Below are 72,089 nucleotides of genomic sequence, written 5' to 3'. Positions count from 1 at the left end.
TCGGGCAAAAGCCCTTCATCAGGAATGAGGAAAGTGTGTCCAGCAGGCTAAGATAAAAGGTAGAGAGGAGAGACTTGGGGGAGGGGCGATGGAGATGTGATAGGTGGAAGGAGGTCAAGGTGAGGGTGATAGGCCGGAGTGGGGTGGGGGCGGAGAGGTCAGGAAGAAGATTGCAGGTTAGGAAGACGGTGCTGAGTTCGAGGGAATCAACTGAGACAAGGTGGGGGGAGGGTAAATTAGGAAACTGGAGAAATCTGAGTTCATCCCTTGTGGTTGGAGGGTTCCCAGGCGGAAGATGAGGCGCTCTTCCTCCAACCGTCGTATTGTTACGTTCTGGCGATGGAGGAGTCCAAGGACCTGCATGTCCTTGGTGGAGTGGGAGGGAGAGTTAAAGTGTTGAGCCACGGCGTGGTTGGGTTGGTTGGTCCGGGCGTCCCAGAGGTGTTCCCTGAAGCGTTCCGCAAGTAGGTGGCCCGTCTCTCCAATATAGAGGAGGCCACATCGGGTGCAGCGGATACAATAGATGATGTGTGTGGAGGTGCAGGTGAATTTGTGGCGGATATGGCAAGATCCCTTGGGGCCTTGGAGAGAGGTAAGGGAGGAGGTGTGGGTGCAAGTTTTGCATTTCCTGCAGTTGCAGGGGAAGGTGCCGGGAGTGGAGGTTGGGTTGGTGGGGGGTGTGGACCTGACGAGGGAGTCACGAAAGGAGTGGTCTTTGCGGAATGCTGATAGGGGTGGGGAGGGAAATATATCCCTGGTGGTGCGGTCTGTTTGGAGGTGGCGGAAATGACGGCGGATGATACGCTGTATATGGAGGTTGGTGGGGTGGTAGGTGAGAACCAGTGGGGTTCTGTCCTGGTGGCGGTTGGGGGGGCGGGGCTCAAGGGCAGAGGAGCGGGAAGTGGAGGAGATGCGGTGGAGGGTATCGTCGATCACGTCTGGGGGGAATCTGTGGTCTTTGAAGAAGGAGGCCATTTGGGCTGTACGGTATTGGAACTGGTCCTCCTGGGAGCAGAGGCGGCGGAGATGAAGGAATTGGGAATATGGGATGGCGTTTTTACAGGGGGCAGGGTGGGAGGAGGTGTAGTCCAGGGCAGGGTGGGAGGAGGTGTACTCCTCCACTTCCTGCTCCTCCGCCCTTGAGCCCCACCCCCCCCCCAACCGCCACCAGGACAGAACCCCACTGGTTCTCACCTACCACCCCACCAACCTCCATATACAGCGTATCATCCGCCGTCATTTCCGCCACCTCCAAACAGACCCCACCACCAGGGTTATATTTCCCTCCCCTCCCCTATCAGCGTTCCGCAAAGACCACTCCCTTCGTGACTCCCTCGTCAGGTCCACACCCCCCACCAACCCAACCTCCACTCCCGGCACCTTCCCCTGCAACCGCAGGAAATGCAAAACTTGCGCCCACACCTCCTCCCTTACCTCTCTCCAAGGCCCCAAGGGATCCTTCCATATCCGCCACAAATTCACCTGTACCTCCACACACATCATCTATTGCATCCGCTGCACCCGATGTGGCCTCCTCTATATTGGGGAGATGGGCTGCCTACTTGTGGAATGCTTCAGGGAACACCTCTGGGACGCCCGGACCAACCAACCCAACCACCCCGTGGCTCAACACTTTAACTCCCCCTCCCACTCCACCAAGGACATGCAGGTCCTTGGACTCCTCCATCGCCAGAACGTAACAACACGACGGTTGGAGGAAGAGCGCCTCATCTTCCGCCTGGGAACCCTCCAACCACAAGGGATAAACTCAGATTTCTCCAGTTTCCTAATTTCCCTTCCCCCCACCTTGTCTCAGTCGATTCCCTTGAACACAGCACCGCCCTCCTAACCTGCAATTTTCTTCCTGACCTCTCCGCCCCCACCCCACTCCGGCCTATCACCCTCACCTTGACCTCCTTTCACCTATCACATCTCCATCGCCCCTCCCCCAAATCCCTCCTCCCTACCTTTTATCTTAGCCTGCTGGACACACTTTCCTCATTCCTGATGAAAGGTTTTTGCCCGAAACGTTGAATTTCCTGTTCCTTGGATGCTGCCTGACCTGCTGCGCTTTAACCAGCAACACATTTTCAGCTCTGATCTCCAGCATCTGCAGACCTCACTTTTTACTCAGGGATGGGCAGGACTGGCAGCTTTATGTTCCAGGATACAAATGCTCCAGGAAGGATAGAAAGAGAGGCAAGGGAGGAGGTGGAGTGGCATTTTTGATAAGGGATAGCATTATAGCTGTGCTGAGGGAGGATATTCCAGGAAATACATCCAGGGAAGTTATTTGGGTGGAACTGATAAAGAAGAAAGGGATGATCACCTTATTGGGATTGTATTATAGACCCCCTAATAGTCAGAGGGAAATTGAGAAACAAACTTGTAAGGAGATCTCAGCTATCTGTAAGAATAATAGGGTAGTTATGGTAGGGGATTTTAATTTTCCAAACATCAGCTGGGACTGCCATAGTGTTAAAGGTTTAGATGGAGAGGAATTTGTTAAGTGTGCACGAGACAATTTTCTGATTCAGTATGTGGATGTACCTACTAGAGAAAGTGCAAACTTGACCTACTCTTGGGAAATAAGGCAGGTCAGGTGACTGAGGTGTCAGTGGAGGGGGCACTTTGGGGCCAGCAACCATAATTCTATTCGTTTTAAAATCGTGATGGAAAAGGATAGACCAGATCTAAAAGTTGAAGTTCTGATTTGGAGAAAGGCCAATTTTGACGGTATTAGGCAAGAACTTTTGAAAACTGATTGGAGGCAGGTGTTCGCAGGTAAAGGGACGGCTGGAAAATGGGAAGCCTTCAGAAATGAGATAACAAGAATCCAGAGAAAGTACATTCCTGTCAGGGTGAAAGGGAAGGCTGGTAGGTACAGGGAATGCTGGATGACTGAAGAAATTGAAGGTTTGGTTCAGAAAAAGAAGGAAGCATATGTCAGGTATAGACAGGATAGATCGAGTGAATCCTTAGAATAGTATAAAGGAAGTAGGAGTATACTTAAGAGGGAAATCAGGAGGGCAAAAAGGGGACATGAGATAGCGTTGGCAAATAGAATTAAGGAGAATCTGAAGGGTTTTTACAAATATATTAAGGACAAAAGGGTAACTAGGGAGAGAATAGGGCCTCTCAAAGATCAGCAAGGTGGCCTTTGTGTGGAACCACAGAAAATGGGGGAGATACTAAATGAATATTTTGCATCAGTATTTACAATGGAGAAGGTTATAGAAGATATAGGGAAATAGATGGTGACATCTTGCAAAATGTTCAGATTACAGAGGAGAAAGTGCTGGATGTCTTGAAACGGTTAAAGATGTATAAATCCCCAAGACCTGATCAGGTGTACCCGAGAACTCTGTGGGAAGCTAGAGAAGTGATTGCTGGGCCTCTTGCTGAGATATTTGTATCATCAATAGTCACAGGTGAGGTGCCGGAAGACTGGGGGTTGGCAAACATGGTGCCACTGTTTAAGAAGGGCGGTAAAGACAAGCCAGGGAATTATAGACCGGTGAGCCTGACCTCAGTGGTGGGCAAGTTGTTGGAAGGAATCCTGATGGACAGGATGTACATGTATTTGGAAAGGCAAGAACTGATTAGGGATAGCCAACATGGCTTTGTGTGTGGGAAATCATGTTTCACAAACTTGATTGAGTATTTTGAAGAAGTAACAAAGAAGATTGATGAGGGCAGAGCAGCAGATGTGATCTATATGGAGCTCAGTAAAGCGTTCAACAAGATTCCCCATGGGAGACTGATTAGCAAGGTTAGATCTCATGGAATAAAGGGAGAACTAGCCATTTCGATACAGAACTGGCTCAAAGGTAAAAGGCAGAGGGTGGTGGTGGAGGGTTGTTTTTCAGACTGGAGGCCTGTGACCAGTGTAGTGCCACAAGGATCGGTGCTGGGTCCTCCTACGTTTTGTCATCTACATAAATGATTTGGATGCGAGCATAAGAGGTACAGTCAGTAAGTTTCCAGATGACACCAAAATTGGAGGTGTAGTGGACAGCGAAGAGGGTTATCTCAGATTACAACAGGATCTGGATCAGATGGGCCAATGGGCTGAAAGGTGGCAGATGGAGTTTAATTCACATCAATGCGAGGTGCTGCACTTTGGGAAAGCAAATCTTAGCAGCACTTATACACTTAATGGTAAGGTCCTAGGGAGTGTTGCTGAACAAAGAGACCTTGGAGTGCAGGTTCATAGCTCCTTGAAAGTGGAGTTGCAGATAGATAGGATAGTGAAGAAGGCTTTTGGCATGCTTTCCTTTATTGGTCAGAGTACTGAGTACAGGAATTGGGAGGTCATGTTGCGGCTGTACAGGACATTGGTTAGAATATTACATGTAATTCTGGTCTCCCTGCTATGGGAAGGGATGTTGTGAAACATGAAAGGGTTCAGAAAAGATTTACAAGGATGTTGCCAGGGTTGGAGGATTTGAGCTATAGGAAGAGGCTGAACAGGCTGGGGCTATTTTCCTGGAGCGTCGGAGGCTGAGGGGTGACCTTATAGCGGTTTACAAAATTATGAGGGCATGGATAGGATAAATAGACAAAGTCTTTTTCCTGGGATCGGGAAGTGCAAAACTAGAGGGCATAGGTTTAGGGTGAGAGGGGAAAGATATACAAGAGACCTAAGGGGCAACTTTTTCATGCAGAGGGTAGTACGTATATGGAATGAGCTGCCAGGGGATGTGGTGAAGGCTGGTACAATTACAACATTTAAGAGGCATTGAGATGGGTATATGAATAGGAAGGGTTTGGAGGGATATGGGTCGGATGCTGGCCGGTGGGACAAGGTTGGGTTGGGATATCTGGTCGGCATGGACGAGTTGGACCAATGAGGCTGTTTCCATGCTGTACATCTCTATGACTGTATGACGTATAGTTTGCCCTTTATGAAGCCATGTTGATTCTGTTTGAGCATATGTATTTCTAAGCTGCATTTTTATTACATCCTCTACAATAGACTCTAGCTTGTCTAATGACAATATGAAACTAACTGGCCGAAATGATTCTTGTCCCCCTATTTTTTTGAATGAGGTAGTACATTGACAATTTTGCAATTTTCCAGGATGGTTCCAAAATCTAAGGATTCTTACAAGTGCAAGTGTACCAGTACAACTATTAACTCTGTCACCACTTTCTATAATATCCTAGATGCAACCTGTCAGATTCAGAGTTAAAAATCACACAACACCAGGTTATAGTCCCACAGGTTTAATTGGAAGCACACTAGCTTTCGGGGCAATACTTGGCGTCGCTCCAAAAGCTAGTGTGCTTCCAATTAAACCTGTTGGACTATAACCTGGTGTTGTGTGATTTTTAACTTTGTCCACCTCAGTCCAACACCGGCATCTCCAAATCATATCAGGTTCAGGGTTACTTATCAGCATTTAGCTCCATTAGATTATAGTCATGGAATCATACAGCATGGAAACAAACCTTTTGGTTCAACTCATCCAGATATCCCAATCTGACCTAGCTCCATTTGTCCATTTGGCCCATATCCCTCTAAATCCTTTCTATTCATATACCCATTCAGATGCCTTTTAAAAGTAGTAGTTGTACCAGCCTCCACTACTTTGTCTGGTAGCTCATTCCATACACACACCACCCTCTGTGTGAAAAAGTTATCCCTCATGTCCATTTTGAATCTTTCCCCTCTGATCTTAAATCCATGCCCTTTAGTTTTGGACCCCCGAGGAAAATACCTTGCCTATTCATCTTATCTATGCCCCTAGTGATTGTATGTTTGAGTTGAGTTTAAGTTTATTTATTCTTGTCACAAAACCAAGATACAGTGATAAGTATTGTTTTATGTGCTCTATGGGCAGATTGTACCATACACAATGCATCAGGGTAGCAGAACAAAGTGCAGAATACATAAACCTATATAAGGTTATCCCTCAGCATCCAAAAATAGCCCCAGCCTATTCAGCTTCTCCCTATAACTCAAACCCTCCAGTCCCTGCAACATTCTTGCATATCCTTTCTTAGATGAGGGGCCCAAAACTGTTCATAGTATTTTAATTGTGGTCTGACTACTGTCTTGTATTGTTTTTGCAATGTTTTCCTATTTTATAGTCCATTCCATTTGAAATAGAGGCCAAATTTTTTTTTAGATTAGATTATAGTGTGGAAACAGGCCCTTCGGCCCAACAAGTCCACATCGACCCGCCGAAGCGCAACCGACCCATACCCTCACACTTACCCCTTACCTAACACTACAGGCAATTTAGCATGGCCAATTCACCTGACCTGCACATCTTTGGACTGTGGGAGGAAACCGGAGCACCCGGAGGAAACCCACGCAGACAGGTGGAGAACGTGCAAACTCCACACAGTCAGTCGCCTGAGGTGGGAATTGAACCCAAGTCCCTGGTGCTATGAGGCAGCAGTGCTAACCACTGTGCCACCATGCCGCCCTAAAAACTTGCCTTGAATATAATTCACTGAACTTGTATGTAGGCCAGCATTTATTGCCTGTCCCTAGTTGCCTTCTTGAACTACTGCAGTCCATGTCTGCAGGTCAACCCACAATACAGTTAGGAAGGGAGTTCCAGGATTTTGACCCAGGATTTCTGCACTCTCTCATGTTTAACAGTCGGCTTCCTATTACAGGGAGATCAGAATTGTAGACAGCACTCTAAAAGTGACCTTACCAATGTCCTGTGCAGCTGCAACATGATATCCTAACTCCTATACTCAATTTTCTGACCAATGAAGGAAAGCATGCCAAAAGCCTTCTTCACCATCCTGTCTGCCTGCGACTCCACCTGCACCCCTAGGATTCTTTGTTTGGCATTCTGTATTCCTGAGGAAGGGCTTTTGCCAGAAACGTCGATTTTACTGCTCCTCGATGCTGCCTGAACTGCTGTGCTTTTCCAGCACCACTCTACTCCAACACTCCCCAGGGCCCTACCATTAACTGTGTAAGTCCTGCCCTGATTTGCCTAATCAAAATGTTACAGCTCACATTTATCTAAATTAAGCTTCATCTGCCACTCCTTTGCCCTTTGGCCCATCTGATCAAGATCCCATTGTACTCAGGGATAATCTTCTTCATTGTCTACAATATCACCAATTTTGTCATCTCTACACTTCCTAACCGTACCTCCTATATTCACATCCAAATCATTTCTACAAATGACGAAAATCATTGAACCCAGCACCAATCCTTGTGACAAACTGCCAGAAACAAGCTTTTAGTCTGAAAAGCAACTGACTACTATCACCCTCTGTCTCCTACCTTCAAACCAATTTTGTACCCAATTGGTTAGCTCCCCCCAGATCCCATGTGATCTAACCTGACTAACCAATCTACCATGCGGAATCTTGTCAAATGCTTTGCTGAAGTCCATACAGACAACATTCACTGCTCTGCCTTCATCAGTCTTCTACGTCACTTCTTCAAAAACTCAATTAAGTTAGGAGACACGATTTCTCACACACAAAGTCCATGCTGACTAGCCCTAATCAGTCCTTGCCTTTCCAAATGCAGGTAAATCCTGTCCCTCAGGATCCCCTCCAACAGCTTATCCATCACTGATATAATGCTCACTGTTGAAACATTCCATGGCTTTTCCTTATATAACTTTCTTAAATAATGCCACCTCATAAACCAACTTCCAATCTTCAGACATCTCACCCTCGGCTGTCAATGATAGAAATATCCAGAAAGGGGCCCAACAATCTCCTCCCTAGCTTCCCACAAAGTTCTAGGAAAGAGCTGATCAGATTCCAAGGATTTATCTACCTATCTATGTGTTAATATCTCCAGCAGCTCATCGTATTATGAACTCTTTTCAAAGTATCACTATTTATTTTGCCAAGTTCCCTAGTTTCTATGTCCTTCTCTATGGGAAATGCTGATGCACAATGTTAGTTTAGTATCTCACCCATCTGTTGTGGTTGTACACATAGCCACGCTGATATTCTCTCCCATGTTATTCTTTTGCCCTTAATGTACATATAAAGTCTCTTTGGGTTCTCATTAACTTTATTTGCCAAAACTATCTCATGTCTCTTTTTTGCCTTCCTATTTCTCCCTTAAGTACACTCCTATTGCCCTTATACTCTTCTAGGACTTCACTCGATCCCAGCTGTCATGACATATGCCTTCTTTTTCTTGATCAGAGCATCAATTTCTCTGGTCATCCAGCATTCCCTCCACTTACACACTAACAGGAAATACAATCTCTGAAGTCTCGGTATTTCATTTTTAAAGGCCTCCCACTTTACCTGCAAATAGCCTCCTCTAATCAAGTTTTGAAATTTCCTGTCTAATATCGCCAAAATTGGCCTTTCTCCAAAGTAGAACTTTAATGCTTAGATCAGTTCTATCCTTTTGCACAACTATTTCAAAACTAATAGAATTATGATCACTGGCCCCAAAGTGCTCTCTCACTGACATCTCCGTCATTGCCCTGTCTTATTTCCTGAGAGAAGGTCATGTTTTGCTCCTTCTCTCGTATGTATATTCACATACTGAATAAGAAAATATACTTATATACACTGAACAAAATCCTCCCCATCTAAGCCCTAAATACAATGACAGTCCCAGTCTATGTTTGGAAAGTTAAAATCCCCGACCATTGCAACCCTATTAGGGACTGTATGGTGCATCAACGGTTAGCACTGCTGCCTCACAGTGCTATTGACCCAGGTTCAATTCCACCCTCAGGTGACTGTGTAGAGTTTGCATGTTCTTGCCATGTCTGCGTGATTTTCCACTGGGTGCTCCAGTTTCCTTCCACAGTCCAACAAGGTGCCGATTAAGCAAATTAGCTATGATAAACATAGGGATAGGGTAGACCAGTGGGTCTGGGTGGGATGTTCTTCAGAGGGTCAATGTGGATTTGTTGGGCCTCATAGTCTGCTTCCTACTGTAGGAATTCTATTATTTTGAAAGAAATAGCTGAAAGGATAGTGGAGGTACTAATGGTAATCATTCTGATATCACTGTAGTCAGGGAAGGTTGCAGAGGACTGGAAAATTGCTAATGTAACCGCCCCTACCCCCCCCACCCATCCCACCAGTTTAAGAAGGGAGTAAGGCAAAAGATGGGAAGTTATAGGCTGATTTGAGGAGATAATGAGCAGGTTAGACCGAGGAGAGCCAATTGATGTTGTCTCTCTGTACTTCCAGAAGACCTTTGATAAGGTGCTTCACAGGAGACTGCTGAGTAAGATAAGGCCCATGGTGTTAGAGGCAAGGAGAGAAAGCAGAGAGTGGGGATAAAAGGGTCCTTCTCAGGACGGAAGCCAGTGACTAATGGTGTTCCGCAAGGTTCAGTGTTCAGACCACAACTTTTCACTTTATGCTTTAATGATCTGGAAAAAGGAACTGAGGGCATTCTGGCTAAGTTTGCAGATGACACAAAGAGAGGTGAGGGGACAGGTAGTATGGAGGAGGCAGGGAGACTGCAGAAAGATTTAGGCAGATCAAGAAATTAGGCAAAGAAATGGCAGATCAAATACTCTGTGGGAAAGTGGAGGTCATGCACTTTAGTAAGAAGAATAGAGACATGGACTGTTTTCTAAATGGCAGAAAATTCAGAAATCTGGGGTACAAAGGACTTGGGAGTCCTAGTCCAGGATTCTCTTAAGGTAAACTTGCAGGTTGGGCCAGTACGTAGGAAAACAAATACAATGTTATCATTCATCTCAAGAGGACTAGAATATAAAAGCAGGGATGTACTTCTGAGGCTTTATAAGGCTCTGGTCAGACCACATTTAGAGTATTGTGAGCCCCATACCTCAAGAAGGATGTATCAGCCCTGGAGTGAGGCCAGAGATGGTTTATGAGAAAGATCCCAGGAATGAAAGGCTTAACATATGAGGAACATTTGAGGGCTCTGGGCCTATACCCGATGAAGTTTAGAAGGAGGAGGAGGGGGATCTGATTGAAATTTACAGAATACTGAACAGCGTGGAGAGACTGGACATTGGGAAGATGTTTCCATTGGCAAGAGAGATGAGGACCTGAGGGCACAGACTTAGAATAAAGTGAAGATCCTTTAGAACGGAGGTAAGGAGAAACATCTTAAGCCAGAGAGTAGTGAATCTGTGGAATTCGCTGCCACAGAAGGCTATGGAGGCCATGTCACTGAGTACATTTAAGGCAGAGATAGATACGTTCTTGATTTCCAAGGGGATCAAACGTTATGGGGAGAAAGTGGAAAAATGGGATTGAAAAAACTATCAGCCATGACTGAATGGTGGAGTAGATTCGATGGGCCGAATGGCATAATTTCTGTTCCTGCAGTCTTATGGTCTTATTCTTACAGATATCCAAAATCACCTTACGTATTTGATTCTAGATTCCTGCTGATTATTGAGGGGCCTATTGTACAAATCCAACAAGGTGATCAACCCTTTCTTATTTGTCAGTTCCACCTAAATAACTTCACTGGACAATATCCCAGGAAATGCCTCCTAAGTACGGCCAAAATGTTATCCCTAACCAAATCACTGCTCCCCCTCCTCTCTTGCCTCCCTTGCTATCCTTCCTGTAGTATCCATACCCTGGAATATCAAGCTGCCAGTGCTGTCCATCCCTGAACTACACTTCTGTAATAGCTATGATAACCCAGAATCATGTTCCCAACCATGCCCTGAGTTCATATGCCTTATCTGTTAGGCCTCTTGCATTGAAGTAAATATAGTTTTATTTGACTATTTGACTTGCATCCCTTATCTATTGCACCAGCCTCAGCCTGATCTATTTTCTTATTATCACTTTGGTTTCCACATCACTTCCCACCCCCCACCCCTTATTAGGTTAAAGACTTAGAATAAAGTGAGTAGCACTAGCAAATGTCCTGCAAGAAAATTGGTCTGCTTCAACTTCAGGTGGAACCTGTTCCTCTAATATCAGTCATCTCTACCCCAAAGAGATCCCAATGGTCCAAAAATGTGAATCTTTGCCCACTGCACCAGCTCTTTGACCCTGCATTCATATGCTCTATCCTCCTATTCTTACTGTCACACGCAGGTAGCACTGGCAGTAGTCCAGATATTACTGCCCTTAAGGACCTACATTTTAACCTACTGCCTGGTTTCCTATATTCTACTTTTTCTGAAATGATAGTTATTGTATGTATTTCCTACACCCATTTTGCCCTTGATTATTTCGAATTTTTGGAATAATATTAGTGTCTTCAATCATGAAGATTTAATGCAGACAATGCATTGAACTCCTCTGCCATAACCCAGCCTCATCCTTGAGGGAACTATGTTCACTTTGACACATCTCTTTTCTATATATTTAAAATAGCCATTACTGTTCTTTTTACATTATTGCTAGATTGCCCTCAAAGTTTATCTTCTCCCTCTGTATTATATTTTGGTCAACTTTTGTTGGTTTTTAAGACTTTCCAATCCTCTGTCTTTACCAGTAATCTTTGCCACATGGTCGGTTTCTTTCCCAATTCGATACTAATTGTGTCAGTAGTCAGTATATTGTCTTAAAAACTGTATACTTTCTTCATTGACTTATTGACTTCTGTCAAGCAAATTAATGTACATAACTGCATCGAATGTGCAGCTTCCTCTCAAATCAATGGAGTTCAGAAGGCTTCTTTTATGCTTTCTTACAATGCAGGAGAAAAGTGATTCAGTTTAAACCATGTCTCTAAAGACCTATTTATTGTACAGCATGACAAAACTACAAGTTCAGATGACCAAAGCTGAATACATTTCCCTCAAGGCTGATATATAAGTAGACTGTCCCAACTCAGTACACAGGCTTGAAAATCTCAGGATAATGAGTTAGCTATTTAGGAATGAGATAAAGAGAAATATCTTTACTCAAAGGACTGTGAATCTTTGGAATGCTCTACCCTAGAGAGCTGTAGATACTCAGGCGTTGAGTAGTCATTGAGTCAAGAGAAGTCAATAGTGTTTGGATACTAAGGGATTTAAATAAAGAAACAAGCTCAAAGGTTCAAACTGTTTCTTCCTGTTCCTTATTTTCTTATAAAGTATTAAATTAGTGGATTTTCTGTATTGATTGTTAAAATCCACAGGCGCATATTAATTACACTAACTACCGTGATTCCAATCTCCTATATCACAGCCTCAGAGAACATGGGGAAAATGCAAACAAGGGGAAAATGCCTTTTGCTCTGTGTCAGGATCATACAGTTTTCACATAAGTGTTTTTAGGTCAGAACCTGCCCTGCAGTCATTGCAAATTCACATCTGTAATTTTATTAACAATGGGGTAAAGCAATGCTCCAGTTAAAATGGAGAGAACTAGACAGATTTTGTAATTTCCGCTGCCATAGACACAAAGCCAACTTTGTCACTCATTACGAAACAGATTTGAGAGAATCAATTTCCATTTTTTTTTACTAATGAAAAAAATACATTCAAGGATAAAGCATTCTTGAGTCCCTCCCCTCCCCCTCACAAAGTGCCCAGAGCTCACTGCTGCATTAAATTGTTCTGATTTAATCCACTTCTCCCTCTGCACAGATTTATTTCAGTCCTCGCACAACAGGTTATGGAAAAACAAATGCATCCTGAGTTAAAGCTGTCAACCTTGCTAACTTAAATGTCTGGGATCACTAATTTTATTCCAAGTGATTTCAGCAGAGACCGAAGAATGAGCTTGGGACTCCATTCCATTTCACAGCAGATCAACCAGGCAGATGAATCAACAAATCCATTGCAAGTCTGTTACAGGATCCCATGCAAAAAATGCTTGTGTTGGACACTTCCAATAAATACCTGCATACATAGAAAAGACAGCGAGTTTATTTTTCATTTCATATACATATATTTAATTTCAAGATACTTGTATGCCCATTTCATCAGCTGCTGTCCCTGCAGTAATTTTAAACATTCTGCAAGATGACTGGAACAAGACTTACACTACTTCATATATTTATAACCACTTTTGATGTTTGAAAGGATTTTACAGTCAAATAAGTATCTTCTGATGTATAATCACAACTATATTGTAGGAAATGCAGCCATTGGCACTTCTTAAACTCTTGCAAGCAGCAATGTAAAAATGACCAAACAATATGTTGATGAAAAGACAAATCAGTCAGGTTATGGGATAGCATCCCTGGCTCCTCCTGGAAGTGATGTCATAGGATCTTTTACGGTAGACAAGCAGGAGGCTAGAAGAACACAGCAAGGGAGGCAGCATCGGGGGGTGGAGAAGTCAATGTTTCTGGTGTAACCTTTATAGCTACCTGAATAGGCTTTTGGTTTAACCTCTCATTTGAAAGACAGCATCTTCATTAGAACGTCAGTTTGGAATTTTGTGTTCAAGCACTGGAGTGGGAATAAACCCAGAGGTGCACCCAAAAAAAAGTTACTGAAATAACTCACAGGGCGCAGTATCCAGAAACATGTGCGCAGGACTTGACACTGGTCTGGCTTCTTTAGAGTCAGCTCAGAGAGTGAACAGAACCTCTCACACTCCTGTTTATATCTGTCAGCCAGAGCTCCCTGATAGGGGCCACTAACCTGGTCCAATCAGAGAACTCATGTTCTATGAGGTCTACTTGGCTTACTTTTGTTACAATCACCCAATCCCTCCCCATCTACATCCTGGGACGTAGACCTGTCCTTTTTCTTGTAACGTCTCCTGGGGTGTTTTCGCAGAATCCGCCTTAGTTCCTCCTACTTAACCTTAGATACGGAGAGGGAGGGGATAATCAGACTGCAGCCTGCCTCTTGTGCCTGGAGCATCTCTGAAGAAATGCATCCCCATCATCAGGCAATAAAAGTATGTGACATCCACCATGTCCATCTCAGACTCTGAGGTTCCTTCAACATTACATGGACAGATAAGATTCCACGGATTCCAACAGCCTTTCTGGGCATTCTGAGGGGCCGGAGATGTTTTGCTACTGCTCAGTTTGTGAGTTTGCAGCTTTCATGTGGTCCATGTGCTTGTTCAGGACCACCTCATCTACCCAAACTTTGTATGTCACAAGACTTGACCTCGCGTTGAACATGCCTTTTACCCATGCAGGGCCATTCCCATGGTTTCAGCACAGAACTTCATCCCCTGAAGAAAACGCTCTCTCAAGTAGTCTTATGTCCAACATTGCTGTTCCTGATGCCATTTCATCACCTTCCTCCAGGGTCCAGATTTAACCTGGTGCTCTCCCCATGAGCAACTCTGTTGGACCTGTCCCTGTAGTTAAGTGAGGAGTGGTCCCATAATCAAAAAGGGACCAGGACAGTTTGGCATTAAGTGAAGCTATAGGCTGTTTCATTAAGCCTGTCAAAGTTTGTACTGCTCTTTTCCCCAGACCACTGGACAACAGACATTATGGAGCTGTCGTTATATGTTGAATGAAAATACTCAGCTTTAGGAAATACTTGAATTCCTTGCTGGTAAATAGAGTCATAGGGATGTACAGCATGGAAACAAACCCTTCAGTCCAAACCGTCCATGCCAACCAGATATCCCTACCCAATCTAGTCCCACCTCCCAGCACTCGGCCCATATTCCTCCAAACCCTTCCTATTCATATACCCATCTTAAATGTTGCAATTGTACCAGCCTCCAGCGATTCCAACGATTGCCTGTTGTCTGTGGCCAACATTTTCGGGTGCCTGTGTATTGAAAAGCTCCAAGCATCATTTGCTATTGTTCGCCCAGTGTTTGATGAATGAACTCATTGCACATCCAACCATTTTGAGTGAGTGTCCACACTAACTAAAAACATAGAGCCCATGAAAGAATCAGCATAGTCAATGTGTAACCAAATCCAGGGTTATCCGGCCATTCCCACAAATGTGGGGAAGCTGCTGGTAGTAATACTTGTCCTTGTTGGCACTATCCCACCAATGCAGCTATGTCAGCATTCAGTTCTGGCCACCAGACATAACTTCTTGCCAACATCTTCATTTTGGTTACTCCTGGATGACCCCGGTGGAGTTCAGCCAGTACCTGATGGTCACCTTTGCTTGGGACAATCACTCTTGCTCCCCATCATAAAATGCCACCATCTGTGGTGATCTCGTGTCGCTGGGTCCAGGAAGATTTTAATTTTGGTTATGATAGCCCCTTTGCTCCCAAATTACCATTGACTGTTCTAGTTTCGTGTCCACAGTGTAATATTGTCAGCAGTAACCGGAAAGATGTCCTGAAAGTTTAAAACCAGAACAGACTCTCCCAGAGGCAGCAGCACCCGTGGTGTATCTGCCAGCAGGAAGCAGCTCAAGGCATCTGCATTTGCTGCTTGGCCTCTTGGACGGTGTCCCAACTTGTAACTGCACACGTTTGGAATGACAGACCACCTTGGAATTCAACCTGAAGCTATGGGCGGCATGGCCTTGTCCTCTTTGAATAATCCTAGCAGGGGTTTGTAGTCTCTTACTATTACAAATCTATGTCTGGAAAGGTATTGATGGAAGTTTCTCACACCAAAGACGATAGCCAAACCTTCCTTTTCTATCTGGGCATATCGTGCTCTGTATCAGAGTCGAGAATGTGATGCTGGAAAAGCACAGATCAAGCAGCATCTGAGGAGCGTTTCTAGCACCACACTCACAGCTCTGATCTCCAGCATCTGCAGTCCTCACATTCTCCTGTGCTCTGTATCAGCCAAAGTCCAGGAAGCATATACTTTTGGACCATTTGTAAGCCAACACTACACCAATATCATAGGTGGAGGAATCACATGTCAACACCAGATCTCGCTCGGGATCATGGCGTGGCAACATCTTTGACAACAACAGCTGCTTCTTCACTTCTCTAAAGACTATGTCTTGGCTATGAAACCACTTCCAAGGTTAACTCTTTTTCAATAGCAGGTGTAAGGGTGCAAGGATGAAGACCAGGTTATGCATGAACTTTCCATAATAATTCACCAATCCAAGAAAAGACCTAGGGAGCTGAGGCACCTTTGATTGTCCTCACTATCTTCAAACAGGTGTAAACAGGTCTTGTCGACTCTGTAGTCCAAGCAGGTCACTGAGGTACCTGGAACACACATCTTTCCCTTCTGAACTGTAAGCCCACTTGGGAGAAACTACTAAGGTTTTTGTCCAAGTACTCTAAATGCTCTTTAATGCTCTTCCCTGTTATTAGCATGGTATCCAGATTAATGGCAATCTGGGGTATACCTTGTAAAATGTTCTCCATCATCTGCTGAAAAATGGCACAGATTGATGATATCCCAAAAGCTAGTCTCATATATTGTACAAACCCTTATGGGTATTAATTGTAGCACACCTCTGGGAATCTTCATCGAACCTAACTGCAATTTTGCATGGCTCTCGTCCAGCTTTGTTATATACCCCTGCCAGTTTTGTGTATAACTCCTCTATGCGAGGGATTGGATATTTATTCAGTCACAAGAAACTGACCTTTCAGCCTTCACAGTGGTAAGACTGGTACTGCCCATTCCATGGGCAGGACTGTTATGATGCTTCCTTTGCTTTCCAACCTCCTGATTTCTGCCTCTACTTTTGCCCTTAAGGCAAATGACACTGAAGAGCCTTGCAGAATTTCCTCCTGGTCAATATGCAAGGTGGTCTTGGATCCTTTGATAGTCCCTAGACCTTTCTGAAAAGTTTCCAGGTATTCAATTAGGACACTCAGGCAGCCATTTTCTAATCGAGAAATGTTGAGCCAATTAAGGTGAATCTTTTTTAACCAATTTCGCCCCATCAAGCTTGAGCCCAAGTCTTTTACTACAATCAGTGGTAACTGAACCAACTGCTTCTCATACGAGGCCAAAACCAGTGAAAAGTTATCCTTCTAATTCCCATTGATTCCAGTTTTGCTCAGGCTCCTTGATGCCACACTTGATCAAATGTGACCTTGATGTCAAGAGCAGCCATACTCACCTCACCTCCTCAGTTTAACCCCTTTGTGCTGAACCAGGGCTGTATTCGGGTCAGGAGCTGAGTGGTCCTGCCAGTCCCCAAGCTGTTCAGGTTATTGCTAAGCAAGTTTTGACTGATAGCACAGCCAATGACATTTTCTGTGATTTTGGCAGTGATTAAGAATAGATTGATAGACTGCAATTGGCCAAGTTAGCTTGTCCTGCTTTTCGTGTTTTGCTGGTTCGATGCCAGTATTGCAGAAATACTGGAACAGCTTGGCCAAGGGTGCAGCCAGTTTTGTAGTGCAAGTCTTCAGTTTGTTACCAGATTGAAATCAGGGCCCAAAGCCTTTTGTCGTATCCAGTGCCATCAGCCATTTCTTAATGTGACGTGGTGCGAATCAAATTGCTTGATGATCAGTGATGCTAAGGACCTCTGGAGGAGGTGGAAATGTGGAGGTGGAGATGCAGTCAGCACTTCTGGCAGAAGGTTACTGCAAATGCTATAGTCTTATCTTTTGCACTAATGTGTCAGTCTTCCCCATCACTAATAATAGGGATATTTTTGGAGCTGTCTCCTCCAGTGAATTGTTTTTTTATGTTTGTTCCGGGTAGAGAAATGCCTCAATTTTAAAATACTCATCCTTCTTTTAAAATCCCTCACTTTCTCAACCCCATTCTTCTGCCTTCTCCCCATACCCCTTGATCCACTTACAATCTATCCAACCTACCCCTGTCTTAAATGCCCTCAATGATTTGGCCTTCACAGCCTTCTGTGGCAATGGGTTCCACAGATTAACCACTCTCTGGCCAAAGACATTTTTCCTCATCTCAGTTCTAAAGGATTGTCCCTGAGGCCACATCGTAGTGTCTTCTACTGGTGAAAACACCTCCACATCCATATCCAGGTCCCTCTGTGTATTCTGTAAGTTTCAATGAGATTCCCCTCATTCTAAACTCTATCGAGTACAACCCAGAGTCCTCAATTGCTCCTCAGTTGACATTCCTTCATTCTCCGGATTATTCCAGTAAACCCTTAGACACGAGGTCCAAAACCACTCTCAATATTCCGAATGTAGTCTGACCAGTACTTTATACAGCCTCAGCAGTGCATCTCTGCTCTTTTATTCTAGCCTTCTTAAAATGAATGCCAACATTGGATTTGCTTTCCTAACTGCCAAATGAACCTGCATGTTAACCTTAAGAGAATCCTGAACTAGGAATCCCAAGTCAGATTTCCAAAGCCTTTCCCATTTAGAAAATAGTTTACACCTCTATTCTTCTGACTAAAATATTTAACCTCACACTTTGCCACATTGTATTCCATCTGCCAGTTCTTTGCTCACTCACCCAACATCTTGAGCCTTAATGGGCTGGGAGTATTTTCCCTGGAGCATCAGGGGTTGAGGGGTGACTTTGTAGAAGTTCATAGAATCATGAGGAGCAAGGTTAGCATGAATAGTCAAAGTCTTTTCCCCAGGGTATAGGACTCCAAAACTAGACAGCATAGGTTTAAGGTGAGAGGGGAAAGATTTTAAAAGGGACCTAAGGGGCAACTTTTTCACGCAGAGGGTACAGCATGTATGGAACATTCTGCAGGCTGGTACAATTAAAACATTTAAAAGGCATCTGGATGGGTATATGAAGAGGAAGGGTTTAAAGGGATATGGGCCAAGTGTTAGAAAATGGGACTAGATTAAAACTGATTCTCTGGTCGGCATGGACGAGTAGGACAGAAGGTTCTGTTTTCGTGCTGTACATCTCAATGAGTGTATGACCAAGCCCTTCTGCAGCCTCCCCACTTCCTCAACACAATCTGTCCTTCCAACTAAATGGAAGCTTTCAAAATACACTTTGGAATGTCCTAAAGTCATGAGCAATGCTAAACAAATGCAAGCCTTTCGTTAAGTTGTCCCAAACACCTTGAATTTACCATGTATAATGGACAAGATAGCTCAAACACTAAGATTCTCAACTGATCATATCTATTCAGCTGAATATTTTGGCACATTGCAGCACCCAGTAATGCAGTAAATATTCTGCTGATATTGTCACTAAATAGTATAACGGCCAATACTGGGAGAGCTGCAGAATGGCAAAAAAAGAAAGTGTGATAAATATTCTGCAAGTAGTACAGGCTGTGTAAATATTGTTCTGGTCACCAAATTATGAATTCTTACTTTGAAGAATAGCAGTGCCGAAAGAATACTCAAAAACCTGTTTAATTCGATTACCTTTCAAATCACTGAGGTTTTCCTGTTAAAATTCCACAGTACTTTCTTACAAGTTCATTTGAATCTTCTCTCCAGGGGATGTGCTGCCATTGAAAATCAGGTGGTTCTCATCAAATAACTAGGTGTGTGTACAAGCCAAGATATCCCTGTATTTATAGATATGTTCTTTTGATCTGGATCACAAAGGCTTATAAAGATGTCTCAGGTGTATAGGATTTTGAAATAAACTCCGCAGTATTGCTTTCAATGCACATTGGGACATCTGCCAAACCTACCACACTCCATTATCACAAAGTTTATAGAAAATACATTCATCACATTCCACAGAAGGCAAGCAAAAGAACTATTCCTTATCACCACCTGCCTCGAGTTACAACTGGAAAATATCAGAAGTGAGACTAATTGCTTATTCATTTTTCCTGCACCGTGACTTTTATGTTGGTATCCAGTTGCCCAGGGAAACTCATTTAATTGCTACTGTACCTAGATAAATCTCACTTAAACACACTTCTGACGAAGTTAAATATTTGACAGCTTGTTCTGCGATATGTGGTTAATTCTGGAAAAGGATGAATTACCTGCATCAGGTAATTAGGAAGACCCAGTACACAGCATTATATCAATCAACAAAATTATGTAAAGAATAAAAATATTTCAATTTAACACATTGGAGATTTTCCAACATTTCAGACAGTGAATTGTTTTTGAAGTATTCCATGACTCACTGAATTCTGAGAAGGAGGTCATTTCGGCCCATTGCATCTATACTGTTCTTTCCAAATGTGCATTTTGCTTACTGTAATAATCCTGCTTTCTCCCCTGCACATTGTTACTTTTTAAAATAACAGTCTAACTCCCTTTGGAATGCATTTTCCTCCATTAAATTTCCAAGCAGTACATTCCATACCCTAACGATTCACTGCATGAAAAAGCATTTCTCACATCACTTTCACATTTTTTTAATCAACACATTCTTATGGCCAAACCTTGAAGACTGGGAACAGTGTCTCCCTATTGATTCTGCCCAAATCCGTCATGATTTTAAATGTCTATCAAATCTCCTGTAATCCTTCTCTTATCCAAGGGAATACAGTCCTAACTTAGAACATAATAGCGCAGTACAGGCTCTTCAGCCCTTGATGTTGCACCGATCTGTGGAACCAATCTGAACCCCATCTATCCTATACTATTCCATTTTCATGCATATGTTTATCCAATGACCATTTAAATGTCCTTAAATGTGGCAAGTCTTCTACTGTTGCAGGCAGTGCATTCCACGCCCCTACTACTCTCCCAGTAAAGAAACTACCTCTGATATCTGTCCCATATCGATCACCACTCAATTTAAAGCTGTGTCCCCACGTGCTAGCCATCACCATCTGAGGAAAAAGGCTTTCATGTCCACCCTATTTAACCCTCGTATTATCTTGCATGTCTCAATTAAGTCACCTCTCAACCTTCTTCTCTCTCTAACAAAAACAACCTCAAGTCCCTCAGCTTTTCCGAATAAGACTTTCCCTCCATACCAGGCAACATCCTAGTAAATCTCCTCTGTACACTTTCCAAAGCTTCCACATCCTTCCTAAATTGCGGTGTCCTGATAGTATATAATACTCCATGTGTGCCCACACCAGGGTTTTGTACAGCTGCAGCATGACCTCGTGGCTCTGAAACTCAATCCCTATACCAATTAAATCTAAAACACTGTATGCCTTCTTAACAACCCTATCAACCTGGTGGTTACTTTCAGGGATCTATGTACATGGACACCGAGATCTCTCTGCTTATCTATACTACCAAGAATTTTACCATTAGTCCAGTACTCTGCATTCCTATTACTTCTTCCAAAGTGAATCACCTCACACTTTCCCGCATTAAATTCCATTTGCCACCTTTCAGCCCAGCTCTGCAGCTTATCCATGTCCCTCTGTAACCTGCAACATTCTTCAGTACTATCCACAACTCCACCGACCTTCATGTCATCCGCACATTTACAAACTCATCCTTCTATGCCCTCATCTAGGTCATTTATAAAAATGACAAACAGCAGTGGCCCCAAACAGATCCTTGCGGTACATCACTAATAACTGAGCTCCAGGATGAACATTTCCCATTCACCACCACCCTCTGTCTTCTTTCAGCTAGCCGGTTTCTAATCCAAACCGTTAAATCACTCTCAATCCCATGCCTCTGTATTTTCTGCAATAGCCTATAGTGGGGAACCTTATCAAATGCCTTACTGAAATCCATATACATCACTTCAACCACTTTACCGTCATCCACCTGTTTGGTCACCTTCTCAAAGAACTCAATAAGGTTCAAAGTTTGGGAGAAGATTTGTAGTTTGGGTGCTCATTGTTGTGGTTCTGTTCGCCGAGCTGGGAATTTGTGTTGCAGACGTTTCGTCCCCTGTCTGGGTGACATCCTCAGTGCTTGGGAGCCTCCTGTGAAGCGCTTCTGTGATGTTTCCTCCAGTATTTATAGTGATTTGAATCTGCCGCTTCCAGTTGTCAGTTCCAGCTGTCCGTTGCAGTGGTCAGTATATTGGGTCCAGGTCGATGTGCTGACCTGTGGATGAGTGCCAATCAATAAGCACATCGACCTGGACTCATTATACCGACCACTGCAGCGGACAGCTGGAACTGACAACCGGAAGCAGCAGATTCAACCACTATAAATACTGGAGGAAACATCACAGAAGCGCTTTACAGGAGGCTCCCAAGCACTGAGGATGTCACCTAGACAGGGGACGAAATGTCTACAACACAAATTCCCAGCTCGGCGAACAGAACCACAACAACTCAATAAGGTTTATGAGGCACGACCTAACCTTCACAAAACCATGTTGACTATCCCTAATCAACTTACTCCTCTCTACATGATTATGAATCCTATTTCTTATAACTTTTTCCAATACTTTACCCACAACCGAAGTAAGGCTATCATTACCAAGATTGTCTCTACTCCCCTTTTTGAACAAGAGGACAATATTTGCTATCCTCCAGTCTTTTGGCATTATTCCTGTAGTCAATGATGACATAAATATCAAAGCCAAAGGCTCTGCAATCTCCTCCCTGGCTTCCCAGACAATAAATCCCTCGGCTAAATTCCATCCAGCCCAGGGGACTTACCTATTTCCAGAATTGCTAACACCACCTCCTTGTGAACCTCAATCCTGTCTTGTCTAGTAGCCTGTATCTCAGTATTCTCCTCCGCAACACTGTCTTTTTCCAGTGTGAATACTGACGAAAAATATTCATTTAGTGTTTCCCCATCACCTTGGACTCGAGGCACAACTTTCCACTACTATCCTTGATTGGCCTTAATCTTACTCTAGTCATTCTTTTATTTCTGATATACCTATAAAAAGCTTTAGGGTTTTCCTTGATCCTATCTGCCAAGACTTCTCATGTTCCTTCCTGGCTCTTCTTAGCTGTCTCTTTAAGTCTTTCTTAGCTAACTTATAACTCTCGAGCACCCTAAGTAAGCTTTAACGTCTCATCCTAAAATAAACCTTCTTCTTCCTCTTGACAAGAGATTCAATTTCTTTAGTAAAACACAGTTCCTTTGCTCGACCACTTCCTGCCTGTCTGACAGGTACATACTTATCAAGGACACACAGTCGCTGTTCCTTGAATAAGCTCCACATTTCAATTATGCTCACCCCCTGCAGTTCCCTTCCCCATCCTATGCATCCTAAGTCTTGCCTAATCGCATCATAATTGCTTTCTCCCCCAGCAATAACTCTTACTCTGTGATATATATCTATCCCTTTCCATCGCTAAAGTAAACATAACCAAACTGTGGTCACTATCGCCAAAGTGCTCATCTATCTCCAAATCTAACACTTGGCCAGGTTCATTACCCAGTACCAAATCCAATGTGACCTCGCCCCTTGTGGGCCTGTCTACATACTGTGTCAGGGAAAACATCCTGCACACATTGGACCAAAATTAACCCATCTAAAGTACTCGATCTATAGTATTTCCAGTCAATATTTGGAAAGTTAACATCCCCATAGCAATTATCCTGTTACTCTCGCTCCTATTCAGATATATCTTAGCTATCCTTTCCTCTACATCTCTGGAACTATTTGGAGGCTTATAGAAAACTCCCAACAGGGTGACCTGTCCTTTCCTGTTTCTAACCTCAGCCTATATTACCTCAGTAGTTGAATCCTCATCAAATGTCCTGTCTGCCACCGTAACACTGTCCTTGACTAATAATGCCACACCTCCCTCTCTGTTACCATCTTCTCTGTTCTTACTAAAACATCTAAATCCCAGAACCTGTAACAACCATTCCTGTCCCTGCTCTACCCATGCTTCTCCAATCTAACCCTATAATTGAAGCCCTTCATCCCTGGAATGAGTCTCGAAAATCTCTTCTGCACCTTTCAAACACCTTCACATCTTTCCCAAAGTATGACATCCAGAACTGGATGCGATATTCTAACTAATGTCTGATATGGGTCCGTGAATCTCCTTGCACCTATACGCTATGCCTGGATTTATAAAGCCTACAATACTGCCTGCTTTATTAATTATGCTCTTAACCTATGTTGCATCTTTAATAAATCATGCACATATCCATCCAGGGCCTTCTGCTCCTGCACTGCCTTCAGAGTTGTACCCTTTATTTTGTATTGTCATTCCAGGTTATTCTTAACAAAATGATTCACCTCATATTTCCCTACATTGAACTTCATCTAACAATTGTCTGCATCTTTTCAAAGTTCTACACTATCCTCACACAGTTTACATTGGTTTCACGTTCTCTATCATCCACAAAATTTGAAATTGTGCCCTACATACCCAGATCTAGGTCATCAATATATATAAGCAAGTCTAAAGGTCTCTCTCTCCTTCCTGAAAAACACTGCTAAACCCTTTCTTTCAAATTACTTAAACAAACAAGTGGTGGTGGCTACTCAATGCTTTTCACTTGTTCCTCCATTCAAGTAGATCATGACAAATCTCTATAACATCAACCTACCTTTGTGTTGTACACTTAACATTCTCGGCTCCAATGTTCCATGGATTTCAGGTTTGAAACTTCCAGTTGTCTTCCAACCTCAACATGGAAAGGGGTGTTCCACATCTTCACTACCCTTTATGTGAAGAAATAACTGAATAATTTTTGTTTTACAATTCTCCCTTTTCTGGAAAACAAGGAGAAAATGAAAGGCAATAGATCAATAACACTTCATTTTGATGGAACAGTCTGAAATCTCAATCATCAATAATTTTCCCTTCAAGTTTCTAACATTGTTGATTAGACTAGTTTGGTACTGGAGGAGAGTATCACTTTCAGAGGGTTCACTTTTTGGGTGAGATGTTAAATTGAACCACGTCAGGTTCAAGTAAAAATAACGTCAGTCTTGCCACACTGAGCAGGAGGGATCACCTCAAGTGTTCTGGCTAATATTTTATATCTTGACCAACACTGAAAAGCAGATCATTTTGTCATTATCCCTTTTCTTTTTTGTAGGAGCTCACTGTGCACAAAGTGATTGCTGCCTTTCTTACATTATGACAGTGAAGGGACAGCACGGTGAATCAGTACTTAGCATGGCTGCTTCACAGCATTGGGGACCAGTTCAATTTCACCCTTGGGCGACTGTCTTTGTGGAGTTTGCACATTCTCCCGTGTCTGCGTGGGTTTCCTCCAGGTGCTCTGGTTTCCTCCCATAGTCCAAGGATGTGCACGTTAGGTGGCCATCCTGTAATGTCTATGGTGTCCAGGGATGTGTCAGTTAGGTGGATTAGCCATGGGAAATGCAGGGTTACAGGGATAGGGTAAGGGGGTGAGTCTGGGTAGGATGTTCTTCGGTAGGTCGGTGTGGATTGTTGGGCTGAATGGTCTGTTACCACACTGTAGGGATTCTAGGATACTTTGAAAATAGTTAATTGGCTCTCAAGCCCTGTGAGTTGTCCAAACATCATGAAAGGTACAATATAAATGCAGTTCTTTCTTTTATTTACATATTCCTTTTTTTTAAAAAAGAAGAATTTTCCTTAATTGAAGTGTTTTAGAAGGTGACTTTGCTAGATTTGTATGCAAAGCATGTGGAATAATAGGGTTCATGATGCATCATTGACTACATCTGCCTCAAGGATGTGTGCTGCAGTGCAAAGCTTAAGAAAGCCATTGGAAAGTGGAAGGAAGTTTCTTTTTATAGAAAAGACTTAACCCAGCACTTACTGTTTGGGTTTGCCCAGCAGATTATAGCTTGTCACTTGTCTGAACACTCCCTCAAGAAATGTGTGACCACTGAGTCAAGAAACAAATAGAAATGGATGACATTAAATTTGAATGCAATGAATTATATTGGGGACTTATAATCAATTACATAACAATACATAGGTACTTCTATAACATGATGGTTTCATTTTATGCAACCCCACTTCAATAAAAAATTGTGCTTTAAAATATTGGTGCTGTAATCACATTACAGCCAACACATGTTTTAAAAGGTCGCACTGTTGAAACAGTGTCCCCAAATTGTCAATCATGTTGCAGCGAATTCACGTTGATGCAACATGTGTGACAACAGAACGACTGGTTGATCAAAATATGCATTTTGCTGATGGTAGAATCTCAAAATTCAATTGCTTTCTTCTATTTCCCTCGAGAAAGTATAAAAAGAATATACTTTCCAAGATGTTACCTTTGCACTTCCACACTCTGGTCTCTTGTTAAATTCAAGAGGACTTGTATGGAGGTAACAGCCTTGCCATATTATATCAATCATGCTGTGAGATCCATTAACTAATTCCGTAAACATGACACAAATACTCCATTTAATCGTAGGAAAGTATTTGAAAGCATAGTTTATAATATCATCCAACAGCTTCTGTGTAAATTGGATTGACTGTCAAAGGAAAGAGAAAAGGGTGAAATTAAGTTTATCTATGGTTGGAATGAAATCTTCAGAGATTTCTATTTGCATTTAAATTGTATAAAAGCATACTGCACAATGGATTTTCCACATTTTGAGTAAAGAACTTGCATGTTATACATTTTGTTATTGTAATGTGTGTGAAAATGCCATGTTTCCCCGCACTTCAGCTATCCACCTTATTCTATGACTAAACTCCAGTGTGTAATTCAATCAGTTCAATATTAACATCTTACTCTAGCAGCTGGAAACAAGCAAGGAAAATTTCATTAAAGCACTTTTAGAAATACCTAGTCATGGGACTCAATTACAGAAGACAAACTCACAGTTCAGTTGGTTACGATTAACTGAGGACCATACACACCTCTCATAATTACTCCCTCCCGACCTTACATGATCTTCACAGGTCAGGTCAGAGTAGCTGTTGTTAGATTCAGTCTGGTGCAGACAAAAATATGCTAAGGAGTGCAAAATTGAGAGGAGGGGAGTGAACATTAATTATTCTATATGCTTAGTGAACTCAGTCAAATTCCAAGTCTGACCTTTACAGGTTTAAAACCGCAGAGTTACAATAGATCTGGGAATTGAATTTGGTAGGTAACTGCAGCAGTCTGCTCTTTTCGAAAGGTAGTCTTCCTTTTAGAATTAGTCTTGGAAATTTTTAAAAAGGCAACCACACTCCTCAAGGTCTGCAGCACAATTGTAAACTGACAACACTCAACAATTTCCGGATGATTTTGACACTTATTAGGCATCAGGAAAATGTAAAATTTGATGCCTATAATGTTTTTTTTGGCCCCCTTTGTGTTTATGGGTTTAATATACTTGTCACTAGTTCCTTTTGATTGCATTTCTGAAGTGCCTAGGGCTGTCTCTCTACATTAATGACACTAAAATAAATAATTTGCATTTAGATAAAGCCTTTCATGTCCTCAAGACATCCAAAAGCTCTTTACATCGAACTACGTATTTTTGAAGTAGTACCATTGTTGTGATTTTAGAAACATTGCTGCAAATTTGCACTCAGTAAGATCCCACTGATAGCAATGTCAAAATAAATAAATTCACTGTTGTAATCTTGCTTGAGGGATAAAATTGACCAGGACATTGGAGACAAGTCCCCTGCTCTTCATTCACATGGGACCATTGGACTTTCTATGGCCACCTGAAAAATCGAAACTCTGACAGTGAAGTTTTTGCTCAACACTATGTAGAGGAGACAAACTTTGGCCCAAACATTTGACCACCAGATTGTGCAATAGTGGCTGATGCTGATGATATGCAACAGGACCCTGTATGAGACCCTGATGTGTGACTTATTTAGCAACTGCTGGAAAGTTTAAACATCAGATAGGCAATTCCTTTGCTCCCAGGGATATTCCACAAATGTTTTCAAATCTGAGTTAGAATTGGAAACATCAGACAAACCCACAATAATTACTTGCGAGTTACCAACGAACTATGAGACAGACTAAAACCTTATCAATAACTTGGGTGACTCAACAACTGATCCCGAAACACTCCCTCCCACCCACCCAGCCCAGGTACCCTGCAACAATTCACTCACTCACCCAAGCTACACTTATTCATTAAAAGACTATATTGTAATAGCAGAACACAGGAGCTGGTGACACCAAAACGGGGGAATTGACTTCTACCCTGAACTGATTCACAGCTGTCTATATGGTCATCTGTGCTCAGGGAGATCTTTTACATCTTGGACAGGAATCCTGAACTTTTCAACCACAAATAGGCAAGTACACATTTTCTGATGAAGGGCTCCTGTCCGAAACGTCATTTTTCCTGCTCCTCGATACTGCTGGACCTGCTGTGCATTTCCAGTACCACTCTAATCTTGACTCTAATCTCCAACTTCTGCAGTCCTCACTTTTGCCAAGTATATATTTTCTGTCTGATCAGCACTGATACTGTGGTCCGAACACTGATCAGAAGATTCAGGCTTGTGTTTTGTACTCAGTCATCTGTAGTGGGACTTGGACCCACAACTTTCTGACTCAATAAAGTACTACCCACTGATCAATGACTGACATAGTGTATCTTATCCAAAGGGTTGTTCTTTGTGTCAGTGCTGATCAGCTACTGAATACTTAATTCAGTGGTGAGCCAGGGTGGTAAAAGGAGGGCCAGTAAAACCATTATCATGGAGACTAAGCTTGGCCCCACCCAATAACATCAAACATCACACATGGTCACATAGCAGCACCTGAGGACATTGAGACAAGCTGCAGTACATCCACCCACTGGCCCTGTCAAAGCTTGTGCATTCAGCATATACTGTAGAATGGATCCATCCCATTCCAGCATTTATTGCCTGCCCCTAGTTGCCCTTCAGAAGGTGACCTACTTTCTTGAATTGCTGCAGTCCATGTGCTATAGGTTTACCCACAATGCCCTTCAGGAGGGAATTCCAGGATTTTGACCCAGCAACACTGAAGAAATGGCAATATATTTCGAAGTCAGAATGGTGAGTGGCTTGGAGGGGAACTTGCAGGGGGTGGTGTTCTCATGTATCTGCTGCCCTTATCCTTCTGGAGGGAAGTGGTTGTGGGTTTGGAAGGTGCTCTCTGAGGATCTTTGTCGAATTTCTGAAGTGCATCTTGTAGATGGTACATACTGCTGCTAGTTTGCATCAGTGGTGGAGGGAGGGGATGTTTGTGGATGTGGTGCCAATCAAGTCAGCTGCTTTGTCCTGGACAGTCTCAAGCTTCTTGAGTGTTGTTGGAGCTGCATCCATCCAGGCAGATGGGGAGTATTCCATCACACTCCTGACTTGTGCTGTGTAGATGGTGAACAGGCTTTGAAGAGTCAAGAGATGAGTTACTTACCTAGTGCCACTCTTGTGTCTTAATTTCAGACTTCATTTTGTTCTTTTAAAATTTCGGCTCCCTAAATAATTCCTAAACATGTCAACCAATCGCTTACATTTTCATGCCATGGTTTTTCCACCCTTCCAGAAAGCGTAGACACCTCTTTGAGAAAAAAAATAGGGCTCAAGCAGCTTGTTATTCACATTCAAACGGCAACAGAAATTGTCAGGGCTATTTAAGCCCTAGCAGTGGAATATAAAAGTGCAAGTTCTGTCTGAGAACTATATCACCATTCTTTCATTGTTATGGGATTCTGGAACTCTTTTCCCAGCAGCACTGGGAGAGTATTTGCACCAAATGATCTGCACAGTTGAAGAAACCAGTGCAGCACAATTTTCTCAAGGGCTATTAGAAATGTATAATAAATTCTAGACTTGCCAGCAACATCCAGAATAAAAATAAAGTGTCCTCTAGTGCATAGTTGAGGCATCCTCTACTTGCACTCATCTCTTAGGGGAGCACATTTCTACCACACTGTGGATCTCCCTGGTGGCCTAGTACAGTGTGAAAATCCTCTGTTCTGCAATGCTGTGGCAAAACAGCTGCCTTGTATCACCTAATCAACAGGATGATTCTTCATTCACAACTGTGTGGTGAAACTTGAAAGGGTTCAGAAAAGATTTATAAGGATGTTGCCAGGGTTGGAGGATTTGAGCTGTAGGGAGAGGCTGAATAGGCTGGGGCTGTTTTCCCTAGAATGTCGGAGCCTGAGGGTTTACAAAATTATGAGGGGCATGGATAGGATAAATAGGCAAAGTCTTTTCCCAGGGTGGGGGAGTCCAGAACTAGAGGGCGTAGGTTTAGGGTGAGGGGGAAAAGATATAAAAAGAGACCTGATGAAGGAGCAGTGTTTCAAAAGCTGGTACTTTGAAATAGACTAAAACCTGTGTGATTTTTAACTTTAAAAAATCTGACAGAGCCACTTAAGGACAGGAATGGTGAATAACCAATTTATAGGAAAGGTAGTTGCCATGATGTTGGACTGGGGTGGACAAAGTTAAAAATTGCACAATACTGGTTAATAGTCCAACAGATTTATTTGAAAATTACAACCACCTGATGAGAGAGCAGTGCTCCGAAAGCTAGTGCTTCCAATTAAACCTGGTGTTGTGTGATTTTCAACTTTGTACAGCCCAGTCCAACACCGGCATCTCCACATCAGGTTTATTTGAAACTGCATGTTTTCAGAGCCCCCTTTCCATCTGCCTGAGGAAGGAGTGTTGCTCTGAAAGCTTGGAGTTTCAAATAATCCTGTTGGACTATAACCCAGTGTCATGAAGTTTTTGACTAGGAAAGAGAGACAGAGCAGTTGGAGGAACTGCTAAGACCATGGACACTAAGGGCTGAGCAATGAAAATTAAGGTTGTGCAGTAGGCCAGAACTGGCCAGAAAGAGATGTAAAAATCATGTTAGTTTTCCCTGGTCTTAACCAGGCTGACCCAGGGACAGGAACATTTGGTTTTGATCACCTTGGTGGCCACTCCTTGTGGATAACCCCCACTCCTATCCACAAAGAAATGGAACATGTGGACAGTGATCAAGGGAGGTTTGGCCATTGGTGTGATGGTCCACTTGAACAAACAGCACGCTGACATTATCATTGGCATGAACAATGACTCAGGTAGGTAGGGTGCTGGAGGAAAATGTTGTCTGCGGAATGGTATTCTGTGAGCAGTGGCTGTTCTACAGAAAAGGAGCAAACATTGGGAAAAATGCCAGAAGAAAACCATTGCATGTGTCACATTGGGATACTGTTCAGCAATCAGGAGGTACTGTTTACAGATTGGTTCTTGGACAGACTGTCATCCATTTACTGGCTCCCTGCAATGGCAGTGTTAAATGTGGCTTCCTTAATCCATCAGGAGAATCACAGACTGACACAAAGCTGCCTAACTAATTCTTCTGCCAGGCTATTTAGCAGTGGAGATGTAAACAGCTGACATCACGCTGAAATGGGCACCACACTAAAAGCTACTTAGAATTCTTTATAGAGACAAAAAAACTGCAGATTCTGGAATCCAAAGTAGACAGGCAGGAGGCTGAGCAAGCCAGGCAGCATCAGGAGGTGGAGAACTCGACTTTTCAGGTGTATCCTGAAGAAGGATTACACATGAAATATCAACTTCTCCACCTCCTGATGCTGCCTGTCTTGCTATGTTCTTCCAGCCTCCTGCCTATCTATTTTGGATTCTCTTTACATTCCAGACTAAAAAAAATAACTTTACCTAGTAAAATACCAAAATCAATGAGTAGTTCTGAGTGAATGGTAGTGAAAAGCTGGAAGATTAATTGGTTTCGGTTTCCATCCATGGTGAAAAGCGTCACAGGGTGGCATGGTGGCTCAGTGGTTAGCACTGCTGCCTCACGGTACCAGGGTCCCAAGTTTGATTCCAGCCTCGGGCGACTGTCTGTGTGAAGTTTGCACATTCTCCACGTGTCTGCGTGGGTTTCCTCCGGGTGCTCTGATTTCGTCCCACATTTCAAAGATGTGCAGGTCAGGTGAATTGGCCATGCTAAATTGCCCATAGTGTTAGGTGCATTAGTCAGAGGGAAATGGGTCTGGGTGGGTTACTCTTCAGAGGATCGGTGTGGACTGGTTGGGCTGAAGGGCCTGTTTCCACACTGTAGGAAATCTAATATAAAAAAAGTGAGGAAACCACAGATTGTACAACAACAGCTTGAATGGAAACTGATGGCATATTATCTTAAACATATGTTATGAAGGCTAAATGTATCTCAAAAAGAGAAATTTGATTGTTGTCTTTGCAACTATAAACAATGTATATTTTGCTTTGTAAAACATGGTAGGTAGAACTTCAATTATACATCCAACATGTTGATGCTTTATTGTTTTGTATGGAGCAAGTTCTGTTATTGCTGGGTCAAGGGCAACACCAAAGCAAACTGATACAATAGATGTTGATTAAATAAATAGGTTACATTCAGAAAACTAAATAAGTTTACTTTGGGGCAAAAGTGAAATTGTTCAGCTGTTGTAAATCTGAATGGAGAGTAGAAAACCTCAGCATGTCAGAGAGTAGCTGCAGACAAAAAAACTCTGAGCTAAAAGATTAAATCCCACTAGGGCCAAGAACAATAGGTTAGAAGCTAAACCTAGTGACTGCCAGAAGCCTGCCAGTTCTCCGGTTCCATCACTCCTTCAGGTGATTTTCCATACGTTGGGAATGGCAGTAGGGTTACCTGCATGTACATGCCGAGCTGATATTTTATAAGCAATTCATTCAGAGCTGTTATGACACACCTCTGGAGGAGGTTGGACTTGAATCCAGGCCTCTAGCTCAAGCCAGATGCCTTTTAAATGTTGCAATTGTACTAGCCTACACCACTTCCTCTGGCAGTTCATTCCATACACGCACCACCCTCTGCGTGAAAAGTTGCCACTTAAGTCTCTTTTATGTCTTCCACCCCCCCCCAAACCTATGCCCTCTCGTTCTGAGCTCCCCCACTCCAGGGAAAAGACTTTGTCTATTTACCCTGTCCATGCCCCTCATAATTTTGTAAGCCTCTATAAGGTTAACCCTCAGCCTCCGACGCTCCGGGGAAAACAGCCCCAGCCTGTTCAGCCTCTCCCTGTAGCTCAAATCCTCCAACCCTGGCAACATCCTTGTAAATCTTTTCTGAACTGTTTCAAGTTCCACAACATCCTTCTAATAGGAAGGAGACCAGAACTGCATGCATATTTCAAAAGTGGCCTAACCAATGTCTGGTACAGCCGAACATAATCTGCAACTGGATGGATATATGAATAGGAAAGGTATGGAGGGATATGGCCAGGTGCTGGCATTGGGATTAGATTGGTTTGGATATCTGTTCAGCATGGACGAGTTGGACTGAAGGATCTGTTTCTGTGCTGTACATCTTTATGACTCTATGACTACATAAGGACATTACCACTGCACCATGACATTCCTATGGCGAATAGCCAATTCCAGTCATAAATTGGCCTTAAGTGGCTGTTGAAGAAGGCCTACTGTAATTTTCCAAATCAGAGCCTAAACCTTTAGGTCCTGCCTAAAAAAAGATCAAGCAGAAATTGCTGGAAAAACATAGTGGGTCTGAGCATCTGTGGAGAGAAAGCAGTGTTAATATTTCAGATGCAGTGACCCCTCAGAATTGGAGACTCTTCTCTGCCTGATTGGGGGTCAGTCTACTCTGTGATGGCCACCCTCCCTAGTGACCTAGCAGGGAGAATTACTTTTTATTTAAGCTTTGAAAATGTTTGAAAGACAGAAGCTCCACTTTGTAGCCTTTCTCTTACTTACTGACCATGATACCTTACTGCTGCTGACCTTCCAGCTTCGACAGTCTTACCACTGACCTTAACCACAATGCCAGCTCACCCTCTGGCCATTATAATTGGCTGCTCCAAGGAAAGTCAGAGTGAACGTCACAGTGAGTCCCCATACATTCTGGTCCCCACTGTAGCCTAATGGACAGGAAAATCTCAGCCCTAGGCAGTTCTGTAACCTTTCATCTGAACTCAGTTCTTACAAAAAGTTTATTCTGGGATTGCCACCAGCTCCACATGTTCAAGGTCCATTGGAATTTGCATAACTTTTCCAAAACTTGCACAGCCAACAAGCGGAAATCCAATGCACAGCATGCAGAGAAGAGGTTCCATTCATTCCCATAGCATCACAGACACCAGGAAACACAAGTCTTCTGGCCAGCAGGCCCACTTTAGTCTTGCAGATGCAACAGACCTCGTTTTCTGGAAGACAGCAGTGAACAGACACTTCTTCTGAAATGAGGGAAATATTGTCACAAAGTTGAAAGATTTGCATTTCATAACCTCGGGATATCCAAAACACTTTACGGCCGTGGATAAACATTTGAATTGTAGGCACTGTCACTGTGCAGTCAATTTATGTCAAATCCCCTAAACAGCAATCTGTTCATGTGAAGGCACAGAATTGACTCAACTAGTTTTCCCCATACAGGACTGTGCAAACTTTAACTTCTACCTTGACAGGATCGACCATAACAGAAAAGGATAAAAGAAAGAGGTGTGAGAGAAATTCAGCAGGTCTAGCATCATATATGAAGAGAGAAAAACACAGCAATTGTTTCATACTCGCCATGACGCTTCGATTCCAAAACGATATATGGCAGATAGGGCTTCAATTTATTGCCTTTAGTGAAAGATATATCTTCGACGGTGTAGCAGTCCATTAGTGTTGTCCTACAGAAGAATCCCAGAGTTGGAATCTCTGGAATGGAACCCATGACCTTGCGAATCAGCAGCTCAAGTGCTACATGTGAAGGTAGCACCTGGGCCAACTCCTCAGTGTAAATTATTCATTTACCATTCCCAACTGGCAGCAATTCTTTTCTTCAAAAGGTACAGACTTCAACAACAACTTGCATTAATGTAGCATTTTTTACATAAGTTGCAGAGAATAATCAAACAAAAGTTGACACAGGAGTCACAGAGGAGATTAGTCATAGATGATCGAAAGCATAGTCATAGAAGTTCATGGGGGCAGCTTAAATGATGTTGATAATGAAGATTGTATTAAGCGATCCAGAGAAGGCTTATCATCAGGTGCCAAGGGAGCAGGTCCCAGGGAGATATGTACAACAATTACAGAATAATTTCAAGGAGTCTCAGCCAAGGGTGAGGAGCACTGTGGGGGAAAGTAAGAGTTTCCAAGTCAAGTTGGGTTGTATCAAGATTATGTGTGAGCCCTTTCCTCCTCCTGATTGCCATGGATCTTCGCAATCAATGAGACAGGAATTGCCATGGGTGATGATGTTTGATGCTGATATTGAGCTTTGTGCTGGGAAAGATGAGAACGTGGCCAGCAACTGGAGAAAAGGCATTTCTAGTTTGTCCTTTTCCTGGTGTAAGGCGCTTCCACGCTCATCAATAATGTAACATTTTTTGTTTATGTTTATACATTGCAGGTTACTGAATACAGCTCTTTGTTGCAGTGTCAGAGCCCTCTCTATGCTTTTCTGTTCCGTTCTGCTCCTTCGAGTGTTAGAGTAACATCATCAGTTATGTCATCACCATCATCATTTGCCCTTTCTGTGAAACCAGACAAGTTGGGACTGCTAGGGAGGAGAGGAAAGCCTACGATCAATTGGAAAGATGTGGTGGAAACGGACGTAAACACAGCAGGACTGGAAGATGAATGGGTACAGGAGATAGAGAAGACTGGATAGCCCCCAGGTAAAATGGGAGATGTTAGAAGACGAAAAGGAGGGGCAAAAATGCAGATTGGTTTAAAGAAATTTAAACTTAGGACCCATGCAGCTGAGGAAACATTAGTACTGGTGGAGCAATGAAAACTAGGGATGATGCAAGAGGCAAGCAGTGGAGGAGTACAGAAACCTGAAATGCTGGATTGGTTTACAGAAATAAACTACAGAGGAGGGGGAAATTCATGGAGGTATTTCAAAACAACAACGAGAAATTTAAGTTTATTCCAATAATATCCCAGTTCGGCCCATTAAAAATAATAAGTCAAAGAAAGAACTTGCAGTTGTTCAAAAAGGAAAACAGAAGAAAGCTGGAAACACTCAGCAGTCCGGAAGCATCTGTGAAAGAAAACAGCAGTCAGTGTTTCAAGCTGCTGGCCCTCTCTCAAGACCAGGAGATGTTATAGATGAGTGACACAGGGCGGGGGGTAGGAAGGGGGCTAAAACATACAGGAAGAGAAACAAAATGAGCCATGAAATGTTTGGGTGCAAGATAAATGATTAAATGGCAGATTAGATGTTAGCAGGAAACAAGAGGGAAGCTTAATGAGAAAATGGAAATAAAAGGAGACATGAGAGAGACAAAGAATTGATGAAGAGGGAGAAAGGGAAGCTGAAAAAACCAGCAGCTTGGAGCAGGCTCTAATATCCCAGGAGCCTCATGAAAGAAGAAAACAGAAAAGAAAACGCAGACACATCCAGCCATCTGCTATTGAAGTGGGAAAATGGAGTTGAAGTGGAAGGACAAGGAGCTGAATGGCCTCCTTCTGTTCCTATGCTGCTCTTTATTAGATTCTTAACTGCCTCAAGGTTACAGTTTCTCTCTGGCCTTTTTTTTATTATAACAGGATCGGCCTTTCACCCCCTTTTCTTTCTTCCTTTGAAACCACAAACCATTCCCTGGAGCAGGAAATGGCAGTCAATTTTCAGGTCTCAACATCCACTACTCACGAGATTGGAATTGGAAGGAGCAGGAACGCAGTCTTCAGCGGCTGACAAATCAACATAAAATTATTGGAGTGAGTTTTCTGAGCCTTAGTCATGTGTGTTTTTTCAAACTGGGTCTTCCAAACAGCCACCAGTAAACATGGTGCCATGATAGAGCTGCTGGCTTTGCTGTGACCCAACAGCACATTCTGAGAACATTGTTTTGCAGGACAGCGTGTACAGTCAGTTGACATAATGGTAAAACCAGACTTGCATTTCTAAAGCATCTTTCAGGGCCACATCAGATCCCAAAGCTGTTTACAACCAATGAAGTACTTTTGAAGTGTCACTATTACAATAACCAACACAGTAACCAACTTGTGCACACTTAAACAGCAATGCGATAACGTGTCTCTGGGTTGACATTTAAGGGATATTTGCCAGGAAGAGATCTACTGCTCTTCTCTTGCATCATTTTACATCCACTGAGATGTCAGCCAGGACCTTGATGTGAGGAATCATGTGAAAGGAACCATCTCTGAAACAGCAGTACTCTCTCAGTACTGCCATGGCAACAACAGCTTTCATTCCTGGAGTGAGACGTGAACCAAGAACCTTGGGATTCTGAAGCATCACCCATCAAGCTATAGCTGATACCTGAAGGATAATGTAGTTACAACATGTATTGATGTAGCTCCTTTTACAAAGACAATTGGCTTCACAGGAGTGAGTTACTAGGCAGAATTCGACACAGGCAAGATTCACTAGCCAAGCCTCTATCTCCCTGTCGGTCTGGCAGCATCAGTGGAGACAGGAACAGAGTTAACATTTTCAAATCCAATATGATTCTTCTTCAGAATGGAAATGTTCTTCAATTCTAAAGAAGAATCCCAACAAACTCAAAATGTAAACTTCGATTCTCTCTCCACCGCTGCCGCCAGACCTGCCGAGCTTCTCCCGTACTTTCTCTATTTACTTCAGATTTCCAGCATTTGCAGTACTTTGTATCACCCTGTATCAGCTATGGTTCACTGGGTAGCATTCCTCACCTGAGTTATAAGACTCTCGCCTGAATGGGTATGGATCCCACTCGAGGATTTAAGCACAAAAGTGGAGGCTGACACTCCAGGGTAAGACTAAGCGCGTGCTATTGTTATAGGTACAAAATTTTAGATAAGACATTTTGGATGTAGTAGATGTACAGTAAATGATCGATGACACTACTTAGAAGCAGAGCTATGGTGTTAACCCTGATCACCCAATATCCTAAACAATTCTTAGCCCTCAGTCAGGATAAAGTGAGCACTGTAAATGCTGGAGATTAGAGTTCGAGAGTGTGATGCTGAAAAAACACAGCAGGTTAGGCAGCATCTGAGGTGTAGGAGAATCGACGTTTTGGTCATAAGCCCTTCATCAGGACCCGAATCATCGATTCTCCTACTCCTCAGATGCTGCCTGACCTGCTGAGCTTCTCCCGTACTTTCTCTGTTTATTTCAGATTTCCAGCATCCGCAGCTTTTCCAGCACCACACTCTTGATTTATCCCTCAGTCAGGGACATAAATAACACCAGATCTGAATGTGATCACACTGCTGCTTGTGGGACAAATTGACTGCCACCATTATTACATTATAGCAGGGACACTACATTCCCTCCTCCTCAAAAGAAAATCATTTAATTAATGATAAGTGCTTTGAAATGTCCAGTGGTCATGTAAAGCACCAAAGAATTGCAAACCTATATTTCCCAAATTAAGGACCACAATCACCAGAATGTCAGTAATACCAGAATATCCTTAAATGGTTAAAGGTTATATTTAATTATAACAAAACAAACACTTGGTAAATGATTGACTATGCCATTACTGAGCGAGACGTTTACCCAGTCGAAAGGAAGTGTTGGGAACATGACTTCTAGAGAAATTTATACACTCAGAACAACGACATCATTCTGGCATCATGCTTCATTGACTGTCTTTTTCCTCTGTCTTTAAAATTGATGATTTCACTGAAACTACTAACAATAGGTAAGATTATACAAAAAGTCATTTCACACAGAAGTGTGCACATGAGCACTGCATGCAATCCATATAATCTTTGATTGTTTTTAAAAATTTACTTAATCAGTCTAGGTTCATGACTCTGCATTTGAACTGTCTTTATTCTTGCAAAATCTGAACTGTGGAAAGAAAGCTGCCTGTAAAATTTAACTGCACACAGATACACATTCTAAACTGCAACTTCAGGCCATCACATCTGAAAGCAGTTCCATCTACTTTTGCAATTATGAAATACTAATAACATTTATCATCAAAAATCAAACCTGCAATATTCCACTCACAAGGAAATTCACTGAGGAATGGACCCATTTGGATACAGAACTGGCTCGAAGGTAGAAGACAGAGGGTGGTGTTGGAGGGTTGCTTTTCAGACTGGAGGCCTGTGACCAGTCGTGCACCACAAGGATCGGTGCTGGGTCCACTAATTTTTGTCATTTATATAAATCATTTGGATGTGAACATAGAAGGTATAGGCAGATGACACCAAAATTGAAGGTGTAATGGATAGCAAAGAAGGTTACCTCAGATTAAACAGGATCTTGACCAGATGGGCCAATGGGCTGAGGAGAGGCAGATGGAGTTTCATTTAGGTAAATGCAAGGTGCTGCATTCTGGAAAAGCATATTAGAGCAGGACTCATACACTTAATGGTAAGGTTCTGGAGTGTGTTGCTGAACAAAGAGATCTAGGAGTGCAGGTTCATAGTTTCCTTGAAAGTAGAGATGCAGGCAGATAGGATAGAGAAGAAGGCATTTGGTATGCTTTCCTTTATTGGTCAGAGCATTGAGTATTGGAGTTGGGAGGTCATTTTGCAGCTGTACAGGACATTGGTTAGGCCACTTCTGGAATACTGTGTGCAATTTTGGTCTCCCTGCGAGAGGAAGTATGTTGTGAAACTTGAAAGGGTTCAGAAAAGGTTTACAAGGACATTGCCAGGGTTGGAGGATTTCAGCTATAGGGAGAGGCTGAATAAACTGGGGCTGTTTTCCATTTGGCAACGGAGGCTGAGGGGGTGACCTTATAGAGGTTTATAAAATCATGAGGGGCATGGATCATATACATAGACAAGGTATTTTCCCCGGGGTGGGAGGGTTCAGAACTAGAGGGCATAGGCTTAGGGTGAGAAGGGAAAGATATAAAAGGGACCTAAGAGTTAACGTTTTCATATGGAGTGTTTTGCATGTATGGAATGAGCTGCCAGAGGAAGTGGTGGAGGCTGGTATAATTACAACATTTAAAAGGCATCTGATGGGTATATGAATAGAAAGGGTTTAGAGGGATATGGGCCAAATGCTGGCAAATGGGACGAGATTAGGTTAGGATATCTGATAGGTAAAAACAATGACTGCAGATGCTGGAAACCAGATTCTGGATTAGTGGCGCTGGAAGAGCACAGCAGTTCAGGCAGCATCGAACTAGCAGTGAAATCAATTTCTCCTTGGATGCTGCCTGAACTGCTGTTCCAGCACCACTAATCCAGAAATAGGATATCTGATAGGCACGGATGAGTTGGACCAAGGGGTCCATTTCTGTGCTATACATCTCTATGACTCTATGACCTCTTCTTTGGAAAGGGGGAAGGGGAGAATTAGATACAGTGTCTGTAGTTTTCCTTTGTTTTCATCATTAATCATTAAGCACTTGCTTTGCAATATAATTATCTAAAAGAACTTCACTGCACACGAATATAAAACAAAGAACTGAGGGTGCCAGAGATCCTGAAACACAAAAATCAGAGGTGAATAAAGGGCACGAAACGTTAACTCTGCTTTCTCTCCATACAAGCTGCTAGACCTGCCGAGTTTCTCCAGCAATTTTGGGTTTCACTACACAAGACTTGAGTATAAATAACCTCCTTTGCACGTGAATGTGTTTTAGCAACAAACAAATTGGAAACTTCTTTAAAAATTGCAATATTAAATGGCTACATTGCGCGATCGATGGTGCAATTTGGCAACTTTGAAAAACAACATACCTATCTAAAGGACATCCACGGTCAACTGCAATCGCCACCGAATATTCCCAGTGACAGACCCAGCAAAGTCGTGATTTCTCATCGATATTGAATCCATTCAGGATTCTCCTGAAAAGTAGTCCCAGTGCGTGAATTGCTCAATCCTTACTGTTACCGTCCGCCTCGACACATAACACCTTCCGCGGACTACACTGCTGAGAGACATAAGGAGCATTCTCCCTCAGTCAATCTAACAGTCTGTGTGTAACATGCCCTCAGGTATATACTGTACTGTGCTGTGCATTAACAGATTCAAGATGCGAAAGTAAAATCTAACCTTCTTACCCTCGCCAGATTCATTAGAATTGCAACTTTAATCTGTTAATTCAGTGTAATGTTATTGAAATGTTATGTGTGTGTTTTCCACTGAAAGTTGCATATTAAATCAACTTTGTATAACTTTGTTGTATTTGAGATCATTTGTAACATCAATCTTACTCGCTAACATTTCAGTGCTGGGATGAATTGGGACTGCAGTGTTGATACTAAAGGCATTCACCGGCGTGTGGTCGTAGATTTTTTTTGTTTGATTTTGATAACAGAGGTTCTGACGGGATTGAACCAGCCTGATAGACATCAACTCAACTGGCCGCTGGTTCAGAGTCTGTCAGAAGCTCAGAACAGTTTGGTGTTTAAAGGCTCCTTGGGGAAGGGAGGAAGGGAGCGAGCCTGTTAATGACATGGTTCCAAAAGCCCGGCGATATCATGGGGGATGGCAGTGAGGAGATAATGACAGTGGAATGAGGAAATAGATGCTTCACAAATGACAGGAAACAAGAGATTAGGATCTGGATCAGTGGTGCTGGAAGAGCACAGCAGTTCAGGCAGCATCCAACGAGCAGCGAAATCGACGTTTCGGGCAAAAGCCCTTCATCAAGAGATTAGGAGCCGAGTTCAGAAAGCGATTTGAGAATTTATAAGGGTAGAAGGGAATACACGGAAAATGTGGAAACGTGCATCGCTAAGTTAACGATTGTGTTGTGGGTCTGATGGGTTTTTTTTAAAATACAAAGATATTAAAATATATAGAGCTATTTCTCTCTCCCCCCCCCCCAAGACTGTGATACCAGGGCTGTGCTATAACTGGGGTGGGCACAGATGAGCTTTTTATTTTTAAAAGCCTACAGCCGCACACTGGGGAGAGTGAGTGAACACGAGCCCTCATGATACAGGGGGTTGAAGATTTGGTACAGAATTTCTGTGCGCGTTGTCGATCCATTTTAGTTTTAGAACTCAAAAGGTTTATTTTAACCTACAATCATTCACCAGAAATCTACGAGGCAAAGAAACTACAAATTTATTTGAATATTCAGAAGTGTTAGATAATAACTGCCCCAGTTTTAAAAACAAAAATGTGGGGTGATGTTGGGGTCAGGGAAGTTAAGTAATAAAAGCCCCGCAATTTCCACTCAATGAAAGTTTCATTTCTCAGCAGAGCTCACTCATGTTTCTCAGAAAACACTGTGCTGACAGCACAGGGACCTGTAACTCCAGTTGCTGGTTGTCTTGTTTCTTTCGCTCAGTACCTCTGTTTCTGGCCTTTTGCTGATTATTATGTTTCACCTCGTTGCTTTTGCAAACTGCAGCCCCGTCCCTGAGTAGGATCCTGAAAATTTTGTGTAGTTTTCTGTCTGCCTTTCTCCAGCCCACGGTCAAGCTGTTCCTGTTCTGGATTTGTTCTTCCAGATGCTCTTCCATCAGGACATCATTCCATTAACTTGGCCCCTTGGAATGCCACAAATTGCATTGGAAATTGCTGAGGGAACACAGCAAGGCAGGCAGCATCAGGAGGGAGAGGGACACAGCAAGGCAGGCAGTATCAGGAGGGAGAGGGACACAGCAAGGCAGGCAGCATCAGGAGGGAGAGGGACACAGCAAGGCAGGCAGCATCGGGAGGGAGAAGGACACAGCAAGGCAGGCAGTATCAGGATGGAGAAGGAACACAGCAAGGCAGGCAGTATCAGGAGGGAGAGGGACACAGCAAGACAGGCAGTTTCAGGAAGTGGAGAAGTAAACACTTCAGCTGTAACCCTTCTTCTGGACTGGGTGTTGGGTGTAGGGGGAGCTGCAGATCAAGGGGGAGGCGGGTGCAGGGTGGTGAGGTGGGGATAGGTAAAGACAGGTAGTGGGTACGATCTGGTTGGTCAATGGGAGGGATGAATCCAGTTGGTGGCTGGAAGGGGGAGGGCTGGGAAGAGAGTCAGGAGATGGGCAGGGAGGTTATTTGAAATTGGAGAACTCAATGTTGAGTACTTCAGGCTGTAGGCTGCCAGGTGGAAGATGAGGTGTTGTTCCTGTAATTTGCGGTTTGGTTTGTTGTGGTAATGGAAGAGGCCAAAGGTGGTCATCTCATAGAGTCAAAGAGATGTACAGCATGGAAACGGATCCTTGAGTCCAATCTGTCCATGCTGACCAGATATCCCAACCCAATCTAGTCCCATCTGCCAGCACCTTTTCAATGCTGCAATTGTACCTGCCTCCACCACTTCCTCTAGCACACAAGCTTCCAGTCTGAAAAACAACCCTCCACCACCACCCTCTGTCTTCTACCTTTGAGCCAATTCTATATCCACATGGCTAGTTCTCCCTGTATTCCGTGAGATCTAACCTTGCTAACCAGTCTCCCATGGGGAACCTTGTCGAAAGCCTTACTGAAGTCACGTTCACCACTCTGCCGTCATCAATCCTCTTTGTTACTTCTTCAAAAAAACTCAGTCAAGTTTATGAGACATGATTTCCCACACACAAAGCCATGTTGACTATCCCTAATCAGTCCTTGCCTTTCCAAATACATGCACATCCTGTCCCTCAGGATTCCCTCCAACAACTTGCCCATCACCGAGGTCAGGCTCACTAGTCTATAATTCCCTGGCTTGTCCTTACCACGCTTCTTAAACAGTGGCACCACTGGGAATGGGAATTAAAATGGGCGGTGACTGGGAGGGGTTGTCAGCCCCGATTGCCCTGGCTGGGATGTTCGGCGAACTGTTCCCTAAGTTTACATTTGGTCTCCCTGATGTAGAGAAGTTCATTGCAGCAGGTGATTCAGCCCAGCTCGTCCATACAGGTATTCAGGACCCAGAGCAGTCCTTCTCCCATTAGACTTCATCTCTCCCTATCACCAATACCCTGCTGCTGTTTTCACCCGAAGGAGCTTGTTCATCTTTCTCAGTCTGGAAACCTAAAAAAAAATCACCACCTTAGCAAATGGTAAGGATGTGTTCAATTAGAACATCAGCCATGTTCTTGTTAAAGGACAGAGATCCTAGGAACCCCTCTGACACTGCTATTGTTCCTGTTCTTCAGTGTACCTCTTTTAAGTCTCAATTAAGTCACCTCTCAACCTTCTTCTCTCTAATGAAAACAGCCTCAAGTCCCTCAGCCTTTCCTCGTAAAACCTTCCCTCCATACCAAGCAACATCCTAGTAAATCTCCTTTTCACTCTTTCCAAAGCTTCCACATCCTTCCTACAATGCAGTGACCAGAACTGTACACAATACTCCAAGTACGGCCACACCAGAGTTTTGTATTGTCTACCAATAAAAGCTAAGACACCATATGCTTTCTTAACAACCTGGGTGGCAACTTTCAGGGATCAATGCATGTGGACACAGAAATCTCTCTGCTCATCTACACTAGCCCAGTGCTCTATATTCTTGTTACTCCTTCCAAAGTGAATTACCTCACACTTTTCCACATTAAACTTCATTTGCCATCTCTCAGCCCAGCTCTGCAGCCTATCTATGTCCCTCTGTAACCTGCAACATCCTTCAGAACTATCCGTGTCATCCGCAAATTTACTCACCCATCCTTCTATACCCTTATCCAGGTCATTTATTAAAATGACAAACCATAAAGACTATTGGTCATCCGCAGTAATGACAGATCTGGGCTGTACTGAGTTGGCTGATCCTGCTGTGGAGTCATGATTATTCATCTTCCTTAGTTGGAAACATATCACCCTGGGTGGGGTGTGCCTCCTGATTATCACTCACAGAACAATGTGATTTATATCAGAGTCACCCTGCTTGTTCTGGAATGAAACCATGAAGTGAAACTGACTCAACAGTCCCCAAAGAGGAGCATTGACTTAATAGAACAGCACGGAAACAGACCCTTTGGTCCAATTCGTCTACGCTGACCGACATCCTAACCTAATCTAGTCCCACCTGCCAGCACTGGGCCAATATCCCTCTAAACCCTTCCTACACCCATCCAGATGCCTTTTAATTCTACCAGCCTCCACCACTTCCTCTGGCAGCTCATTCCATACACGTACCACCCTTTGCATGAAAAAGTTGTCCCTTAGGTCATTTTTTAAATTTTTCCTCTCTCACCCTAAACCTGTGCTCTCTAGTTTTGGCTTCCCCTATCCTGGGAAAAAAGACCTTGGCTATTTACCCTATCCCTGCCCCTCATGATTTTATAAACTTCTGTAAGGTCATCCCTCAGCCTTTGACACTCCAGGGAAAATAGCCCCAGCCTATTCAGCGTATCCCCACAGCTCAACCCAACCCCTGCTGCCCCCAGATCCTGGCAACCTCCTGTAAATCTTGTCTGTATCATCTCAAGTTTAACATAGCAGTATGTATGAATATAAGACTATATCATATACAAACAGAATTAGACCATTTGGCCCATCAAGTCTGCTCTGCAGTTTGATCATGGCTGATATGTTTCTCAACCCTATTCTCCCTTAACTCTTAATCCCCTTACCAATGAAGAACCTATTTACCTCTGTCTTAACTACACTCAATGACTTGGCCTCCATAGCCCCCTCTGTGGCAAAGAATTTCACAGATTCACCACTTTCTGGCTGAAGGAATTCCTCTTCATCTCAGTTCTAATGGGTTGTCCCTTCACTCTGACGCTGTGCCCTCAGGTCCTACTTGTAGAAACATCTTCTCCATGTCCACTCTATCCAAGCCTCTCAGGTTTTTTTTTAAGTTTCAATGACATTCTGCTCTAATCCTTTTAAACTCCATTGAGTGCAGATCCAGAGTCCTCAACTGATCCTAAACTTGTAAACCTTCATCCCTTGTAAATTTCCTCTGGTCCCCCTCCAACTTAAGCACATCTTTCCTTAGATATGGATCCAAAACTGCTCACTATTTCAAATGCAGTCTGACCAGAGCCTTGTACAGCCTCAGCAGTACATTTCTGCTCTTCATTTCTAGCCCTCTTGAAATGAATGCCATCATTGCACTGGCCTTTCTAACTGCCAACTGAACCTGCATGTTAATCTTGAAAGAATCCAGAACTAGGACTTCCAAGTCCCCTTTGAGCTTCAGATTTCTGAAGTCTTTCCCCATTTAGAAAATAGCCTGCACTGGTATTCTTCTTGCCAAAATGTATAACCTCACACTTTCCCACATTTTACTCCATCTGCCACCTCTTTGCCCACTATCCAAGCCTGTCCAAGTCGTTCTGCAGCTTGCCTGCTTCCTCAACATGACCTGACCCTCCACCTACCTTTGTGTCATCTGCAAATTTAGCAACATTTCCGTCAGTTCCTTTGTCCAGATTATGCATGTATTATGCAAATAGTTGTTCTCCCAACACTGGCCCCTGTGGAAATCCTTGAGGAGAAAGTGAGGACTGCAGATGCTGGAGATCAGAGCTGAAAATGTGTTGCTGGAAAAGTGCAGCAGGTCAGGCAGCATCCAAGGAACAGGAGAATCAATGTTTCGGGCATAAGCCCTTCTTCAGGAAACGGCTGATTCCTGAAGAAGGGCTTATGCCCAAAACGTCGATTCTCCTGTTCCTTGGATGCTGCCTGACCTGCTGCGTTTTTCCAGCAACATATTTTCAGCCCTGTGGAAATCCACCAGTCACTGTCTGCTATCCTGAAAAAGACGCCCTTATCCCCACTCTCTGTCTTCCATGAGTCAGTCACTCCTCTATCCATGCCTGAACATTACCCTAACATCATGAGCTCCTGTTTAGCAACCTCCTGTGTGGCACCTTGTCAAAGGCCTTCTGGAAATATGAATTTTGCAAGTGCAGAATTAGAATCAGTTGCCATGTGTTAGCTATCAAAGACCACATGTGCATTTACTGGCTAATCTCAGTTGTTGGCCATCTGTGTGACTCACTGGAGGGGTGTTCCATAGAAATAGGAACAGGAGTAGGCCATTCAGCCCATCCAGCCTGTGCAGTGTTCAAAAAGATCATGCCTGATTACTGCCCATTATTACATTTTTTTTTCCCATTATCTCCAAATTTCTTGAAGTCAACAGTACAAAGAAGTCTATCCATTTCTGTTTTGGACTGATTATTACAAATGCCAAAAGGGCATCAGCCCTTTTGGAGATTGGGCTGGTGATGCCAGGTGGTCACTGTACCAAGATTCATCTGTGTGTGCTGCTAACATCCCTGTTTCACAAACAATGTGTCAGCATTAACACATATATAGATTACCTCATCTGCATTTCATGTTGATGTTCCCTTCTGGCTCCTCAAGCCCATTTGGTCTAAGGTATGGATGCAGGTGGACGTGCTGGATGGACCCTCACACTGTCTATTTTGTTCACTTCTGGTGCTCGTTTGTTCCTTAATATTGTCTTAGTTAAGTTGAAAAACTTCTGTCGATACTGAGTGTTGGCTTCCTCTTTCAGCATGCATGTTCTTTGCAACTGAACCATTTGCAGCATTTCTGTTTCTGGATCAGTAACTCAATATCAGAGCTACTGAGTCCAAGAGAGAAAGTGAATTGAATCTGGGAGGAAATTTAAAATACTTTGTGTTTTTATTTTAAAAAGCTGTGTGTAGTTGAACTAATTTGTCTCGCATTTTCAAAGAGTTGGTACAGACTTGATCAATCTCCTTATGTACTGATTCAGTCTCTGATTGTGTTGCAGAAATGAATACACCATATGTATTTATCTATTTGAGTGAAGTTGTAGGTGAGAGGGAGAGTTGGGTAAGTATGATTGGGCATTGTGATTCAGTGTAAAATTAAATCATACAATTACTAATTACACAATTATCCTGAAACATGTGCAAAAACCCATCATTGCCTTTTTAATTGCAAAATGATAGTTACCTTAAACCTGGCTTTTTTTTGCAGACTTAACGATCAGCTGTACACTTGCCATAATTAAGACAGCTTTTTCCTCTGAGACTAATTTCTAGTGTTGAACAGCTCTGCAGTTACACAGCGATGTAAACTCTCCGCTGACTGTCAGAGCATCCTGTGATAGCACGTCAATGGCAATGAATCTCCTGTTGGTTTTAGCATTAGAAGGGAAAAAGAATTTAATTTTCTATCAACCCCCAAATGCCTCAGAAAACAGAAGCAGTCTCTTGACAGTATCTTGCACTAATACAGTGCTATGCCTGTAACAAAATGTCCGAAGGTGCTTCACAGCAGGTGATCAGACACAATTGGGCTCTCAGTTGTGTCAGGAGATATTCAAGGCAGAAGAGCAAAGGCTTAGTCAAAGGTACAAACTTTAGGAGAGGAGAAAGACCATGAGTTTATGGGAAAATCCCAGGGTTTGGAAACTGAAGGTATGGCCACTAATGTAGGAATGACAAAGATCTGCCTAGAAACAGGGAAAAAGAAAACTCTGTGACTCAGTGGTTAGCACTGTTGCCTCACAGCAACAGGGACCCAGGTTTGATTCCAGCCTCTGGCAACTGACTGTGTGGAGTTTGCATATTCTCCACGTGTCTGCCTGGGTTTCCTCCGGGTGCTCCGGTTTCCTCCCACAGTCCAAAGATATGCAGGTCAGGTGAATTGGCCATGCTAAATTGCCTATTAGGTGCACTAGTCAGAGGGAAATGGATCTGGGTAGGTTACTCTTTGGAGGGTTTGTGTGGACTTGTTGGGCCGAAGGGCCTGTTTCCACGCTGTAGCGAGTCTATCTATCTATCTTAGCTCATATCAAGTCTCATTCACCCTTCATCTGTTTCTAGCTGACTTAACGGCAATGTCTCCCTAATCCAACAATACCATTGATTTTAATATCTTCATCCTTGCTTTAAAAATCCCTTCTTGGCCTCAACCCTCCTTAACACCCTGTGATCTTCTGCAATTCAAATAACTTCCTTTGCAGGATTTAGCAAAGGATTTCAAAAAATCTTACATTAAGATTATAGATAAGACACCATCATTTCCTGTATGAACGGTCTTCAGTATTACTATGATGCCATAAGCTCTGGAAATCACACCCTCAACCTCTCCACCTCTCTTTTTTCCCTTTTTTAAGACCCATTTTCAAACCTACTTTTTGGTCATCTGTCCTTTTTATTTAACTCATCATTAAATTCTGTCTGATAATGCTCCTGTGAAATGGCTGCGGACATTTTTTTGCTATTGTTTAAGTGTGATAAAAGATTGTTTATATTATAATTGGAATTTAGATTTTAAAATTAAGATTCTATGACTGTAGTCAGTTCTGTGAACCTGTTTTTTCAGAAGGCCTGAAAGTAATTTGAAACAGTGACCTAAATACATGCTTTCATGTGACCTCAGTCAAGTGCCTGCCAGGGCAACTGTGATGTTAGTGCGTGAAATGTTTATGCTGCTGAGTTTACAAGCAGCCCAGTGGCCATTAGGTTAGCTTTAGTTCCTTTCAGAAGAATCAGGAGTTCAGTTCAGAAGGAAGGACTGTTTTCACTTGGCAGGAGAGTAAAGTATTTCAGTTTAGTTCAGGGGAACCAATCACTCTTGTCGAGGTGATTTTAGTTTGTCAGGCTTGCAAACCAGGCAAGTGTGTGTAGAAGTCTTCAAGTTGTTCAAACTAAAAGAGTTTTAGGCCATGAAACTTGTGAAAGGTTAATGCCTGAGGACTTAGAAAGAAATTGTAAACTTGCCTCAACAGTTCAAGGAAAAGAAACAGGAAAGATTTGATCAATTACGATGTTAAGCATTTGATAGGAGTGATATTTCTCAGGACTGAATATCTATAAAAGGATAGTCTTGGGAAACAGACTGAAACTTTATTTTGCCACTAGTGTTAAGATTTTTTGTTTCCATTTCTCTTTTGTGTCATGAACATATGTTCTGTTATAAAATTATCTGCAACCTCATGGAAATATGTTTCACTGACTAATCATCACATGAACTTACTGCAAAGTTTAAACATTGATTTATCAAGCAATCTCAAGTTGGACTTATGCCCGAAACGTCGATTCTCCTGCTCCTTGGATGCTGCCTGACCTGCTGTGCTTTTCCAGCAACACATTTTTCATCTCAAGTTTCATGCTTGTATCTGACTTGTACCATCAGCAGCAATTATAACAAAAAATACTGCAGAAATGCATATTATTTTTTGTTGTTAACAGATCCAATTAGTGCTCCAATTGTGTGCAATATTAAATACAATAAGATTCAAATTGTCAGGAATGTTGCTGACTAATAAATGAATAAGTGTTACAGACACACAGTAATGTCTGGCATCGTTCTGATCCTTCCTAAGAGTACAGCGACAGCTACTATTCCCCTGCTGTCACTTGCTCCTTTTACAGGTCCATTCTGTCCATCGTGTATGTCTATTTCTCTTATACTTCACAAAGTGCCCAGATCAGAGATCTATTCTTGGATTTTCTGCTTGTCCAGGAATGGGAGCAAGCTGAATTGACCATAAGACATAGGAGCCAAAAGTAGGCCATTCAGCCCATTAAGTCCACTCCACCATTCAATGAGATCATGTCTGATCTGACAAACAGTAACTCCAATTTTCTGCTTGTAGTGATTGTAATGAGGTCAGCCAGGTGGGCATCATAGAATGAGTTCCCTGACTGGACCGGATAAACAGCCCCAATCTGGGAACCCTAGCTGACAGATAAAAACAGCAGTGTCAGACATCCTGTTCACACTGAGAGCTGGATCAGTGTCATTGACTCTCCACGTATAAATAAAGGGTGACTTTGGTGATGGGACATTGGCCTCTGGAGTTATTCCACTGCCTTTTCCTATAACCCTGGATTACCGTATTAGTAAAAATCTGTCTCTCTCAGTCTTGAATATATTTAATTACCCAGTTTATACAGCTTTCTGAGATAAATAATTCCACAGATTATCTATCCTCGAAGTGTTTAGTGTGCAGTACACCTTGGGAAGGATGTATTGGCTTTGGAGGAAGTACAACGTAGATTTACAAGAAAGATACCTGGACTCAGGGGTTAAGTTATGAGGATACATTATACAAATTAAGTAAGTTTTCTGTAAAATTTAGAAGGTTAAAGGGTGATCAAAATTTTTAAGATTTTAACAGGAAAAGACATGGTCAGATAAAAATAAAGCATTTCCACAGGTTGGGGATTCTAGAACTAGGGGCACAGCCTGAGAACGAGGGCCAGAGTGTTCAGGAGAGATGTTAGGAAGCACTTCGACACACAAAGGGTGGGAGAGGTTTGGAACACTCTTCCATACTGCAGTGAATGCTGGGTCAGTTGTTAGGTTAAAATTTGAGATGGGTAATACTTTTAGTTTGGCAAAGGGATTGTGGGATATGGGTCAACAGCAGTTAAATGGAGTTAGGCCACAGACTAGCCATGATATCATTGATAGAGCAAGCTTGAGGGGCTGAACAGCCTCCTCCTGTTTGTGTGCTCCTAGGAGAAATTCCTCCTTATCTCTGTCTTAAATGGATAACTGCTTTTTTCTAATATTATAACCTTTGGTTCTGCAACGGGAAACAGCCCCTCTGCATCTAAAAGACAACTAGACTTTCTGTGCTTTGTCTCTGCCGCATGCTATGGGCATGGTGACTTGGTGGTTAGCACTGCTGCCTCACAGCAACAGAGACCCGGGTTCAATTGCACCCTTGGGTGACTGACTGTATTAAGTTTGCACATTCTCCTCGTGTCTGCGCGGGGTTCCTCCCAGAGTCCAAAGATTCATTACAATATTTTAAAAGGCACCTGAATGGACACATGAAAAAGAAAGGTTTAGAGGGATAGGGAGCAAATGGGAGTAAAAAATGAGGTCTGCAGATGCTGGAGATCACAGTTGAAAATGTGTTGCTGGTTAAAGCACAGCAGGTCAGGCAGCATCCAAGGAATAGGAAATTCGACGTTTCGGGCATAAGCCCTTCATCAGGAATGAGGAGAGAGTGCCAGGCAGGCTAAGATAAAAGGTAGGGAGGAGGGACTTGGGGGAGGGGCGATGGAGATGTGATAGGTGGAAGGAGGTCAAGGTGAGGGTGATAGGCCGGAGTGGAGTGGGGGCGGAGAGGTTAGGAAGAAGATTGCAGGTTAGAAGGGCGGTGCTGAGTTGAGGGAACCGACTGAGACAAGGTGGGGGGAGGGGAAATGAGGAAACTGGAGAAATCCGAGTTCATCCCTTGTGGTTGGAGGGTTCCCAGGCGGAAGATGAGGCGTTCTTCCTCCAACCGTCGTGTTGTTATGTTTTGCCGGTGGAGGAGTCCAAGGACCTGCATGTCCTCGGTGGAGTGGGAGGGAGACTTAAAGTGTTGAGCCACGGGATGGTTGGGTTGGTTGGTCCGGGCATCCCAGAGGTGTTCTCTGAAGCGTTCCGCAAGTAAGCGGCCCGTATCCACAATGTAGAGGAGGCCACATCGGGTGCAGCGGATGCAATAGATGATGTGTGTGGAGGTACAGGTGAACTTGTGGCGGATATGGAAGGATCCCTTGGGGCCTTGGAGGGAAGTGAGGGAGGAGGTGTGGGCGCAAGTTTTACATTTCCTGCGGTTGCAGGGGAAGGTGCCGGGAGTTGAGGTTGGGTTGGTGGGGGGTGTGGACCTGACGAGGGAGTCACGAAGGGAGTGGTCTTTGCGGAACGCTGATAGGGGAGGGGAGGGAAATATATCCCTGGTGGTGGGGTCCGTTTGGAGGTGGCGGAAATGACGGCGGATGATACGCTGTATACGGAGGTTGGTGGGGTGGTAGGTGAGAACCAGTGGGGTTCTGTCTTGGTGGCAGTTGGAGGGGCGGGGCTCAAGGGCGGAGGAGCGGGAAGTGGAGGAGATGCGGTGGAGGGCATCGTCGATCACATTTGGGGGGAATCTGCGGTCCTTGAAGAAGGAGGCCATCTGGGCTGTGTGGTGTTGGAACTGGTCCTCCTGGGAGCAGATGCGGCGGAGACGAAGGAATTGGGAATATGGGATGGAGTTTTTACAGGGGGCAGAGTGGGAGGAGGTGTAATCCAGATAGCTGTGGGAGTCAGTCGGTTTATAGTAGATGTCTGTGTTGAGTCGGTCGCCTGAGATAGAAATGGAAAGGTCTAGGAAGGGGAGGGAGGAGTCTGAGACAGTCCAGGTGAATTTGAGGTCAGGATGGAAGGTGTTAGTAAAGTTGATGAACTGTTCCACCTCCTCGTGGGAGCACGAGGCAGCGCCGATACAGTCATCGATGTAGCGGAGGAAAAGGTGGGGGGTGGTGCCAGTTAGTTGCGAAAGATGGACTGTTCCACATATCCTACGAAGAGACAGGCATAACTGGGGCCCATGCGGGTGCCCATGGCAACTCCTTTAGTTTGGAGGAAGTGGGAGGATTGAAAAGAGAAGTTATTCAGGGTGAGGACCAGTTCAGTCAGTCGAAGGAGGGTGTCAGTGGAAGGGTACTGGTTGGTGCGGCGGGAAAGGAAGAAGCGGAGGGCTTTGAGTCCTTCGTGATGGGGTGCGGCGGGAGCAAATGGGAGTAGATCAGTTTAGGATGTCTGGTCAGCATGGATATGTTGGGCTGAAGGGTCTGTTTCAGTGCTGTATAACTTTGTGACTTTGTACAGGCTAGGTAGATTAGTCATGGAAAATACAGGGTGGGTCTGGGTGGGATGCTGTTTGGAGGGTCGATGTAGACTTTATGGGCCAAATGGCCTGCCCCCATACATAAGGATTCTATTCTATGTCTGGGCCATTTTTTTAGATTAGATTAGATTACTTACAGTGTGGAAACAGGCCCTTCGGCCCAACAAGTCCACACCGACCCGCCGAAGCGCAACCCACCCATACCCCTACATTTGCCCCTTTACCTATCACTATGGGGCAATTTAGCATGGCCAATTCACCTGACCCGCACATCTTTGGACTGTGGGAGGAAACCGGAGCACCCGGAGGAAACCCACGCAGACAGGGGGAGAACGTGCAAACTCCACACAGTCAGTCGCCTGAGGCGGGAATTGAACCCGGGTCTCAGGTGCTGTGAGGCAGCAGTGCTAACCACTGTGCCACCGTGCTGCCCCAAATTTTGTATAAATGGGATCAGAACTAGGGAGAACTACATGGCTATATAGAGGGAAACTGACCAAATGCCTGTGTAGGAGTGACTGCCTATATGCCTGTGTAGCGGGTGACTGCCTATATGCCTGTGTAGCGGGTGACTGCCTATATGCCTGTGTAGCGGGTGACTGACTATATGCCTGTGTAGCGGGTGACTGACTATATGGCTGTGTAGCGGGTGACTGCCTATATGCCTGTGTAGCGGGTGACTGCCTATATGACTGTGTAGGATTAACTGCCTATATTCCTGTGTAGCGGGTGACTGCCTATATGACTGTGTAGCGGGTGACTGCCTATATGCCTGTGTAGCGGGTGACTGACTATATGGCTGTGTAGCGGGTGACTGCCTATATGCCTGTGTAGCGGGTGACTGCCTATATGTCTGTGTAGGATTAACTGCCTATATGCCTGTGTAGCGGGTGACTGACTATATGCCTGTGTACGATTAACTGCCTATATGCCTGTGTAGCGGGTGACTGCCTATATGGCTGTGTAGTGGGTGACTGCCTATATGCCTGTGTAGCGGGTGACTGCCTATATGCCTGTGTAGTGGGTGACTGCCTATATGGCTGTGTAGTGGGTGACTGCCTATATGCCTGTGTAGCGGGTGACTGCCTATATGGCTGTGTAGCGGGTGACTGCCTATATGCCTGTGTAGCGGGTGACTGCCTATATGCCTGTGTAGCGGGTGACTGCCTATATGGCTGTGTAGAGAGTAACTGATCAGCTTATTTGAGGGCAATGAATGTCCAGGATTTTCCCGTCAGTGTCCAGGTTCCTAAAGTTATTCCACTGCCTTTTCCTATAACCCTGGATTACTTTACTGAGTAAAAATCTGTCTCTCTCAGTCTTGAATATATTTAAATACCCAGTCTATACAGCTTTCTGAGATAAATAATTCCACAGATTGACTATCCTCGAAGTGTTTCGTGTGCCATGCTGCTCCTTTGAGAGAGGTTCCACAGCCTCCCAGCTCACTTGGCTGAGAAACGCATAACTTTAATTCAAAACTTTAACAAGTTGGAGACCCCATTTTGATTTAGCATCTCTCTTGTTTTATTACGGCCTACGTCTGTTCTCAGATACACCGTCCAGCTTTCTGAGCTCACCCTGGGCCCTTCCATTAGGCATTAAGCTGGTCTCCAAGTGAATGGTGTGAATGCAATAACTCCCCACCCCAGGTGAAAACCCCAATAAGTGACTGACCCCACCTGCCCCCAGGGGGGTAAATGCCAGCCCCTGGTAATGTGCCAAACACCTACCCATTTCTCTGCTGGTGAGATCACGTCACCAACGCAAGGATACCCGAGGGCTGGGAAATTAAATCTCAAGAAAACAATTCAGTTTTGTCTCACGACATTGGATCCTCAAATTGCTGAATGTTTGCTGATGTAAATATTGTGGGAATAGCTTATTGATTTTGGAAGAATTGTTTGTATATTCTGCCAGCTGTTGTAGCCCATGTGTGGAGAGACAAAATTACTGCAATGTGAAAGTGCCTGTGCGGAGAAAAGGAGGCCGTTAGTGTTTGGCATCAAGATTTGTTCATTAAGAGTCATTCTGCTTCATTTACTCTGGACTCAGTTGCGAAGCCTGGCAACCATCGGGAAGACTTCCTCATGAAGCAGAAATGAGACATGGGGAAATGCCGAGAATTTCTCTTCCGCCACACTTAAACCTTGCTCCATTCAATGCTCAGGCTTACTCATCTCCTTCTCCGACATCACTCCTGTCTTGATTTGCTTTTTATTGTACACAGTACCTATTCAGTTTTCTTTCTCAAGGCCTTTCCTTTTCACTCCAGAGACATTGAAAACTCATTATGTACCAGATCCTTCCCCACCCCCCGAATCACGCCTAATTAATGGTTGCTCAGTAAAAACTGAAAGAACTGTGGGTGCTGTAAATCAGAAACAAAAACAGAAAATTGCGGGAAAAGCTCAGCAGGTCTGGCAGCATCTGTGGAGAGAAATCAGAGTTAATGTTTCAGGTCCAGTAACCCTTCCTCAGAATTCCATTTCTCAGAACATTCTGAGGAAGGGTCACTCGACCTGAAACGTTAACTCTGATTTCTCTATGCGGATGCTGCTGGACCTCCTGAGCTTTTCCAGCAATTTTCTGTTTTGTTTCTAATGGTAGCTAAACCGAGACAGTGTGTGTCTGTGTCTGTATGGTTGTGTGTTCAATGGGTATGGGTAGTTGGCTTCACTATTAAAAACAATTCTACCTTTACTCACTGGCTATATTTTTGATGGGTGACTGTACGATGACTGGGAATAAGAATCCCAGCTAATTTTTTTATTCCCTCCGCTTCTTCACTCACAGTCCAATAACAGCTGTCTGTTACCTCTTTGTCTACGATTGACTGCCTTAGCAAAGACTAGGGATTCAAGTGGTATGTTCTTAACCTGATTGGTTCAGCTAAAAGCAAGCTGCTGGAGAAACTCAGCAGATCCGATAGCATTTATGGGGAGAGAGAAACAGAATTAACGTTTTGAGTGCAGTGACTCACTTAACAAAACTATGGCATCTATAGAGAGAGAAACAGAGTTAAGGTTTTATTAAGTGAATAATTGGAGTCAAAAGTTTCCCCAAACTCTTTCTGATTTCATTTTAGCTGTCAACTCAAGTATTTCAGCTTACAAAGGAGAAAACCTTAATGTCTATTTCTGATGAGGAAGGTTGTACAGAATCTGTAGCTTTAATGGGAACGTATTATTTCATTTAAAGCCATTTCACTTAAAGATGCAATTATCAGGAATACAACCACAATTATGTGTTGACTAACTATGTTAGAGCAGTTGACTAAAAACTTTGTCAAAGACTTAAGCTCTAACTTCCAAGGAATGGCCTAAAATGAAGAAGGAGACAGTGAGATTTAAGGAAGAAATCCTGGAGTTTAAGACTTGGGTAAGTGAAAACACTTTACTCCAGCGGTTTACTGATTTAAAATGCAGGATTCACCAAGGTAAGGAGGAATGCAGAAATCTCAAAGGCTTGTGAAGCTGGATGACATTATAGAGAGAGGGAGGGGTGTGCCTGTTGTTACAATCCTGGATGTTACTATCAAATTATTATGATCCCAGTTATGAGATAACTAGACAAGCCAGATCTTTATTACAATCCGGATTGTTAGATAATAATCTTTCAAATAACATAAAGTGTGGAAAAATCAGAATAAGAAAATGTTGGCAGGATTCCAAGGTTGAACTGAAATGCCAAAAAAGACTATTGTAAACATGAATACATTTAGCGAAAGCGATGTTGGCTAAATTGGATTATTGCACACGTAAGGTGATTGTATCCCTTGTACAATACATATGCAACTTAAACTCTAATTTCATGATTAACAAGTGGTAAATCTGAGTTACTGGACAAACTTAATCAAATCAATAGGCTGGGACTGTTCTCCTTGGAGTGTCAAAGGCTGAGAGATGACGTTATTGGGTGACTTATAAAATCATGAGGAGTACAGATAGGGTGAACAGACAAGGTCTTTTCTCGAGGGTAGGGGAGTCCAAAACTAGTGAGCATAGGTTTAAGATGAGAGGGGAAAGATTTAAAAGGGACCTGAGCGACAACGTTTTCACACAGAGGATGGTACATGTATGGAATGAGCTGCCAGAGGAAATGGTGGAGGCTGGTACAATTACAACATTTCAAAGGCATCTGGATCGGTACATGAATAGGAAGGGTTCGGAGAGACATGGGCCAAATGCTGGCAAATGGGACTAGATTTATTTTGGATATCTGGTCAGTATGGATGAGTTGGACTAAAGGGTTTGTTTCCATGCTTTAACGCTCTATGATTCTAAATCCTCCACTGCAGTTAAATTGTCAATGCAATCATGACAAATATCACGCAGATGTTAGTTAACTGTAGGTGACCAAATCTTGTTAAAAGTCGATCTTCTTCACAAAACATTCCAATTTTTAAACGTTGAAGATCTAGTCTTGGATTGCCTTCGGAACCTCTCCATCTTAGATTGCTTCAGAGATTGAACTGTCAATATGAGACCAAGTTTTCTAAGACTCCAGGGATTACATTCACATGTCTAATTACTGGCACAATTTCAGCTTTTATTGAACAACCATAAACATCCAGTTTCTACTGAATTTCTCCAAGCTCTAATCTTCCTAAGGTGTGTCAAGCATATTGCTTTGGTCTTTTGACATCCCACTGTCATCTATCACTGTACTGAACGATCACTGTACTGAACGATCACTGTACTGAATGATCACTGTACTGAACGATCACTGTACTGAACGATCACTGGATTCCTATGCTTATGTTTTTGTCCAAACGTTTTTTTCCACAGTGTGGAACCACTGCCCCTTCTAACTCCTAACTGCTAGGATTCTGCTCAGAGTCACTGCTGCTGCTGCCTGGAGTCACGTCTGTTCAACACGCCAGTCACTTGATGATTTTATGACTCTCCCAGCTCCACAACACAACTAACTCCTCTCAAAACAAACAACCCTACAAATTGAAACCAGAAAACCTTCTCAAGATCCATCTGATGATGATGTAGCCTGCTCTGAGCTATCCTAACCCAGACTTATAAGTCAATATCCCTCATTCACAATTTATTCTTTGATTCAATGAAGCAAATTTATTTTACAGACTTGGTGCTCAGTGAATGCTTTTAACTACTTTAAATCCCAAAACATATAATCTGTGTCTAGACTGTCATTACTCCAAGTGTAGACACCATGTCTCCAGTAAACATGCCACTTAGGGTCACAGAAATGTACGGCACAGAAACAGACCCTTCAGTCCAACCAGACATCCTAACCTAATCTAGTTCCATTTGCCAGCACTTTGCCTATAATCCTCCAAACCCTTCCTATTCATATCCCCATCCAGATGCCTTTAAATGTTGTAATTGTACCAGCCTCCACCACTTCTTCTGGCAGCTCATTCTAAACATGTACCACCCTCTGGTGAAAAAGTTGCCCGATAGGTCTGTTTTAAATCTTTCCCTTCTGACCCTAAGCCTATGCCATCTAATTCTGGAATCCCCCACCCTAGGGAAAAGACCTTGTCTATTTACCCTTTCCATGCCCCTCAAAATTTTGTAAACCTCTATAAGGTCACCACTCAGCCTTCAATGCTCCAAGGAAAACAGCCCAAGCCTGTTCAGCCTCTCCCTGTAGCTCAAACCCTCCAACACTGGCAACATCCTTGTAAATCGTTTCTGAACCCTTTCAAGTTTCACAACATCCTTCTGAAAAGAAGGTGACACAGAACTGCATGCAGTATTCTAAAAGTGGCCTAACCAATGTCCTGTACAACCGCAGCATGACCTCTCAACTCCTGTACACAATGCTCGATTCTGTAAAGAAGAGCTGCTCCTTTTTTGAGGTATTTAGGTGAAGGAGATGATTTCCTCAAATTCTGGGAGCAGCAATTACTGTTTTATATGCTGTTGCCACTTGCTGTTTCTGATTCTACCTTTCTAGTTGTTTAATCTAGTTTTAAAAACGCATTCTTTCATGGGATTTAAGCATCACTGGTAACACCAGTGTTAGTCACCCATCCCTAACTGCCTTTTTACAGTGTCTTGCTAGACCATTTCGGAACATGGTTAAGAGTCAATCACCTTGTTGTTGGTTTGGTGTCTTAAAACAACATGATGTTTGGATTTCTGAGGAAGGGTCACGGATCTGAAATGTTGGCCGTGATTTCTCTCCATAGGTGCTACAAGACCTGTTGAACTTTTCCAGCAATTTCTGATTTTGTTTCTGATTTACAGCATTTGCAGTGCTTTTGTTTTTTTTAAGACATCATCCGTTTAAGACTTCCATGCACTTCAGTTGCATTTATCCCATTTTTGATAATTAAATGTTAATTCCTCAAATGACCATTTATACTAAAATATGAGCCATGAACAGAATATGTGCAATGCAATGGAGGGATGTAAAAGCAAATAACTTCACCGCATCCACCCCCAACAGAAACATGTACACAGCAGGTATTTGTGTGACTCAGCCAACATTGTCTATCTCATACACTGCAGTCATGGATGCCCCAAGGCATGGTACATTGGTGAGACCAAGAGATGCTACGACAACTGATGAATGGACACCGTACAACAATCACCAGGCAGGAGTGTTCCCTTCCAGTCGGGGATCACTTCAGTGGTCAGGGACGCTCGGCCTCAGATCTTCAGGTGACCATCCTCTAAGGCGGACTTCGGGGCAGGCAATAATGCAAAGTGGCCGAGCAGAGGCTGATAGCCAAGTTCAACACCCATGAGGATGGCCTCAACTGGGACCTTGGGTTCATGTCACACTACAGGTGACCCACTGCATTACGCACACACACTCTCTCACACACTCACATTCAAGCACACATACACACACACCCACTCAGACCCTCTCTCATACACATGCTCTCTCTCAGACACACACACACATACACACCCCTGAGAGGTGCAGACATGCGATCACATGCACACACTCTCTCTCTCTCTCTCCCCCTCACATGAACGCACACACCCATATAAGTCTATGGGATGAATTTAGATTTGCAGAATTGTATTTGCAGCAACATTCTATTTTGTTCAAGAAGCACACAATCTGCAGGCAGTCAATCCATTTGGCATTTTATAAATTCTACTTTGAAAATTGATTGGGATACAGATTGGGATACAGACAAACTCTAACCTCACACCTTTAATGCATTGTCTAAGCTGAGGTGTCACCTTATTTATAAAACCTTAAGGTATCTCAAGAAGGTGACTTGAAAGAAGTTCTGGGATTTACATATTAATGAACTGAAACCAACAACTCATTCTAAAAGATGAAATACTTAACAGCAATCTATACTTGTTCAACATATCATTTCAGCTGGTTGATGCTGTCATCTTTTGCTATAAACTCTGTCTCTCATGATCCTGCTCCACAGCTACCTGATGAAGGAGCAGCATTCCAAAAGCTAGTGTTTCCAAATAAACCTATCGGACTATAACCGATAGTGTTGTGTGATGTTTAACTTTGTCCACCCCAGTCCTACACCAGCACTTCCATATCATAACAGAAATATCATCAGTCTCCGTTTTGACAATCTTCAGTTAACAAATATCATCAAGAGCTGCTTTCAGAGGAAGCTTTCCAGATTCCCACTGCCCTCCCTTCATCACTCCATGGCCCAGCACTTGATAATGCACTCTGTTTTCCTCCATTATTTCTTGTGATCCAAGTGAGATTAGCAGCTGCAAAATAAAATCTTTATCAAAGGAAAATGTATGAGCACATAAGAGACAATAATTAAAGTAGATAATAACAGATGATACTCAGTTCAGATCAGGATGAGTCAGATGATTCTAACTGACTAGGATCTCGCCAGTTGCCTGCTCACTCATTCGGTTATCCTGCAGCTGAGTAGAGAAGGCTGTGGGTGTCAGCCTGATGCACACATTTGCATTGGACATTGTGGTGAATGAGAGATTTGCAGTCAGTGTCAGGTATGGTGCTGAAAGAACAGGAGGTGAGTGACAGTGAACTGTCGCTGGGATAAATAATGATCCCAGAGTGTGGTGAGAATGTAAAACTCAGTACCACATGGAGAGGTTGAAGTGTATACCATAGATTCTCTTTCTGAGAGAAAAGAATCCCACTTGGCTATGCCTTCCCCCTAACAGCAATACTCTATCAGCTCTGCTACTGTTCTGGTAAATCAAGTTGCACTTTCACCAATGCCTCTACATTCTTTTTTAAAATATGCAGTGGAGTACATAAAATAACCACATCCATTTTGTCACTGGTAATTTAGTAATATTTCATTATTTTCTCTTGGATCTTAAAACCTCAGTGTCGATTGTCCAAGCAGTTTTCTTTTGGAATGTAATGTGTAATTCACAAGATTACTAAGTCAGAACAGTGAGAAAAGGCAGTCAGCTGACTTTGTAGTTCATCCAAACAAAAAAACCTTCAGTGCTTCCATCACAGCTTTTGGCTGGCTCATTGCCTGTTTATTTAAAGTACTGAGGTTACATCTTTGTCATTCTGGCTGTTGATGGTTGCTTTGTAATGGATAGGACATTCTCGTACAATAATCCAGGTAATCCACATATCACAGTTTGTCAAATCTTACATAACGTTATCATTACAGGTCAAACTGTGTGATAGACCATGTAAGAACTTTACAGGATTACTACCGTGTTACTGAATAACAGAAATCAGTCAAAACTGTGTTCAAAGTCAACTCCTATCAGAGATTTGAGGTAATGTTAATAAATCATTCTCATAGTTCATTTTGTAATCTCATGAAACCTTTGAATCGACTAACAAATTAGTACAGAAATGATGGACTGACAGATTGTAAATGTCCATAGTTCTAAGTTGCTTTTGACGTTGTTTGAAATTTGGAGAGCTGAATGAGATTGGTTTACAGAAAACCCAGTGTTACATCCTAGGCTTACTTTTATATCAAGGTGGATTTTATTGCAGCATGACATATGCATAAAGATATCAGAACAATAATTTGCATTTATATAGCATTTTTTATGTAATAAAATATACTGAGGTACTTTGCAGGAAGGTTATCAAATAGGATTTGACAACGAACCATAATAAAGAGAAAGTATAAGGCAGCAGACTAAAAGCTTGACCAAAGTGGCAATTTTTCCAAGTGTGTCTTAAAGAAGGAAAGAGGTTTTGAGTGGCAATTCCAGAGATTTGGGTTTTAGTGGTTAAAAGTATAACCATCAATAATGGAGCAATGAAAGCTGGGGGTGCTGAGGGACCAGTATTGGAGGAACACAGATATCTCGAAGTGTTGTGGGGATAGTGTGGGATTTGTAAACATGTTTGAAAATTTTATGTTTGAGGCATTATGGCCCAGAAGCCATTGCAGTCAGCAGTCACACTAGAATGGCTCAAAGGGATTTGATGTAGGCTTTAGATGACTTTACGTTTGTGGAGAGAGCAAATATGGGTGGCTGGTTAAAGAAGCATTGGAACAGTCAACTGTAGAGTTAACAGACATCTTGCTGAGTATTCTAGCTGTATATAACTGATGTTAACCAACTTCAATGGATTCTGCAGGGCTATTTCCACAGTCCCATGTCTCGAAGAGGAAACGCATGATTTGGACAAGCTAGGTCTGCAGGGGTAAAACCATCCTCTCACAACTAGCATTATTGGATCTGAAATCTAAATGTGATTCTGTGAAAATTGAGCCAGTAACCCAAAGGGAATTTAGCTGAGGAGCCATATCTTAGGAACATGGCTATGTTTGGGATAAGAAAGATCTTTGGCCCTCTAAATCTTTGCTGTCAACCAGTTATATGAAGATGAATATGTACCTCAACTCTAATTCCCCACCTTGGTTCCATATACCTTGTTATCTTTGATTAATAAATGATAGGATCATAAGACTTAGGGGCAGAAGTAGCCCATTCAGTCAATCCTGTCTGCACCACCATACAATGAGATCGTGGCTGATCTGATAATCTCCAAATCCTCTCTCCTTCCTTTTCTCCATAACCCTTGATTCCCTTCCTCATTAAAAATCTACCTACTTGGCAATCCAGGCTTGACAGTGCTCTGCGGTCTCTTCCGCAGACTCAGAGAAGAAATTTCTCCTCATCCATGACTTAAAGTGCGACCTCTTACTCCTGTCCCAGAATCTCCCATAAGGAGAAACAATTTTTCCGTATCTACTCTGGCAAGTCCCCAAGAATCCTGAATGTTTCAAAAAGATCACCTCTCATTCTTCTAAATTCCAATGAGTATAGACCCAACCTACTGTGTGTCTCCTCATCAGACAATCCCATCCTACCTGGTATCAGCAGAGTGAAGCTTCTCTGGAGTGCCTCCAATGCCAGGACATCTTTCTCCAGATAAGGGGCCCAAAACTGTTCATAGTTTCCCAGTTATGGGCTGACTAATGCCTTGGATAGTTTTATCAAAGCTTCCCTATTTTTGTGCCCCATTCCCTTGGAAAAAAGGGGAACGTTTTGTTTGATTTTTCCCTATTACCCACTGAATTTGGAGGCTAGGTTTTGATCTCCAGTAGCAATAGTTTCCTGGGGAGACCTCCAGGATTCTGTTGTCCTTTGTGTGAAGAAGTGTGCCCTGACATCTTTCAGCAGCCTTGAGGCTAAGGTTAAGATGCCTTATCCTGGATTTGTTTGTTAGAGGAAATGGTTTCTCCCTATCTAGCCTAACAATACGTTTAATGTTAGCACATCTTAGTTTTTAATGATGTAGTTCAACATGTGCACAGGTAATTAGCACTGCATTTCTGCAAAGAAAAGCAATTTCTAAGCGATGGCCTTCGAAATTAGAACAGCAGTAGAATACAGGAATGAAGCACAGTCTGCAAATTGCTACTCCTGAGGCCCTTTGATTGTACAACAATGCTGCATCTGCTTCAAAGGCACTCATTGTTCATGAAGTGCTCTGGAATGTTTCCAGGAAGTGTGATGAAGCACTCTATCAATACAAGTTATTTCTTTCATCCCATTGACTGTGGTGACCAGTACATCCTTTTTTATCATGTTGCTCCTGAGCATCACTGCAAAAAAAGGCTATTCTCCATCTATTCTCCTGTTCCACCCATGCTCCCAGCAACTTCATTACCATTGCTTTGTAAACTAGCTGCATACTATATTTCTGCTTGCTTTTTCCTTTCAATTCTCCCCACACACAGGTACAAGTGGAGCTTTCCCAGTGCTGTCACAAAGATTGCAACGGGATCACCATTTTGAGGTTTAACTGTCTGCATGCTGTGTAGTCCATTGCAAACAATGAATGATTGAGACAAGATCCTAAATCATAAAGTAATTCCCCAAGTAATAACTAATAGGTAACAAGATGCACCTGAGTCAGAAGGTTTGGGGGTTCAAGTCATAGTCTGGAGATGTGGACACTTAATCCTGTCTAACAATTCTGTACAGTACTGAGACAGGTCTGCACTGTCAGCAGCGAAGTCTTTCAGTTGAGCTGTTAAACTGAGTCCCCAACTGCTCCCAGATTGGCACGAAAGACTCCAATACACTCTTTTGAAGATGAGCATGGGAGTTCTCCCCAAGCTCTTGGCTGATATTTATTCTTCCATCGTTATCAGTAAAATAAACAGAATCTGGTCATCACCATGCCACTATTTTTGGTGCTTGCTACATACAAATTAACCCATTATGCTTCCGACATTACAGCAGGGATTCCCAAAAGCTGCCAGTCAGTGTGAATACAGGCAGGAGCCTGGCATCCACTCCAAGGGAGCAATGCTTCTCCAACATTAAGTTCCTGCTGCCTCAGTCTTCTTGCCCTAGTTTTGGAGGGGGGTGGGGGTTAGTGGTTCATAGAGGAATAAAATGGGATCATATGAATAAATAATTTCACAATTTTATTATGTCTGGTGATTATTTACCCATCAGACCCAATCCATCTGGGACATCGGCAGGGGTCTGAAATGTTACTGGATGAACAATGTTAGGAGCACTAAATCAAACCCCAGCACATAGGAATTTGAATTCAGTTTCAAAAGATCTGAATCACTGTGAGGCTGTCATACTTATAAGAAACAACACAACTGGTTCGGTAATGTTAAAATCAAATTGTTTTAGCCATCCCTGATGAAGGGCTTTTGCTCGAAACATCGATTTTCCTGCTTCTCGGATGCTGCCTGATTTGCTGTGCTTTTCCAGCACCACTCTAATCTAGACTCTTATCTCCAGCATCTGCAGTCCTCACTTTCGCCTGTTTTAGCCAAACCTTTGGTCACTTCTCCTGGTGCCTCCTTATATAGCTCAGTGTCAAATTTAATTTGATAATCACGTTTGTAAAGTGAAATTGGACATTGTGATGCATTAAAGGTGTTGTTTAAACGTTTTGCTGTTCTTCCGGAAGGCAAAAGTGTTTTCACTTTTCAAAGTAAAAGTTCAAATATCTGTCCCCTTCTCATCTGAAGATGCTGCCTTGTGCAGTAATACACTCCACAGTTATCACTGGTAAGCCTCTGCTACTCACTCTATTATTTGTTCTTTAGTTAAGAATCAATTTGCTGGACTGTAAAGGGCATCAGTCCCGATCCTGTGCACTGTTCAGCAGAGGTTATCTGATTGTGATAAGGAGCACAGACTATGGTTGACCTTTTTATCACAGTGTGGTAATGACCAGAATATCTGTTTCTTTTTGATGTTGGTTGAAGCATAAATATTAGTCAGTTCACAAGGCAGGGTTCCTCTGCTCTTTTTCAGAAAACCTCTCTCAGATTTTACATGTCCATCTAAGAGACCCATGGGACTTAACATCTCATCTGAAAGACTCTGATGGTTCAGCACATCTTCAGGACTGCTCTGGGCCTGTTGAGATAGACTTCATGCTCTATGATGTCGATAATGTGCAGAGATTTGTTGACAGATAAATGGGACTGAGCTGCAAAATTCCTTGAACGCTGCAATCCCAGCCAAGGAGTGAAAATCCAGGCTTTAGAATTTATATTTTGTTCTCCCCAGATTCAACTATTGCAAGATTCCCCTGATCAATCTCCTTCCCCCACCCCTAAACCTGAGCTTAGTCAAAGCTCCTGTTACATATATCCGAATTCATATCGAGCATTGGTCACCATCACCATTCTGCTCTTGACCTTCACTGGCTTCCTTAGATTTAAAAGGCTTATCCTAATTTTCAAACCTTTCCATGCCCTTGCCTCTCTATATCTCTCAGCTCCTACAACTCTCAGCGCTCCTCCAATTCTAGCCTCTTGAGTATTCCCGGTTTTCCATGATTCATTCACTGCCAAAATTTAAATTCTGGAATTTTCTCCCGAAATCCCTCTGCCCCTCTCTCTCATCTGTTAAGAATCTCTTTAAAACTTATGTTTTTGACTAGGTTTTACCTGTGTTAATGCCAGATTTTGTCTGATAATTTTACCATGGAGTGCCTTGTCAGTGACTCTGTATAAGTACATGTTGTTCGGGTATGCAGGGTGTACATTGAGAAGTACTGTCAACATTGTTTGAGACAGATTCTCTGCATCAGCTGGGAGGATAGGCATACTAACATGCAAGTCCTGGGCCTCCTTCATTGCCAAATCCTAACCACCTGTCACCTGGAGGAAGAAAACCTTATCTTCCTCCTTGGTACCCTTCAACCACACAGGATCAATGTGGATTTCACAAGCTTCCTCATTTTCCCTCCACCCCACCATATCCCAGATCCAACCTTCTAACTTGGAACTACTCTTATGACCTGTCCTGCCTGTCCATCATCCTTCCCACCTATCTGCTCTGCCCTCCTCTCTGACCTATCATCATTAACCCCATCTTCAGCTACTTACCCCCAGTCCCACACCCCCTCCCATTTATTTCTCAGCTCCCATGGGCCACCCCCTCATTCCTGATGAAGCACTTATGCTTGAAACATCAATTCTCCTGCTGCTCCGATGCTGCCTGACCTGATGTGCTTTCCCTGCACCACACACTTCGATACAAATGTCAGCATCCTTGAAGACACTAACAGCATCGAGGCTGTGATCAGTTAAACCCAGCCAGGCAGGTTGGTTAATTGTCATATAATCTCATTTGATTTTATATCCGCACTGGCTAATAACTGTGGATTTTCAAATTTGACATTTGGGTGCAATTTCACACTATTATTTACAAATCTGGTTGGGCAAGTCACATGCTTGGAATGCCTGAGTTCTGACTGACAAAGCAAATTTTCTTTACCTAGCTCAATGAGGGGAGGACAAAGGAACCATTTCAGTGACTCTTGAAGACGGTCCCTCAAGAAATGCAACGTAGGTGTCAATACTTCGGAGACCCTCTTCCCAAAGAAACTGACCTGGAGGAGCCTCCTGTTCGAAGGGACACAATTCTTTGCGAACACCCATCAGGAAGAGGACGTTATGGAGAAGGAACAGAAGAAACTAATGGGCCAATGATCTCAGGGCTAAGAAACACTTCCACCTCTGGGAAACACCTGCTAAATATATGGTCAGAGCTGTGGCTGTAGGATGTGGCTCATTAACCACATAAGGACCCATGACCAGTGACATGGAACTTCCTAGGAGGACAATCATCCTCATTAGTGAGTGATTGCCCCTCGTGCCAACATTGTTAGGGTTGGGCTGTGGATTGATGCAAATTTTTTTTCTCAAAAATGGTCACACTGATGAAGGCATGGATGGTTCAATTGAGATCTGGTGTAAAACTGTTGATAGCAAATCGGAATTCTACTGGTCGCTTCATCATTGCAGCCAATGAAAATGACATAATTTGGATAGTGATGGGATATATTTTAGAGGGTATACAATGGGCAGTTATCGGCAGTTTTCCATCAGCACACACATTCAAGATTTACCCCTTGTAAATAATTGTGTGAAATTGTACAGAAATGTCATATCTGAAACTCCACAGTTATTATTGGATGGGAATATAAAGTAAAATGGGATTACACTGGCAATAAACCAGTGTCCCATCACAATAATGGCTGATGGTACATGCTGTTTGATGTCTCTCAGGTTTTACATTATAAAGGAGACTGCATCAGCTGGCATGGTGTACTACATACTTGTGTATCCAATGCCTTCAGGCCACAGACAGTTTTTCCCACACACTGGATCGTTTGTGGTTACTTATTTGACATTCAAACTACAGACACTCAAATTGAAGTTTGATTCATTTATTTAATATTTCCTTTATTTCAAAACAAAACCGTTCTGAAAATAATTCTTAACATGACTGACAGTTAATAAAACAGGGAATTGTTGAGCAGTTTGATTGATGGCTCTGTGGATAGCACTCTTGCCTCTGAGTCCGAAGATTATCGGTCAGATTCTCGCTCCAGAGAGGTGAGCACACATGTCTAGGCTGAGGACTGAATGCAAAGGGAGTACTGCACTGTTGGAGACATTGCCTTCTGAATAATACAGTACAGAGAGCTTCCATCTGTGTGTGGACAGAAGAATCTCACAACACAAATTTGAATAAAGCAAGCTAATATTCCTAGTGTCTTCATCGATATTAAGCTGCAAACCAACATCACAGCTACAGAATATTTGGTCCCTATCACAGTGTTGTCTGTGGGAGCGTGCTGTCTTGTCATCTCCTTTGCAGCATTGATTGTTTTCCTCTCTCTCCTCTCTAATCCTCCAAATAGGCTGGTGAACCTTTCTCTAGAAAAGGGCTGGCCACATGTGACCTAATTGAGGTCCTTAAAATTTTGAAGGGATTCATTGGGATAGACATAGAGCAAATATTTCCACTTGTTGTGGGGGCCAGCAGGGAGACCAAACCTAGTGGTCACAAATATGATAGATGCCAACAAATTCATCTGGAAGTTCAAGAGACACATCCTCACCTGGAGAATGGGGAGAATGTGCACTCATTCCTTTAGAAGGAGTGACTGAGGTGAAGAGTGAAGATAAACAAACTGTGAGGGAGAAAGGAGTAGAAGGATATACTAATAGGATGCGATGAAGAAGGGCAGGTGGTGACTACAGAGCTGTGTGTGCACCAGTACAGACTGGCTGGGGCTGAATGACCTATAAATTCAATGTGTGGAGACCATGTCCAGTGATGGGCAATGCAGAATATTGAAGATAAAGAAACCTGAATCCTCAGAGACAAGTTGCTGATGAAGTGAAGGCGCTAAAAATAGATAATAGCCAGAGGTCGGAGATCACACTGCAATATTACGGCAAGAACACTCAACACACTCACATTGTTTTAACGATGAGATTAGCTCATTTTAAATGAACAGGTTAATCTTTGCAATGACATGGTGAAGTGAAGAGTTTCATACAAGTACATTAAGAAGTTTGTACAATAAGACCACAGCTTAAACCCCAACTGGGGATGTTGCCACTGACGAGATGAGTTGATAGTCCTGGCGGAGCTTAGAGAGAGGAGCCAAGGAAGGTCATAACAGGGTTGGCCTTTAACTTCCACCTGGAGCCCTAAACGTACACTGTTCAGTCTACAAGAAAGCACAGATATCTCCTGTTTTGGGATCCCAAATGAAGTCAGCAGCCTCTGCCTTCTGAACATCAATGAAGTTGACACTGGCTGCCGGAAATGTCTTTTAATTCCATTCACGGGACAACGGCATCTCTGGCTGGGCCAACCCTCACTGCCCATAGGATAGTTGAGGATGAACCGCATTGCTGTGGGTCACGTGTAGGTCAGGCCAGGTAAGGATGGCAATTCCCTTCATTCAAGCACATTAGTGAACCAGACGGGTTTCCCAACAATGGATTCAAGGTCGTCATTAGACTCAATTCCAGATTTTTAAAATTGAATTCACATTCCATTGCCTGCCGTGGCAGGATTTGAACACAGCTCCCCAGAACATTACCTGCATGTCTGGATTAACAATCCAAGCAATAATAACATGAGTCTGTTGCTCCCCCACATCTTCCTCACAAGTCAGTGTGGAATCGACTACTTTAACACTGACCCGATTTTGGTTGCCCTCTCCCATACAGCACATGTTCATCAGGCATTAGTGAGAGGGGTAAGAAAGGCTTAAAAACAGACCTAGGCAGCATCCAAGGAACAGGAAATTCGACATTTTGGGCCAGAGCCTTTCATCAGGATTCCCGATGAAGGGCTCTGGCCCGAAACGTCGAATTTCCTGTTCCTTGGATGCTGCCTGACCTGCTGCGCTTTTCCAGCAACACATTTTCAGCTCTGATCTGCAGACCTCACTTTCTCCTTAAAAACAGACCTGCTTGGTTATGCCCAGGATGAGCTTATCAGCAATTTATCTTTAATCAAATGATTCCAGTGACTCTCAATCCAGCAACACGACAATTTTAAAACTTCCATCATTTTCAAATACCTCCATGGCCTTGCCCCTCCCTATGTCTGTCACTTTCCCCAGACCCATGAGCCTCGGGGATCTCTGTGCTCCTCCAATTCTGGCCTCTTATCCATCCTTGTTTGGAAGGGTCCTCTGTTGATGGGTATTCATTCAGCTGCCAAAGCCCAGACTCTGGAATACTCTCCCCAATCTTGTCTTTCTCTGTTTCTCTTTCCTCCAATAAAATGCTCCTTAAAAATGAGCTTCTTTAACCAAACCCTGCTTTGTTTGTCTAACAGCTCTAGATATTGGTCAATGTCAAATTCTGTGTTCCTGTGAATTGCCCTCAATATTGACGAAAGGCATGTTTTAGTTTATAGGATAATGTGACTAAAGACTAGGTGGGAAACTGGATGGTTAGGAAATGTGACATTACTTTTTGTTTATTTTGTCTCTGATTTACAGCATCCGTAGTCCTTTTGGTTTTCAATTACATTTTGTTTGTTTTGATTGTGACATAGCAGCGATCTGCAGCCAGAGAGAAATGTGACCAGAGACAATATCAATTGAAAAATCAACTAATTGCTGGTGATCAGAAACAGAAACAAATTGCTGGAGAAACTCATCAGGTCTGGCAGCATCCAAGGAGAAAATAGAACTAATGTTTCAAGTCTGGATTCTGTTTCCTCCCCATAGATGCTGCTATTTTCACCAGCAATTTCTGTTTTTGTTTCTAATCACTTAGAATCATAGAAACCCTGCAGTGTGGAAGCAGGCTATTCAGCCCATCGAGTCCATACTGGCCCTCTGAAGAACATCCCACCCAGAGCCACCCCCTTACTCTATTCCTGCATTTCTTATGGACAGTCCACCTAATCTGCACATCCCTGGATGCTGTGAACAATTTCCCAAGCACCCCACCTGCACATCTTTGGTCTGTGGGAGGAAATCTACGCAGACACGGGGAGAAACTCCACACAGTCGGTTCCCCCCCCCCCCGTGTTGGAATCAAACCTGGGTCCCTGGCGCTGTGAAGCAGCAGTGCTAACCACCCAGCTGCCCTTACAGGAGTGATTTGATCCCATTTATTGTTGGGAATGGAAGAGGACTTTGGAACAATTCTCTAAGTAACAGCTTTTCTCAGATGGGATCCACAGAAAAGAGGCTCCTGGTCCCAAACCCAGGTCTTGAGAAGGTTTTAAGGCTTCCCTCTGTGCTGATTCTGCACATTAAGACATTGCCAGGGACCAGTGGAGTCCCCTGTTCTGGCTTTGCAAAGTTTATTTTTCCCTCATTTCTCTCCTCTATGCTTTCCTTCAGCAACATCTTGAACAAGTTCCACTTGGACTGATTTAGGTTTCACCCAATAACTGAGGGGACCTGCCTGAGACTTGACTTCCCTTCATTAGGAATTAGCTGAGATTGGGAACTGAGCCAAATAGAAGAATCAAGCCCCATATGAGAACGTCTCTGTAATGATTATGTCTCTGAGATAGTCATCCAGAGCCCTGGACTAACGATTTCAAGAAATGAGATCAATCTACAATTGTACCTGGGCAAGGTTCCTGATGAAGAGCTTTTGCCCGAAACGTCGATTTCGCTGCTCGTTGGATGCTGCCTGAACTGCTGTGTTCTTCCAGCACCACTGATCCAGAATCTGGTTCCAGCATCTGCAGTCATTGTTTTTACCTAATTTAAATAAGTGTTGGGGGTGTTTATATTTAAAGGCTATCTGGGAAGATAAGGGAACATTTTGAGCTATTGGCCATTTTCTGATTTGAAAAGGGTTTTTACTGTATGATTTCTTAGAAATAAAGCCAGCAGTTTAATGTGTGCTGCAGTTTACCTGTAGAAATTAAAGCTTTCAAGCAGATAAAAGAAAGGGTTTATTGCCCTAATTACTGGGAAACCTGACTTTGAAAAGACTGAGTCCTCTCTATTAACGATTACTCAGTGGCCCTTTCTGCTCTTCGAATTCTATGTTATAGATCCAAGTTTAGAATAAAGCTGACTCCCCAGCAGTTATAAGCCTGACCCCTGAAATCCTGATCTCAGTAGGTATTCTTGCAAAACTAATAGA

The 72,089-nt window shown here is 43.1% G+C and overlaps 1 long non-coding RNA gene across 1 annotated transcript; it reads right to left on the bottom strand.

The window, feature by feature from the left end:
* Positions 1-12,440: 12,440 nt before the first annotated feature.
* On the bottom strand, positions 12,441-40,076 carry LOC132827431 (uncharacterized). The gene is made up of 4 exons (XR_009646000.1): positions 40,026-40,076; positions 25,255-25,323; positions 24,046-24,211; positions 12,441-12,746 (listed from the first exon to the last, which is right to left on the bottom strand). It is a non-coding gene; the product is annotated as an uncharacterized LOC132827431 (long non-coding RNA).
* Between the last annotated feature and the right edge of the window lie 32,013 nt (positions 40,077-72,089).

Source organism: Hemiscyllium ocellatum, chromosome 24, assembly GCF_020745735.1.
Source record: "Hemiscyllium ocellatum isolate sHemOce1 chromosome 24, sHemOce1.pat.X.cur, whole genome shotgun sequence".
NCBI classification, from domain to species: Eukaryota; Metazoa; Chordata; class Chondrichthyes; order Orectolobiformes; family Hemiscylliidae; genus Hemiscyllium; species Hemiscyllium ocellatum.
The sequence above is the reverse complement of the archived record's forward strand: the minus strand, read 5'-3'. Positions and strand labels throughout refer to the sequence as shown.